The following is a 72089-nucleotide window of genomic DNA, read 5'->3' as shown; positions in this document are numbered from 1 at the left end:
GATGCATCTGCCAGTCACTCTACAAGCCAGCCCACAGGGAAGCCCTTGCTTACAATGAATACAGTACAGTAACACCCCCTTTGCCAGAAACCTAGCAACCTCCAGAGTATGATGGCAAATATTCATGGCAGAAGAGACTCCTCCAGCTGAATTCTCTAAAATCCATGTTCAAAGGAGGAGTCACTCACTTCTGGTCGCAGCTCAGGAGGAGAATCACTTAGCCCTGGGCCACTCGCCATCATCGCCTCCTCTGCCTGCACGGGGCATCATTCTTAGTTGTTTCTGTTGTTCAGTTGCTAAGCTGTGTCTGACTCTGCAACCCCATGGACTGTAGCACAGCAGGCTTCTCTGTCCTTCGTTATCTCCTGGAGCTTGCTCAAACCCATGTCCATTGAGTCGAGATGCCATCCAACCATCTCATCGTCTGTCGCCCCCTTCTCCTCCTATCTTCAACCTTTCCCAGCATCAAGGTTGTTTCCAATGAATCAGCCTTCCGCATCAGGTGGCTAAAGTATTGGAACTTCAACTTCATTTCTTAGAGTTCCCCTTTAATTCTCCTCCATGCCTCCAGCTACTCATTGTGATGCTCTGTCTAAAATAAGTGACCCTATTGACCCCATGCCTAATACGTCCTTCTAATAGATCTTATTAAACCCCCTACCCAAAGCCATCATCACTCCTTCTTAACTCCTGTCTTTCTTGACCTCTTTCAAAACTTGTATTTACTCAATGTAGCCTTTTTTTCGGAGAAGACAATGGCAACCCACTCTAGTACTCCTGCCTGGAAAATCCCATGGACGGAGGAGCCTGATAGGCTGCAGTCCATGGGGTCGCTAAGAGTCAGACACGAGTGAGGGACTTCACTTTCACATTTCACTTTAACGCACTGGGGAAGGAAATGGCAACCCACTCTAGTGTTCTTGCCTGGAGAATCCCAGGGACAGAGGAGCCTGTCTATGGGGTCACAGAGTCGGACATGACTGAAGCGACTTAGTAGCAGCAGCAGCAGCCTTTTTTTTAGCTAATGATCAGATACAAGAAAACTAATAAACTGATGTAAGTTTAGTTTGCATGCAACTAAGCATATTACTTGCTTTATCTCATCCAGGATACTGTATTTGTTATAAAATCTTCCGTTTTTGTTTTTAATTGGTCAATTTACTTGCCAACCTAGCACCTGTATTTGGGTGGTAAGGACGCCTTCAGATCATGCCAGGTAACAGACCAACCACCTGTTGTGTGGTTTCAGACCCAAATTTAGGTTTACCCAAATTGGGATCCTGATAAAGTTATCTCAAGTCTTTCTCTTAACCTTAGCTTTTAGGATTATAAACAAAGCCAATGGTCAGATTATAGGAACTGAACTGAAAGAATAATTCTGCTTGTTTGTTTCTCCGTATTCTACTTGTAGATGAGTCATCTAATTTTTAATAAAATATTTACTATTTGAGGAATAACCAGTACATGTGTATATTTCAACATTAAGATCTGACATCTGGAGATTACAAGAAGTAATAGTATCAAAATGGAAAGATTTAAAAAATCTTAAGAGAACTGTAGGTTGGAGGTCATTCCTTGCATGCACAGAATCCTTAATTTTTAATATGCCTAAATTTAATTTATTTGTATTTTATGCAGTAATACCTAAAAATAAAACAACAAACTACATATATAACATAAATTACTTTCGGTGGGGGGGGGGGGCATGTCTCATAAATCTGATGCATCACAGAGTAGCTATGATGAAATCACAGTTTTAAATAATCAATGTTTATATGAAAGAAACATAGGCAATGAAGGATATGTTCCAAGCAGATTATGGAATAACATAATGTGCAGGCAACATGAAGGCATTCAGGACTACTAGATTATATTCAATATAAGAAGACCATTCTCACAGGTAAAGTGGAAGCATTAAACCTGAGGATCTCTAAATTTCTACACTATGATTCTCTTAGTTCTAAAAGTACAGCCTTCAAAAATTGATGAAATGGTCAGAATAATAAGATAGACTCTGTGTACAGAGGCAGGAGGAAATAAATGAGAAAGACAGTGAAAGTCCAAAGCATTTCTTACATAGAAATATATATCCTTCTATTACAAGCAGAATAGTTCAAGAATTATTTTCCTAGGGAGATACTGGGGAGTCAACCTTTCGATTTATCAGCTTGTTTTCACGTCTTCATATTGACACGTAGAAGAGAAATCCAGTGCCAATGGAACTAACAAGGAATATAAAGGATTGGAAGCACTTTTTAGAAGTAAAAACATAACAGCTGCTCTGGTTCAGTTTAGCTTCTCACTGGTATTTTTCTGTTATAAGAGCAAATGAGGTGAACAGAAAAAGAAGAAAACGACATGGCATTACTGGAGCCAATCACAAGAAATCCAATCTCTATAAAGATTTGCGTGTATAAACAATTTGACAATTGTTGTGTTTTTATCTTTTTTTCAGATTGTGTCTCATGCCTGGAATACCAAACCCTGTTGATGCCTCAGATGCTTAAAAACCATGAAGAAATTGAATGTTATTCCAGAATTCCTTCTACTAAATCAATACAGCAAAAGAACCTGGTCAAGCAAGACAGGCTCTTGGGGAGGCCCGGCTGCCCTTCAATACCATCCAGATCTACAATTCAGGAAACGCGATAGACATGAGAGTCATTCAAAATTTACAGCCCCTGAATAAGCAGCATGAAAGGATTGCAGAGCGCAAGCAGAGTGATGCACGTCGAACAGAAGAGGCTGGAGTAAAAGGCAGCGGAATTCACAGCAACGGGAGAGCAGAACAGTTGGCTAAGGCTTTTGCTGAAGCAAAACCAAACTAAACAAGGCTCTTTCCATTCTGCGCCTCCTGCCTGTTGGTCCCTAGTCTTTCCTGACCCTCTCTGAAGGCTTGAGGCCACTTGTGGCTATAGTTTGAGGCCCAATGTCTTCTCCTAATTGGTATCTTATCTCATAGTTATCCAGAAATCAATATAACTCTATCTAGATTCTGGAAGTCCAAGTAACTCATTTAAAGACAATGACAAATTTGCTAACAGACCATCTAAAAACAATATCCAATTACATGAGAAGCAGCTTCATGAGGGCCAGTAGTTTACATGTTTTACTTTCACCGGAATTTCCAGCAGCTAAAAGAGTTTGGCGTGTAGCAGGCTTCTCAAATGTTTGAATGATGAAATGAGTCACAGATACAGACTTCAGCTTTGCACAGAATTTCTACTGGGTCCCAGGGAATTGCACACTCTGGTTTTCATCCTGTTCATGTTCAGCTTGAGTTCCTTTCGCCTGGCTTCCCAAAGGATGTCTAAACTCTCTAGCAATTTGTATTCCAATCAAAAATGAGAGCCAAAACCCGCTCCCAGCATACTTCTATCTTCTGAGACAAAATGATTTTTCTCTTTCATCCTCCTTTTTTATAATTCCAAATCCTAAACTTAATTATCTTGTTTTATAAAGGGGCTCATAGGTAGTATGATCCATGTAAAAAAAAAAAAAAAGGACTGATTTATTATTTATTTCAGATACCAATAAAACAAATGGCAGATTTCAGTAATCCCAGGTGTGAAATTGAACTTATAATTATCGACCCCCCCAAAAGCCATAGTTATCAGTGATTATGAGGACCCTTCGGGTTTCCTGGGTGGTGCTAGTGGTAAAGAATTCACATGCCAATGCAGGAGACCCAGGAGACATGGGGTCGATCCCTGGGTTGGGAAGATCTCCTGGAGGAGGGCACAGCAATCCACTCCAGTATTTTTGCCTGAAGAATCTCATGGACAGAGGAGCCTGGCGGGCTGCAGTCCATCGGGTCCCAAAGAGATGGACACTGACGGAAGCAACTTAGAATGCATGAGGACCATCATTACATAATTCATAAATACTTATTAACTAGTATATTATCTTATTCTGAAATGTGAAGAAAGAAGTTTTGTTCCAAAATGTGAACAAAAAGTTTAAATATGCTTTCCTAAATAATATATTTGCATATATAGGATATAAAAGTTTCCCCTAGGGTAGCAGTAACTGTAGATGTGGAAAGTGAAAGATTGCATTAGAATAACTGTGACTTCCTTTCAGCTTTTATGTATAGTTTCCATTGCTCCCACTAGGGACATAAGCCAATGATGCTAAATATTTAGCATCTATAATCCTACATCAGGGGTATTGCCAGTGATGCAACAATAGAAAAGGAAGAGAAACAGAAAAGGACAGAGTGCAGGGAGGAGGAGAGAGAGACAGAGAAAGAGGCAAAGAGAAAAAAGGAAAAACAAGCTCTAATAGCATAGAGAGAAGTTATATCTTAGAACTAAGTGAAGGCCATGCTTTGGAAATGAACAATCAAGGAGAGAATAACAACATATCCATTCATATAAATTTGGTAATATTAACCCATCCAACAACTGCACTCAACAAACACTGATCTCTAAACTTTTCTTAATATTTTTAGTCATTCATAATCATCGATATTTTCTTTTGCAGAATCTCAAACTCATTGATATACATCTTATCATAAATGAAAATTAGAGGGATTATAACATCCTGATATCAAACTCATATAATATGTTTCTGCTTATCATATGAAAATGCATGATTACATTATCGTTATCCTGGGTGAGCATCCTACCTCACTCTTTCCTATCTCTCTATATGTGAATAATCCCTGATAAGTAACTGGTTAGGCAGATGCAGAAACCTGAAGACAGAACCTTTTATGCCTGAACTTCTTATGCCTCAGTTCCGTAAAGGCTAATGTCAACTTCTCATATTCTGCTTCCAGACCTTTCTGCCTGGTCTCCACATCCTTCAGTTCAATCTATTTCAGTTCTGTATTTTCAGCCTTTAGTTTTGAGCAATTTATAAGATCAGCCCTCTTTCTGATGCAGGTTATTATGTATTTTATATTCACTAAGGTGATCCCTGCATTCATTACTATTACTGCTACGGATCACAGTGGTTTACCCACTCCTTCCTTAACAAGCGGGATACTTTTCATCTCAATTGATTTCAGCACATAGCCTGGTGCCTAAAATACAGTAATTTTTTGCATAAATTAATAAGGAATAAACAAGTGAGTTACACCATATCTGTGAAACCTACACTCCCATGACATTCCAGACATATAACTCTACTGTCAAATTTTAGTGAAACCTAAATGGAAGTGTTGGGACACTTAAAATAGTGTATGGATTTTAATTTTTCCATGTTTAAGGAATAGGTAATATATGGATTATTCCCTTTCCTGGTTGACTTCCTTGTAGTTATAAATGAGTTTTGGCAATAAGATCCAAGACTATAAGCTCAAAGAAATGGATGGAGCTCATACAGAATCTTAAATTTCTTTATTGTGAGTATTCCCGCTTGGGGCATCAATCATACAGAGCTATGCATTCATAACTAACTACTTCTTGGACATATTTTTATCCACAGATTGATTATTTATTCCTAGAAAATCAGGAATGTTATCACCTGTTTTTAAGTAAGACATACTGAATGTACTGATATGTCAGGCACTCTTTTAAGAATTGTATATGATACATTGTACAGTAATGAGCTAAGCCATAGAGTCTCAGTTCTCATAGAACTTACTATATAGTAAAGAAACACTGTAAACTACTGTTCACAGAAACAGTCAAAAAATTACAGAAAGAAACTTTAACAAGGACGTTGAATTTGTGAAGGAGGTGAGAGAACTGACATATGGAGTCACAGATCTGAGCTGAACTTTATGTCCTAAAATACACTTGTATGCTTAACATGCTGTAAACAGTCAAAGTACAATTGTGTGCATCTGTATTTTAAAAGCAGATAGGATTACATCAGGTTTTTTCCAAAATATCAGTGTTAACAAGTATTAAGAAATATTCTGTTATAAGGAGGATATACACAAACTCCCGGAGACAGTGAAGGACAGGGAAGCCTGGTGTGTTGCAGTTCATGGGGTCACAAAGAGTGGGACATGACTTAGTGAGTGAACAACAGCAACTATCTATCTGTCTATCTATCTATACTATTATGGACCTCAAGTGCATTATTCAATCTTTAAAATGAGATTAGGTGAAAAACACGAACCTACTTTAATAATATAAAAAATTTAAAAAGAGTTTAAGGTGAGCCTTTAAGCAAAACTATCACAAACACAAAGTTCTCCTGTGTGCCTGTTTGTATACTAAGTTACTCAGGTGTAGTGTCCGACTCTGCACAACTCTACGGACTGTAGCCCTCCAGGCTCCTCTGTCCATGGGATTCTCCAGGCAAGAACACTGGAGCTGGCTGCCATGCACTTCTCCAGGGCATCTTCCCCACCCTGTGTCTCCCGCACTGCAGGCAGATTCTTTACCATTGGAGCCACTTGGGAAGCCCAAAGTTCTCTACAGTAAATATTAAATCAGTAAATGTCTACTTTTTAATCCTTAGAAATAATACTGTGCTTCTACTTGTCCCAGACAGAATTATATCAGTGTTTTCAAAACGTAGATGTTCACTGGAATTTTGTGGGGTAAAAGCCTGAAAAAAAATTTAGTTATTTGTAAAAAAGGAGCTTCTAAAAAAAAAAAAAATGGAGCTTTCTCCTTGAAAGAAATGCTATGACCAACCAAGACAGCATATTAAAAAGCAGAGACATTACTCTGCCAAGAAAGGTCCATCTAGTCAAAGCTGTGGCTTTTCCAGTAGTCATGTATAGATGTGAGAGTTGTACTATAAAGAGAGCTGAGTGCCAAAGAATTGATGCTTTGAACTGTGGTGTTGGAGAGGACTCTTGAGAGTCCCTTGGGCTGCAAAGAGATCAAGCCAGTCCATCCTAAAGGAAATCAGTTCTGAATATTCATTGGAAAGACTGATGCTGAAGCTGAAACTCCAATACTTTGGCCACTTGATGCAAAGAACTGACTCTTTGGAAAAGACCCTGATGCTGGGAGACTGAAGGTAGGAAGAGAAGGGGACAGCAGAGGATGAGATGGATGGTTGGATGGCATCACCGACTCAATGGACATGAGTTTGAGCAAGGTCCAGGAGTTGGTGATGGACAGGGAGGCCTGGCATGCTGCAGTCATGGGACTGCAAACAGTCGGACAAGAGCAACTTAACTGAACTGAAAAAAAGAGCTGGGGAAAAATGGATTAAACAGGTTTCAATTCTTCATGACTTCTCAGGGTCTTTGATAAAGAGTGTGAAGCTTCTTAGGTCTATAGATCCAATACTTCAGGCTATGATCTCTCGCAGAACATCAGTTAGCCAGGTCCTCCAAAGAAAACACATCAGAAACCACCGAGGTAGAGCTTTTTAAATTGAGAGTTCTGGAATAGCCTACTGGTTTCCAGCAACTGTTTACACTGTAGTATGCACAGTAGCTAATTAACTACAAGATTCCTCCAATTATCCCCAGAGAAACAAAACACATAATGATTAGAACTTAATTCATTATTAAAGATTTGGAATGATGGCAATTGAGAGGTTCCAAAAGTAATGTTCCTTATTTAAATCAGAGCCAAAGTGGTTAATTTGGGAAATATCAAAACAAGAATGAAGAGAATTTTTTCTTTCAAAAAAAAGTGAATAAATTTAATAAAATCAAAAGCGGTAGAAGAATCTAGACTGGGGGGAAGATGTGCAGAGTAAGTGTAAGTAAGTGTTTTTCAACCACTGACACGGTAGGAAGGAAAACTCTGTGCTGTCCTGTACATTATAGACTATTAGCAGCATCCTGGCATCCTCTCCACCATATGAAGCATCCTCTCCACCAATGGTGACGACCAAAGGTGTCTCCAAATCAGCTAAATGTTCCATGGGAGGAAAACTGCACCCAGTTTAGAACCATTTGTTCAAACAGAAAAAAAAAAAAAAAAGTGGTTTCAGAAACAAACTTTAAGAAATCTGTGAATGGTGGCTGAAAATGAGGAAACCAACAAGCAAACACAGCAGTTAAAAAGAAGTATTCAAAGTACATGTATTTTAAAGCATAGGCCAATACAATATGGGAATGAAGTATTTAATTGGTGGAATAAAATGAATGGACAAAACCAGTTTGTCTTTCTTTGTTCTAATTAATGAACAAATGATATAAAAGAAAATATGTACTCAAGGTTGAACACAATTTTAATTCATTTCAGCTCTGTTACCTCTACAGGACTACTGATAAGCTATCAACACACTATATAGTTTTTAAAATATGGAAACATTTATTAAATATTTTTACAATAGCTTAGTGTTAACTTTATAAATGTTCTATTTTATAGCATTATTTCTACAGCATTTAAGAAAGACATCATTTTCCTTATATGTTAATAGAAGTGTTGACCAGTTCAAATTCCCAAAGTGATGATGATGTTTGATGAAAAAAGCAAACAGGGAAATGTATACAGTTTTTGATAATGAGTTCAAATTATAAAACAACCGCTCACAGCTTCTGAGTTAATGAAAATAAATACTGAACCTATACATATCATAATGGAAATCAGATTCTTAAATTGATGAATAAGATTTTGTTTGGCTATTTAAAATATTTCACTGTTTTCTTACCTATTTGTATGAATGCTTGTCATTCATTTTGGTATTTTCCTTTTCTGCCCAGATTTTTCTACCCAGAAGATCTAAAAAAACTAATATTAAGGAATAGGCTTAAGCAAAAATAAAACTGAATTTACTGGAACTACCAAAGGCAGTAATTACCCATCCATACTACAAAGCATTATTTTGTCCCATAAAGTCTTTTTTTTCCCTCCCCTTAGTTATTGTTTGTCTAGAAATGTTATTTAAAGATAAGAGGGATTTGCACTTGTCCACTGACAATCAATCAAGAAGCTTTTTAGTGGAAAACTACTCAATACAGCAAAGTATAATGGCAAAAAAAAAAAAAGAAAAAAAAATGTTCCCCTGTTAAGAAGTAAAATATTCCACAAATTCGCAAATGGATAAAGCTTAATGTCTTCATAATCTCTGTTTGTAATCACTTAGTTTTACATTGCTCTAAAAACATTAGGTTTATATTTTATTTAAACCTGTATTTTTCTTTATATTTACCAAAAGTATTTTTCTAAAATTATAATTTTCTTTTGATTTACATTATAATCAGATTCCACCAGAGAAAAAACACGGTACTTAAAAAATATTAGTACCACTCAATCATTTTTTTGAAGAACAACAAGCAATTATCAAGCACTTACCATGTATCAGGTCCTATTCTAGATGCTTGATATTATATAGATATCAGAGAGAAAAAAAGGATAAGTAAGTCTCGCTTTATGTGGCTTACACTTTAACAGGAGACAGTTAATTTTAAAAATTAAGTAAAAATAATTTATATATGATAGAAGGAGACAAGTTGTAGCGAAAAGAAAATGTGGAGGAAAAGAACAGGGCTTGGATGGATTGTATTTTCAAGCAGGGCAGGTCCCCTTGAGAAGGTGACATCCGAGCAGACGGTAGAAAGTACTGGATATCTACTGTGGTACCTGGCTGAGAAAACAGTATCTGGTATTTATGGTGGGTATCTGGCAGAGAAAACAGCCCATGAAAAGGTCCTAAGACTCACACACACCCCAGCAAGTTCAAGGGCTTGAAGCCCGTGGAGCTGCAGCTGAATGAACGGAAGGGAGAAGAAACGGTGATGAGCGAGGTAACAATGGAGGCAGTTTATGGAACGCCCTTGAACACCTTAGTGTTTATCGCGAGTGAAATGATCAGCCATTCCAGGGTTCTGAGCAGAGGAGTGAGACAACTCGACTTCTATTTGAAAGGTAACTCTGGCTTCCATGTTGAGACTAGTTCAGAGTAGGGAAGAGCTAGAAGCTGATGAATCAAGGGGAGCTACTGTAATAACTCAGATGCAAAGCAGTAATAATAACGGATTTGCAGCAGGGAGCAGATTGGATACCATGAGAACTGATTGGACTCTGGGTATATTTTGGGTAATGTTAACAGAATTTCCCTACCAACTAAGTGTGGGGACGAGGTAAAGAATGGAGTCAAGGAAGAATTCAAGTGCTTGGATTGAACAACTGGGAATAAACAAAGCTGCCACAGTCTGTGATAAGGAAAGCTAATGACGAGGCATACAGAGGTGGGGTGGGGAAAATCAGTTTTGACTCTATCGGAAAAAAATTTTAAAAGGGAGTGCCCATAATCAGTACCGACTTTAAGGAGAGAGTTCTAAATCTATACGTGTATCTAGATAAGAATTTTGAGCATGCATTTCCAAAATCATATTGGATTATTCTTCATAGATAATCCACAACTACCTCAAATTCTGTGTCCAATCAGAAGTCCAGTAACTTCGCCCTAAAACATCCTGTGTGCGTGTGCGCGTGTATGTGTGCGTGTGTGTGTGTGTGTGTGTGTGTGTGTGTGTGTTTGGGTTAATTGCTCCAGTCCTGTCCAACTCTTTGTGACCCCATGGACTGTAGCCTGCCAGGCTCCTCTGTCCATGAGATTTTCCAGGTAAGAATACAGGAGTGGGTTGCCATTTCCTTCTTCAGGGGATCTTCCTGACCCAGGGATTGAACCTGTGCTTCTTATGCCTCCTGCATTGGTAGGCAGGTTCTTTACCATTAGTGCCACCTGGGGATCCCAAAACATCCTCTGGCCTAATATTTCATAAATCTTTAAAAGAGAAAATCAAAGATATGACTGAACTAGTAGGTAACTAGGCATCAGTCTAAACTCCTTTCTCTTCTTACCCACAAATATCCAAATTTTCAAAACCTCTTGAATTTGTGTCCTTCTCTTCCTCCTTCTGCTATGGTGTAGTCCTATACTATTTTTCAACTGAGTCATGCAGGGGTTCATGAAGTGCTAACACCTCAGCACACAACTGCAATATCATTAATAAGACTGCTCCCTTAAAATTTTAGCTAAAGCCCTGTTACCATCTGAAGTCTTTCATGACACCCTCTACCCCACTGAAGCTGATGCTGAAGCTGGAAGGACTGATGCTGAGGCTGAAGCTCCAATACTTTGATGTGAAGAACTGATCCAAAGACCCTGATGCTGGGAAAGATTGAAGGCAGGATGAGATGGTTGGATGGCAACACCAACTCAATGAACATGAGTTTGTGCAAGCTCCGTGAGTTGGTGATGGACAGGGAAGCCTGGCGTGCTGCAGTCCATGGGTCACAAAGAGTCAGACATGACTGAGTGACTGAACTGAACTTCTAAAGGTCCCACCATATCCAAACAAGTGTCCATTATAACACCTAGATCCAATGACTAGTATCATACATTTGTCAAATGTTTAATGTCTGAATAATTCATATCTGAGCTACTAGGATTAACCACACTCGTTTATGGATATGAGGTTTGGCTGTAGATTCTATTGGAGAAAAAAATATTTTAAAAGAATTAGTTGATTAACTGGTAATCAGAATTCTGAGAAGACCTTATTCTTGTGATTGAGTTCACAGAGAAGCTACTGGACAGCCAATAGTCAACACCTTGTATATCCCTAGCTCCATGTTGGGGAAGAAGGCCCCCAAGGTGCCTCAATCCTTCTCACTGCATGTCATATGGAAATTCCATTTCATCGTTTCTCACTCAGATTACACACATTTGGTTTCTGAGTTTTTCTTTCATTCCCTAAAACTTCATAGTTCTTTTCTCAGGTTTGAGTTTTGAGATCCTGGTCTAACTGCTTTAGGTCTGATGGCTGTCTAGCCATGAAATCCTAATTTTCCCCAAATCTCTCTCTTCTTCTACAGGGAGAATTGCTCCTGCAGGCCTCCCAAAATCCATCTCAATTCTAATGTTATATAAGTTGATCACGGTCAACAATTCAAGAGGGTTGGATCAGCTACTAGCATGCGCAATAATTTGAAAAAACAGATTAAATATCAGTTCATTAGTTTCCTCATATATTTTCTGCTGAAGAACTAGAAATGAACAACTAGTTTATAACATTGTATATATCTACATCTATAAAAAATTTCAAGTATTTTATTGACATTTGCATTATGATTTGAGTAATCTCATGGAGTTGGCATGAAACCTCATCCAAAGTTAACACTGTTAATTCTATGCAAAAAAGAAAGATAAATTTCTAAATAAATTAACTTTTGGAGTATAGTCCACTGGAAACTAAAAACTGGCCAAAAAGATGTTAATGTTCCCAAACATTAAGCATGTTGTTTCTCATTTTAGCATCACACGCATGCACACACACACACACACACACAGGAACACAAATAATAACTACAATGCAACAGGAAGAGAAGGGTTGAATGATTTACTGATAGGAAATAACAACACATGCTGTTAACTATGGACCTAATGCAGCTTCTATCATCATGAATTACACAAGTGATTCTGTGCAGTCCAAAAGAAAAATAATTTATTATTAGGTATTACAACCCATTAACTCTTAAACTAGTCACTTTTGCTGCTGCTGCTAAGTCGCTTCAGTTCTGTCCAACTCTGTGCGACCCCACAGACGGCAGCCCATGAGGCTCCCCTGTCCCTGGGATTCTCCAGGCAAGAACACTGGAGTGGGTTGCCATTTCCTTCTCCAATGCATGAAAGTGAAAAGTGAAAGTAAAGTCGCTCAGTCATGTCCAACTCCTAGCGACCCCATGGGCAGCAGCCTACCAGGCTCCTCCATCCATGGGATTTGCCAGGCAAGAGTACTGGAGTTGTGTCCAATTCTTTGTGACCACATGGACTGTAGGCCACTAGGCTCCTCTGTCCATGGGGATTCTCTGGGCAAGAATACTGGAGAGGGTCGCCATGCCTTCCTCTCACACTAAATTCTTATTTGCATGCTCAGTCATTCAGTCGCATCTGATTCTTTTTGATACCATGGACTGTAGCTCACCAGGCTTCTCTGTCCATGGGATTTCCCAGGCAAAATTTTCCTTCTCCAGAGGATCTTTCCCACCCAGGGATTGAACCCACATCTCCTGTACAGCTTGTAGATTCTTTATCACTGCTCCACTTGGGAAGCCCCCAAATTCTTATTTAACGATATATATTTCCAACATTAGTTCATTTTTAATATAAATTTATTTATTTTAATTGGAGGCTAATTACTTTACAATATTGTATTGGTTTTGCCATACATCAATATGAATCTGCCACGGGTGTACACGTGTTCCCCATCCTGAACCCCCCTCCCACCTCCTTCCCCAGCCTCTTACACTGTTGGTGGGAAGGCAAACTATTTCAGCCACTATGGAGAACAGTGTGGAGATTCCTTAAAAAACTGGAAATAGAACTGCCATACGACCCAGCAATCCCACTGCTGGGCATACACACCAAGGAAATCAGAACTGAAAGAGACACATGTACCCCAATGTTCATCACAGCACTGTTTATAATAGCCAGGACACGGAAGCAACCTAGAAGTCCATCAGCAGACAAATGGATAAGAAAACTGTGGTACATATACACAATGGAATATTACTCAGCCATTAATTCATTTTTATGGCACTGTTAGGTGGAGATTTTATCAGCAAAGAAATATCTATATTAATTGGTGATATCATTGGAAAATTTAAATATTGCTAATATAAAATTTCAATTAATCAGTTAAAAGTACTAACTGGAAAACTGTCTTGAAATGTTTAGCTTTAATAATCAAGAGAAGAAAACTGATAAACTTTACAACCTATATAAAACTTATACAAAAATTTGAAAGTAAAATAACTCTGCTAATAACATGCTTCTATTCTTTTGCCTACCATAAGTTGTTTGGTACAAAACATGTCTCAACCATGCCACCTTTTGGAAATATTACTTATTCATAATAAAATTATCAAAACTGATTTGATTTAAGAAAGCCTTCAGTTTCTTTTGTATTTGTGATGAAGTAAACATTAAACATTTTATTCTAAAAGTACATTTTCTGTCTTACTGAACACTGCCAAATTCTCTGAAAAATATCTCAGTAATCATATGTTATGCTTTTCCAAGATACCAAAAAATGTTTTTATAAAAAAGGCTCACCAAAATTATAATAGATTTTTCCACTGTCTCACAGTTTGGAAGTTAAAAAATAATTATCATACGTTACAGTTTGGCAAGGGCACCATATATTAATTTCTAAATATAAATGTTCACAGGAATATATAATAAGAGCTAAAAATATTGTTTTGTAGATTGCTAGAAACAAAAATTCATCGTGTGTGTATACAGGGCTTTGATTGATAGAGTTCTTCCAAACATCCCCCTCCCACACACAGAGCTTTTCATTTAAAACTCCTCTAAAAACTTCATGAAGAAGACTGGTCCTAACTAAAAGATGAGAGGTACAATTCTCACAAAACTCACAGAAAGAAGAGGTCTACACACAAACTATCCCTTTTACATAATATATACAAATATGAGATTTATTTTAAAATTATGACACATTTGTAAAATCATACAAAAACGAAAGAAAGATAACCAACTGGGAGTCATAAGAAAGAGCTGGAGTGTTCAGAGTCATGAACTAGTAACCTAATGTGCAAGTCTAGGCAATAAAGCTGGGTACAGACAGACCTGCTTCTTTAGTCAAATGAGAAGGCAATTGAGATGTGACCTATTGATGGCCTTCAAGTTCAACGAGAGTTCCTGGTCAGAAAATGGAAATCTGTTCTAATCACTCCAGGGGACTTGCTGTCACATAACATCATGAAATCAACACTAGAAAATAACCATATTTGCAGAGGGCTGCTAACATAGCATCAAATAGCCATTTATATAATACACATGCATATTGACATGCATGCATGCAAATATATTATATATATTTATACACACACACACACACACACACACACACACATTACCTTCTCTAAATATTAATACTTTAGAAAAAAACAATGGTCCACCTCTTCAGGATCAACTTCTTTTGGAATGAGCCGGTAAGCAAAATACGACTGTTGTGTGCTTAGTCACTCAGTCGTGTCAGACTCTTTGGCACCCCATGGACTGTGCCCCGCCAGGCTCCTGAGTCCATGGGATTCTCCAGGCCAGAATACTGGAGTGGGTTGTCATTCCCTCCTCCAGGGGATCTTCCCAACCCAGGGATCGAACCCAGGCCTCCCACGTTGCAGGCAAATTCTTTACCTTCTAAGCCATCAGGGAAATCCATGAATACTGGCATAGGTAGCCTATTCCTTCTCCAGGGGATCTTCCTGACCCAGGAGTCGAACATAGGTCTCCTGAATTGCAGGCAGATTCTTTACCAGCTGAGCTACCAAGGAAGCCCTAAAATATGACTCGAAGATGCCTATGAATTAAGAGTCTGTCTTTCAGTTTGTGTTTAATGATGTCTTATGACCTACACAGTAGAGCAAATTTCAGTGCATTTAATTTATTCTTAGAGAAAACAAAGCTGAAAAGGAAGAAATTAATTAAGGTATAAAGCTATATTTGAAAAGTTCAACCTGAACTAAATATTGACTCACCAATTTTAACGAGGAATTTTATAAAACACTGAGAACACTTATGGGTCCTTGTCTGGATACTCAGAGCAGGTTTTTGTGAAAATCAGTACAGGACTCAGTATTCTTATTTCAGTGAAGTGAAAGTCGCTCAGTCGTATCCGACTCTGTGACCCCACGGTCTATACAGTCCATGGAATCCTTTCGGCCAGAATACTGGAGTGGCTAGCCTTTCCCTTCTCCAGGGGATCTTCTCAACCCAGGGATCGAACCCAGGCCTCCCACATCGCAGGTGGATTCTTTACTAGCTGAGCCACAAGGGAAACCCTATTTCAGTGAAAGGGAATCTGAAACTCAGAAAGTCTGTGTGTTTAAGATTCTATACATAGGTGAAGCAAATCCTAAACTTGTGTCTAGTTGTATTTCTAACATACCATATTAACTCTCTCTCAAAATATAATGCTACCTTTTATTTAATATAACCGAGGCTGGTTGAAAATATTTCCTTCAAAATAGCATAAAAAATCTTGGCATTTGAGATCATTTACAGCAGGAATGAACATAAGAATTTAAAAAGAAGCATATGAAAATAATATATAAAAATACATAAATATGGCATATTTCTCATATGTTCATGGTAGTGTGAAATTAAAGCTAGAATGTAGTTTGTTATTTATCCCATCATTTACCCACCAGGTTCCTTATAGTTAAACTATTTACTCACCCATCCACCTGTCTCTGCCTAGCTCTCCTCTGTTTCTCTATCTCTCTGGAGAGAAATTACAGGAAATTAAATGAAAAGTTTTATTTCCTAGGTAGTTTTGACTCACCACTACTTCGACCGCATGGAAAACATTTCAAAGGGGCAAATCTATCACCAGAAGTGTGCGTACAGATTTTTATTTTCAGGGAGGAACACCGACTCATCACTCAACTAACAGGGAGGCGATATCAACACTCTCAACACTCATTCCGTGCAGAACTGGGCCATTCTTTCCACTGATCAGTTCCATGAGCCACTGATTATAAACCTTCATAAGAATGGAAATCCTAAGTAGAAACACTTCACATAAACCTGTGAATGACCTTTTTTTCCCCATATGCCTGTTAAATATATGAAAGTTTGAGTCAAAACATTTGGATTCACTTCTCAGTTTTACCTTTTGTCACTTATGACCTTCCTCTTTGGAACAGATCTTCTACAAAAGTGCTATAAACCAAGTATTACTGAACAGGGGTACATAAAGAAGAACTTTGTGAATAAACAGTAATTTAAAACTGACCTCCTTATTTTATATACATTAATTTTATGAGAGAGTTTTTTAAAGTTTTTCCAGGAAATTTTCTTTATTCGTTTTTCAAAATATAGAGAATTTAATGTTACCTCACTTCAATTTGTAGTTCCCCCAGATATGTATCACCGGTTTTCATCTGCGATTCCCAAAGATGGAATGAAAAGCAGACACGCAGAACTGTAGTATGTACTGGCGTGCTGGTGGTTTACTCATTAAGTCGTTGCCTACCTTTGCCACCAAAGCTTCTCCGTCCATGGGATTCTCCAGGCAAGTATACTGGAGTGGGTTGCCATTGCCTTCTCCAGGGAACCCTCCCAACGCAGCGATTGAAACTGGGTCTCCAGCATTGCAGGCAGATGCTTTACCATCTGAGCCACCAGGGCAGCCATAATGTACTGATGTGCTCCTTAAAACACGAGACTGAAATTCTCCCTTATTTCTCCTTTTCTCTACATGGTGACACTAAAGGAATTCCCAGCACACTTGCCCTTAGACCTCACCTCCGCTTTGAGAAACTATCTTTTTATGCAATTACTTATTTTTATTCTTAATTCCCTTTCTTGAACCTCATTGCAAAGTTTCTGAGAACATCTGCAGAAGCCTCAACAAAAAGTCTATGACTTGAATTCAGTTCAGTTTATTTTAATTCAGTAAGAATACAATTCAGTGGCCCCTCTTAGTTAACAGGGATAAAATGATATGGGAGATAAAAAACAAATACTCTGATTCCTAGTATTTACTGTTTGAATTAAACATTTTAGTGCCTGTTGGCCTGAAACATCATTGCAATTTGGGAGAACTTTGCAGAAGTCTTTGGGGGAGTCAATTTAGATTTAAATGCCTTAAGCAATAGGATGGGGAGTAGGCAATGGCAACCCACTCCAGTATTCTTACCTAGAAAATCCCAAGGACAGAGGAGCCGGGTGGGCTGTTAGTACACGGGGACATGACTAAGCAGTAAGTGAGCTCAATAAGTAAATTATTGAGCATATCAATATGACTGAGCTGAGTCAGGACATGACTGAGCAAATAAACAACAAAGGTCTAACTGGTCATCTCATCCTTGCCTGTGCTGTACTGCCAAAGAACAAGTTCTATTCCTACTCAGCTATTAATCTGGTGCATATAATAAAACCAATCCTTCAATCAATTTTAAAAAAGTCAATCTAAATCCATATGTTGTAGAATACATATTTCAAGTTTCGTACAGGATTTAAAGACAAACCCTGGAGAAGGAAACGGCAACCCACCCCAGTACCCTTGCCTGGAAAATTTCATGGATGGAGGAGCCTGGCAGGCTATAGTCCATAGGGTCGCAAAGAGTTGGACACAGCTGAGTGACTTCACTTCACTTTAAAAACAAATATTAACAGTAAAATGAGAGAGAACAACCTTTCAAACATTTTTACATTCATGTACTACATGACGACAATAACTGTACTTTATTATTTTCTAAGCTCAGTCATTATCACATTCTTTCTCCAAATCATCCATTGTAAACTCAGAACAAAACTATTTGAGGAAGGCTGGAAGTCCCTTTTTCAAACACAGTCTGTATGAACTGAAACACTGTGCTCAAAACATAAAATGAAACAGGGAAGCGAAAGGAAAATGAACAATCGGTGTTTGCCAAATTGCTTCTTTTGTAATAATGTCTTATCAACGCAATTTTCTTTAAACAAAAGGTGGAATAAATTGAAGAGGCAGAGCAGATCATAAAATAAAACTGGAAGTTTAATAATCTGTTGCTTTTCCTTTAGTCATAGAAAATATACTTTATGAATACATAAAAACATCCTGATAATAGAGATTATTGTTGCTATGCATTATTCATGTGGCGATGAATTCGCTCTTTACATCAAGCAAAGCAGACTACCCATAAGGAACTAACTTCAAAGTACACTGTCTTTCTGGTCTCCAAAGCAATAAAGATCCAGACACTTTCCTTTTAGGGTATTTGTTCTGCACAATTTAGAATGTAGTCGTTTCTTTCCTTCATTAGGCCCTCCATGTGAGATAGACTAAATCAGAGGCTACAGAAATAGCGATTTCTTTGTACTGAGAGTCTCAGATGTTTAGAACTGTTTCTACACTAGTGAGTTTGTCAACCTTCTGCTACCCCATCCACTCATTCCTTAACAGCTGTGCTGCAAAGCTTCCACTTTTGTTCACAGTTTGACTACATTTTCCGAATAAATAACAACCGAGTCAGACATTCCAAAATTAGAAGATTGATATGGTAAAGCTTGCACTGGTGGTTCAGTGGTAGAATTACTGCCCCCACCGTGGGAGACGCAAGTTCAACTCCCAGCCAATGCATCATACTTATATTAATTTAGGGTTTCCCTGATGGCTCAGATGGTAAAAAATCTGCTTGCCATGCAGGAGACCTGGGTTCAGTCCCTGGGTTAGGAAGATCCCACGGAGGAGGGCATGATAAACCATCCCAGTATCCTTGCCTGGAGAATCCCCATGGACAGAGGAGCCTGGCAGGTCCATGGGGCCACAAAGAGTCAGACATGACTGAGCAACTTTCACTTCACACTTCGTGGTAAAGCTTGGTAAAGCTTTCCTAATTTAAGTGAATCTCTTGCTTGTATATAATCAGTCTATACTAAAGAGCATTGTGTTAAATTCTGCTTCAGCATAGATCTGACAAGAACATGGAGGCTGCATTTATTTTCTATAAAACTGTCATGAAAACACAGCAAAAATCCTAAGATCATAAACTATAAAAACTTTATCATGAAGAAACACTGAAATAAACTGCAAAGTAAAATCAATGATATTAAACATTTCCATAATTTGTGAAACAGTAATAGGAAGAAAATACAGCTTGGTATTACTTAAAATGATGATCGATATGAAATGAGTAAAACCATATGAAGCAAAAAGCCCAAGATTAATTATAGCAGATCTTGTTTTGATCATATTTATTGCATGTGAAGTTGTACCACTGGAAAAGTCAAGAATTAAATCAAAAATATATATTTTATATTGAAACGTGGATGTATAAATTTAGTGTTTACAGGAAAACTTCCTGGAATCGAGCAGTAGGACCGTTTAAGATCCTGAACAGTAACAAACTGATCCACGTATAGACAGATTAGGGAAATATTTTCCTCAAGTAATTTTTGATTATCATAACATCCAACTGAAAGGAAACTTTCTATTATATGGCCTATGTGGTAATTCCTTCATAGGCTTTCAGCTAACAATTGAAACTAGGCAAAAATGGGAAATAAAAACTCTTGATGATGATTCTCAAATCTAACTGGTACTAATGGTCCTATTTGAGGGGGTAGCAAAAGAGACACAGATGTAAAGAACAGTGTGGGAGGGAGAGAGTGGGATGATGTGAGAGAGTAGTGTTGAAACATATATATTACCATATGTAAAATAGACAGACAGTGGGAACTTGCTGTATGATGCAGGGAACCCAAGGCCTGTGATAACCTGGCAGGGTGGGATTGGCAGGGAGATGGAAGGGAGGTTTAGGAGGGAGGGGACACATGTATACCCATGGCTGATCCATGCGGATGTATTCAGAAGCCATCACAAAACTGTAAAGTAATTATCTTCTGATTAAAATAAAATTAAACTTTAAAAAACCTAACAGGGATTTCCTGCTAAAGTCAGCTGTTAATCAGCATAACTATTAAACACCATGTTGTAGGTATTAATCAAGGTAAATATACAAGAAATAACAGAAATATAAGAATTGGAAAGAAGACTTAAAGTGTGTCTATTTTCAGGTGCTATAATAATAGATCTAAAGCTTCAAAAAAATATAGAAATCTAGAAATCTATAACCTTTGTATATACAAGCAATAAACACTTCAGGGATATAATCATGATACTATAAGCTTGACAGTATGGAAATAAACTCCACAAATACAGACAACATATGAAAAAGTGTTCTCTGCACTGCTATTTAAAATAGCAAAACATTGGTAACAGCAAAACAAGAAGATATTAAGAAAGGACATAGTTTTGAACAGGGCAGGGAACCAAATGGAAAATTATGAAACTATAAAAAGGAAAGATACAGAAACCTTTCTATACAAACATTAGGGAGCTCTCCAGAGCAAGTTACAAACCAATATGCAGAAGAAAATATAAAGTACATTAACTGTTGTTTTTGAAAGGAAGAGAAATAGGAATCCACACATACTTGATGTATACAGTCAAGTACACACATACTTGATATTGCAAAAAGTGTCACTGGAAGGATATAACACAAACTAAAGCATGATTATTTATATGAGTTAAGATAAAAGGCTGGGGTGAGTAAAGATGGAGCTGAGATTTCTCTGAGTGTACTTTTCATATGGTTTTGATATTTGAGCTGGTTAAATAACTTACATATTTAAAAAGAAAAGAGAATGTCACAGAGAAGTCCTCTGGTCATTTTGATTTTCCACTTGTAAAACCCAATGATTCAGTTCAGTTCACTTCAGTTCAGTCTCTCAGTCATGTCTGACTCTTTGCGACCCCAAGAATCGCAGCATGCCAGGCCTCCCTGTCCATCACCATCTCCCGGAGTTCACTCAGACTCACATCCATCAAGTCCGTGATGCCATCTAGCCATCTCATCCTCTGTCGTCCCCTTCTCCTCCTGCCCCCAATCCCTCCCAGCATCAGAGTCTTTTCCAATGAGTCAACTCTTCGCGTGAGGTGGCCAAAGTATTGGAGTTTCAGCTTTAGCATCGTCCCTTCCAAAGTACACCCAGGACTGAGCTCCTTTAGAATGGACTGGTTGGATCTCCTTGCAGTCCAACGGACTCTTAAGTGTCTTCTCCAAATGATTAATGTTTCCTAATTGTCCACTCAAGGGCCTTTCCAGGTAGCGCTAATAGTAAAGAATCCACATGCAATGCAGAAGACATAAGAGACCTGGTTCAGTCCCTGAGTCAGGAAGATCCCCTGGAAGAGAAAACAGCAATCCACTCCAATATTCTTGCCTGGAAAATCCCAGGAACAGAAGAGCCTGGCATGCTACAGTCCATGGGGTCACAAAGACAAGACTGAGCAACTGAGAACACATGTTTTTAAGAAATGTAATATTGCCCATTTTGTCATTCTCATTTCTTATGAAGTAATCTAAATTACTGTAATATATTTTACATGCAATAAAATTCAAGTATAATTTGTATCCAGTCAAATTACTTTTGAAAACTACTTTCACCCATCAGTTTAGTTCAGTTGCTCAGTAATGTCTGACTCTTTGCAACCCCATGGACTGCAGCACGCCAGGCCTCCCTGTCCATCACCAACTCCTGGAGTTTACTCAAACTCATGTCCATTGAGTCGGTGATGCCATCCAACCATCTTATACTCTGTCGTCCCCTTCTCCTCCCGCCTTCAATCTTTCCCAGCATCAGGGTCTGAAACATACTTTCATCAGTATGATGCTTTTCATCATAGTTCAGTTCAGTTCAGTCGCTCAGTCATGTCCGACTCTTTGTGACCCCATGAAGCGCAGCACGCCAGGCCTCCCTGTCCATCACCAACTCCCAGAGTTCACTCAGATTCACGTTCATCAAGTCAGTGATGCCATCCAGCCATCTCATCCTCTGTCGTCTCCTTCTCCTCCTGCCCCCAATCCCTCCCAGCATCAAAGACTTTTCCAATGAGTCATAACCATCAGCCAAATAAAACTTCTTCACCAAATAGTAACACCCACGAGTAATAATTTCTATTAGTACTAAACGAATTTTTTGAACTGTGGTGTTGGAGAAGACTCTTGAGAGTCCCTTGGACTGCAAGAAGATACAACCAGTCCATCCTAAAGGAGCTCAGTCCTGAGTGTTCATTGGAAGAACTGATGTTGAAGCTGGAACTCCAAAACTTTGCCCACCTCATGAGAAGAGTTGACTCATGGAAAAGACCCTAATGCTGAGAAGGATTGGGGCAGGAGGAGAAGGGGACAACAGAGGATGAGATGGCTGGATGGCATCACTGACTTGATGGACATGGGTTTGGGTAAACTCCGGGAGTTCGTGATGGACAGGGAGGCCTGGCGTGCTGCGATTCATGGGATCCCAAAGAGCAACTGAACTGAACTGAATTTCTAAATAGTACTAAATTAGTACTAAAGATAGTTTCTATTAGAAATTATCATTTCTTGTTCTTGAACTTCATATAAATAAATATACATATATATATATGACTGTCCATCATTGCTCATATAATGATATTTGATAATACCTTCTCATGTAAACATCAATAGTTGTTTATAATGTTGAGTTGTATTATTTTACATGAATATAGTGCTATTGGGTTATCCATTCTCTTGTTGATAGAATCTTGGGTTGTTTCTATTTAATGTTTCTCTGAAAAATGTTGTTACAAAGATATTTTCACAATTTTGGGGAACATATGCTTTTATTTCTACTGAATACATACTTAGAAAAGAAACAGACAGGTAAGAGGGTAACTGAACACTTGTTGGTAAAAGACCATAAGCTTGTAGTTATAAGATGAGTAAGTTGTGGGATCTAACACAGAGCCTAATGAATATAGTTAACACTACTGTATCACACACTTTAAAGTTGACAAGAAAATAGACCTTGAACGTTCTCACTACAAAAAAAATAGAAGTTATGTGAGATAGCAGATGTGTTAACTGCCCTTATTATGGTAATTGTTTTACAATTGATATGTGTCTCATGTTATCACACTGTGTATCTTTAAACTTACACAATGCCATAGGTCAATTATATATCAACAAACTTGGGGTAAACTAAACTAATATGAAACAACCCAAAAGATTTGCACATTTTCCATACCATTTTTTTTATCCCAACCAGCAAACTATGTGAATTCAGCTTGCCACATCCTCAACACTTGGTATTATTGGCCTTTATAATTTAAGCAATTCTAGTGTGTAGCTGCATTTCTTTTTGTTTTAATTTACATATTCCTGATGAGTTATGATACTGAGTAGTTTTTAAATGCCTATGGGCCATGTGTTAACCTTTGTAAACTATCCAAGTCTTCTGCTCATCTTATTTACACTGTCTTCCTATAATTGATTTGTAGGAGTTCTTTACTTGGCCCAGATAAAAGTCCTTTGTCAGATATATGCCATGTGATCATTTTCTCCCAGGGCTTACTCTTTTCATTCTCTTAGTGGATTTTTCTGAGGAGCATAGGGTTTTTCTTTATTGAAATATACTTTATCTTTTTAAACATTTTATGGCTAATGCTATCTGGGCCTTTGCTGTGAAATCTTTCCCTAGTCCAAGGCCCAGAAAATATTTTCTTACATTTTCTTCTAACTGAGGATAAGGTTTTATATTTGGTCTATATGCCATTGAAGATTTTCTTTGCAATTTAGATATCCAAATTTCTAAGTACAGTGGCAATATCTGGTGGTGGTGGATCATAGAAAAAGCAAGAAAATTCGAGAAAAACATCCACTTCTGTTTCATTGATTTTGCTAAAGCCTTTGACTGTATGGATAAAAACAAACTGTGGAAAATTCTGAGATGGGAATACCAGATCACTTTACCTGCTCCTGAAAAACCTGTATGCAGGTCAAGAAGCATCCGTTAGAAATGAACATGGAACAATGTACTGGTTCAAAACTGGGAAAGGAGTACATCAAGGCTGTATATTGTCACCCTGCTTATTTAACTTATATGCAGAGTACATCATGCTAAATGCCAGGCTGGATGAAGTACAAGCTGGAATCAAGATTGCCAGGAGAAATATCAATAACCTCAGATATGCACCACCCTTATGGCAAAAAGCAAAGAGGAATTAAAGAATCTCTTGATGAAGGTGAAAGAGGAGAGTGAAAAAGCCAGCTTAAAACTCAACATTCAAAAAACTAAGATCATGGCATCTGGACCAATCACTTCACGGCAAATAATGGGGAAACAATAGAAACAGTGACAGCCTTATTTTCTTGGGCTCCAAAATACTGTGGATGGTGACTGTAGCCATGAAATTAAAAGAAGCTTGCTCCTTGGCAGAAAAGCTATGACAAAATTAAACAGCATACTAAAAAGCAGACACATTACTTTGCCTACAAAGCTCCAGATAGTCAAAGCTATGGTTTTTTCAGTCATGTATGGATGTGAGAGTTAAGACCATAAAGAAGGCTGAGCACCAAAGAATTGATGCTTTCAAACTGTGGTGCTGGAGAAGACTCTCGAGAGTTCCTTGGGCTGCAAGCAGATCCAACCAGTCCATCTTAAAGGAAATCAGCCCTGAATATTCATTGGAAGGACTGATGCAGAAGCTGAAGCTCCAATACTTTGGCCACCTGATGCAAAGAGCCAACTCACTGGAAAAGATCCAAATTCTGGGAAACATTGAAGGCAAGAGGAGAAGGGGAAAACAGAGGATGAGATGGTTGGATGGCATCAGTGGACATGAATTTGAGAAAATCTCAGGAGACGGTGAAGGACAGGGTAGCCTGGCATGCTGCAGTCCATGTCGTCATAAAGAACTGGACACAACGGAGCAACTGAGTAATAATGAGCAATAAAGGTACAGTGGCTGACATAATTTTCCTTTGATCATTAAATTACATTTGTACCTTTGCAGAAAATCAATTAACCATATATGTGGTGGGTCTAGTTCTGGACTCCATTCTGTTTTTTTGGTCTATTTGTTATATATGCACACATACACTTGGCTTCTCAAGGGGTGAAATGGTGAAGAATCCACCTCCAATGAAGGAGATGCAAGAGATGAGTGTTAGATCCCTGGGTTGGGAAGATCACCTGGAGTAGTAAATGGCACCCCACTCCAGTATTCTTGCATGAAAAATTCCATGGACAGAACTATGGTCCATGGGGCTACAGTCCATGGGGTCACGCAACAGTGAGACATGACTGAGCACACTCACCCCTACTCTATATTGTCCTAAATAATGTAGTTCTACAGTCGAACACTGTGCTATGTATTAGACATGGTCCACCCAGGATGATGGACACATTTAGATGGAAAATGGTTCTCTCTTTGAATTTTCAAGCCTCTTTGATATAAAGTTCAATATATATGAACTGGGGCTTCCCTGGCAGCTCAGCTGGTAAAGAATCCACCTGCAATGCAGGAGGCACTGGTTCGATTCCTGGGTGGGAAGACCCCTTGGAGAAGGGAATGGCTACCCACTCCAGTATGCTTGCCTGGAGAATCGCATGGACAGAGGAGCCTGGCAGGCTACAGTCCATGGGGTCACAAACAGTTGGACAGGACTGAGTGGCTAAGCACACAAACATACACACACATACGAACTGACATCGTTGACACCAAGGGACAGTGAATGAGAACCAAGCCTCTCCAGACAAACAGATGTGAATTTGAATACTTTCACACAAGAAATATTTTGTTATTTACATGCCATTTTCCTCACCTAATTAAATAGGGATCATACTACTCATCTCATAAAATTTTTGAAAGGTTTAATTAGAAGATATCGTAAGTAAAGTATCCAGCCAATTATTTGATATATGTGGAATAAACCAACAATAACACAGCTAGCTGTATTAACACTGTATTCACAGAAAGTACATGCAAATCATTCCTTGTAGAAATTGAAAACATGGAGATAGCTTTGTTGACTACCTTATTTTTTTTCAAGATTAGCAATTTCTTTCTTTGGAATATATTATCAATTACTTATAATGTACTACTTTGTCCTATTTATGACAGTTTATTACACTTTTATGCATTACTAATTATTAACGGTTGCTTTTGTAATATAATAATTATACACATTCATTGTTTTTTTCCAGAGTGTTGACAAAAGATAAGAACTTCACTGGTTGTGCACATACCTTTTCAGTATTTTCTCTTAGTCCTAAACTTCCCAAAATAGAAAAAGAAACAAGCCTGCGCATCTTTATCAGGAGAAAACACAGCAATGTTACTCAGAGCATTTCCCCAATAGTTTACTTTTTCATTACTGTGTAATTAACCCCACATTGAGAATTCTATTGTGAATTCTTTTGCAGCAGCAAATTAAACATTTGACTTGCAGACTATTATGTGTCTGTGAAAGTGACTATCATGTCATTAGAAAACAGGCAAGCAATATTGTGAGTAATGAAGAGTTTCTGGGAAGCTTTCAATGAAGCTAGAAGATTTGCCCTGGGAGAAAATACTCTATATATTTCTAAGGCCTCACTACAATCTTCAGCACAAAATCCATCAAAATCTAATAAAATAGCTTCATTAGCATGATCTTCACTTTATTTATAATTTATTGGCTGGCAAAGGTAATGATGGGATTATAATGCATCATTTTAAGCATAAAAGAACATTATTGTGCTGCTCATCAAGGTGAGCACAACAGAAGTCAAATCTGCAATAAACAAATTTGGTATCTTTAAAAATTATACCTAGGTGTTCTCTGACTGGCTCAGATGGTCAAGAATTCACCTGCAATGCAAGTGACCCGGGTTCAGTTCCTGGGTTTGGAAGATCCCCTAGAGAAGGGAATGGCTACCCACTCTATTATTCTTGCCTCGAGAATTCCATGGACAGAGGATCCTGGAGGGCTACAGTCCATGGGTTGCAGAGTCGGACACGACTAAGTGATTAACACTTTCATCCTTCCATTAGCTAATGAAGCAACATCCTACAATGCTGCATATTTTTCTAAAAACTCATATCTAAAAACAAGAATTTCAAAGCAATCCCTTTGACATAGTGGAAATATATTCTCCTGATCAAAAGTCCACATTGAAGAATTTTCATAAAGTGACAACCCCAAACAAGCAGCATCAGCATCTCATCCACAGAAAATGAGACTTCCATGGGCAACAGAATACTTATAATGCCCACTGCATATCCATAATTCATTGTGTACCCTGCATATGGAAGTCAATAGAACAGAACAGGATGTCTATTCTAAATCTTCCTCATATTCAATGACATTTGAGTCTGAGTGACTGCTGAAAACTGATGCTATCTGGCTAAAGGGACTGACACGGAATACAGTGCAGACAGTACCTGTGTCGGTAACTGAAGTGTGAACACGGAAAGTGCCTGGGGAAAAATGGGACTTCCTACTCTAATCACCTTTACAAAAGGCATTTTTTTCTGGATAAGGGTGTCCTTCACCTTCTAATATAATGCGGCTACAGCTTGAAAAGACAGGAAAAACCCAGCTGTCCACCTAGAACAGCCTTTCACAAGATATCCTTTATAAAATCCTCTCATTTGTTTCAGTGAGTCTCCTCTTAACAGGATGCCCTGCAACTTGGCTCCAACGGGCTGCACCATCTCCTAATTGACAGTCTTATTTTATGAACTCAAAACAACAAGAGGTGCTTCCTTCCCAATTAAACATGATTCAGTCCCTAGAGACACAGCTCCATTTCAGTGCTGTGGTGTTTCAATGCTTAGCTACAGCATTTTAAAAAGGAATGAGAACAATTGGATTTAAGGAAAATAGAAGTTCCCAGCAATTTGAATCACTTGGTCTTCAGCATGATTTTAATGAGAAATGAGAAACAGGTCTTTTCAGAGTTGTCATCTGTCTGAAATAAAAGCCTGTATTCAAAGGCTATATATTTATTTATATGTATTATTTAGGAAACAAACTAAAGTGTTCAGAGCCCAACTAGGGAAATTGTGTGTTAATTACACACAAGATTTCACTTCCTTCACATACCATTCACTAATACAACTGCTTATCCTAGAAATGGAAATACAGATTCCATGACCTTTTCTTAATCAAAAAGCTCTCGGATGCATACAAAGGACTGGATTATACTAACACTGAGAAACTACTTAGAAAGAAATTATTCTGTCCTCAGGAAAAGTTTCATAAAGTGCTTAGCTTTTAATGTAGGCTTAAGTTACCAGCTTCAGAAATTTCATGTAACATTTTTAACAGTGAAATCTTTTAAAACTCGCCAGCTCATCAGTTTTTCAATATTATCTGTCCAGTTAATTATTCAATATCTTATCAGAGTGATCTGGGGGTTTCCACAAAGATAAAACCATATGTTAAAGTACAGAGGGATGGTATAGGGAGGGAGGTGGGAGGGGGTTCAGGATGGGGAACACGTGTACACCCGTGGCAGATTCATGTTGATGTATGGCAAAACCAATACAATACTAAAGTAATTAGGCTCCAATTAAAATAAATAAATTTTTTTTAAAAAGTACGGAGAGATCTACTGAAGAGGATTCCCTTTGGGACGAATAACTCCAAGGCAAAAATACTGACAAATATTAAAGAGAATAAAGTATCTCAACAGTGATCAGCTCTATATTCTTGATTTAATGGAGTGGACTAAAGGAAAAGAGAAAAAAATTAATGAAGCATATGCCTGTCGCCAGCCTTCCCCAGTGGCTCAGACAGTAAAGAATCTGCCTGCAATGCAGGAGACGCGAATTCGATCCCTAGTCTGGAAGATCCCTTGGAAAAGGGAATGGCTACCCACTTGAGTATTTTTGCCTGGAGAATCCTATGGACAGAGGAGACTGGGGGACTATAGTCCATGGGGTCACAAAGAGCTGGAGACAACTGAGTGACTAACTTGATTTTTCTGGGCTCCAAAATCACCGCAGACGATGACGGCAACCATGAAATTAAAAGACGCTTGCTCCTTGGAAGGAAAGTTATGACCAATCTAGACAGCATATTAAAAAGCAGAGACATTACTTTGCCAACAAAGTCCATCTAGTCAAAGTTATGGTTTTTCCAGTAGTCATGTATGGATGTAAGAGTTGGACTATAAAGAAAGCTGAGCACTGAAGAATTGATGCTTTTGAACTGTGGTGTTGGAGAGGACTCTTGAGAGTCCCTAGGACTGCAAGAAGATCCAACCAGTCCATTCTGAAGGAATCCTAAAGTCAGTCCTAAAGCCAGTCCTGAATATTCACTGGAAGGACTTCTGCTGAAGCTGATGCTCCAATACTTTGGCCACCTGATGTGAAGAACTGACTCATTGGAAAAGACCCTGATGCTGGGAAAGACTGAAGGTAGGAAGAGAAGGGGACAACAAAGGATGAGATGGTTGGAAGTCATCACCAACTTGATGGACATGAGTTTGAGTAGGCCCCAGGACTTGGTGATGGACAGGGTAGCCCGCTGTGTTGCAGTCCATGGGGTCACCAAGAGTCAGACACGACTGAGTAACTGAACTGAACTAAGTGACTAATACTTTCACTTTCGATGCTTATCTCACCAATAAATTCTAAACTTCCAAAAAATAAAAAAAAAAAGAAATTCTAAACTTCCTATGGTTGCTGACATAACTTAAATATTCTATGATCTTAGTTTATCCCACTTTGTAATAGTTGGTTGGCTCTTATTAACCGTTTGCTTTTGCAATAGAATCTTAAAATGTGTCCTTAATAATATATGAAATTTGCATAATGAAAAGAATCTGAACATTTTGCCCAAGTGTGAAAATATAACTTTTTAAATTCTACAATATTCTTAATTCCCTTTTTAAAATATGTAAATCCACATGAAATCTTAAGAGATCGGATATAAGTAAAATATTCTTAAACTGATCGCAGTTTCATGGTGCTCTCTATTAATCTGCTGCTCTTGCAGTAAATAATATTCCTAACTGTGCATGCTCAATTGCTTCAGTCGTGTCTGACTCTGCAATCCCATGAAATATAGCCCACTAGGCTCCCCTGTCCATGGGATTTCACAGGCAAGAATACTGGAACAGGTTGCCAGTTCCTCCTCTAGGGGATCTCCCTGACTCAGGGATCGAAGCGGCATCTCGCAGTTCCTGCACTGCAGGCAGATTCTTTATCACTGAGCCACCGGGGAAGCCCCTCCTAAATGCAAACTATTTCCAAAATAAAATACATCACTTAGCGCTGAGAAGTTCTAAATTCTTTCATTTTTATTTAGCCAACAAACTGCTTTATCAGAGGTATTAATATACAGTAAACACTCAATTCTGTCCTCAGTATTGAAGGAAGGAAGGAAGGTGAAGTCCAACTCTTTGTGACCCCATGGACTGTAGCCTACCAGGCTCCTCCATCCATGGGATTTTCCAGGCAAGAGTACTGGAGTGGGGTACCATTTCCTTCTCCAGGGGATCTTCCCGACCCAGGGATCCAACACAGGTCTCCCGCATGGTAGGCCCACGCTTTTACCATCTGAGCCACCAGTGAGTAGAAAGAAGGGAATACACCAGGGAATTCAATTTCAGTATTGAAAGAGGATTAAAAACGCATGGCTTCTCTTGTAGGTAAAAACCTGCTTTGTTGGCCCTGTTTGGATAGCTGGGCTTATATTTACTTGCCTTCAAGAAATGGTGCACCAAAGCACTCTATTTTTGTAGAGCCTGTGAGGCACTTCCACTTTATACATTGATTTTCACAAGTGGAAACCAGTCTTGGAGCCTCTCCTCTCTGAGATTTTTGTTGTTGTTGTTAGCTTATTGCTAAAAGCAGAAGTGCACTGCTGAGGGACCATGGTCATTGCTAGGTGAGCATGGATGACATATTTGAGAGCTGCTTAGCATGCAGAGGGGAACAATTCTTATTTCTCTATGAAACTCCACTGGGAAACCAGCACACAGGCAATTTTTCTCACTGTACTCGTTCCATAGCAAGGACACAAAAAGACTTCTGTTCTTTTCCAAATATAGAATGTCTCCCTTTCTTTCAAAGATTGCTGCCAAGATTTCTAGTTGCCTAATATCAATTCTCTTTTTCTTCCTTACTAGAGCACCTTAATTTCGTTTGGGATAGCAAAGTGCCCAGCTGAAATCCAATATTTTCATTTGGAAATAAAAAGGGGCTGCTGCTGCTAAGTTGCTTCAGTCTTGTCCGACTCTGTGCGACCCCATAGACGGCAGCACACCAGGCTCCCCCGTCCCTGGGATTCTCCAGGAGAGAATACTGGAGTGGGTTGCCATTTCCTTCTCCAATGCATGAAAGTGAAAAGTGAAAGTGAAGTTGCTCAGTCGCGTCGGACTCTTAGCAACCCCATACTGCAGCCTACCAGGCTCCTCCGTCCCTGGGATTTTCCGGGCAAGAGTACTGGAGTGGGGTGCCATTGCCTTCTCCAAAAGAGGGGCATATGACACCATTTCTGGTCAAAAGGATATAAATAGAAGTCACTGGGTGGCATTTTCAGGAAGGTTCCTTAGGGAGACTCAGCTGGCAGTGCTTTGCCCTTCACCCTTTGTTCTTTCCCTGGCTTTGATCACGGACATGGAGGTCAGAGCTCCAGCCACTCTCTTTCAACCATGAAACATCACCAAGAGCATCTCAGCATCTGAGTGTCACCTATCTGTGGATTTACTTGATAGGGTCGATGTTTGGGGGTTTTCTATGATGTATGATCAGTACAAATTCTAACTTCCATGAAAAAAATTTGTTAATCTGCTGAGTTAATCTTCCAGTCCCTACATGCCTCCAGCCCTGGAGGCTTTAAAACATCATCTGGAGACTTAGATTTTATCCTTTTCTTCCTTCTGATCCGAAGTCTTTCATTCATTCTTTCACTCTTCCTCTGTGATCCTTCCTGACTGAGTTTCACCACTCACAAGACTGCAGTTGTAATCAGAATGTTGGAAATGAGAACGATGATGAAAGTAATTAGTAACAGAACATCTTAAAAAATTACAAGGAGCAGGAGGAAACAGAAAAAAATGAAATGAGATAAATACTTTATCTTCACTATCTTCCCCTTACAATAAAATGAGAGTATGACTCCAAACTCTTAAAGGGGTATAGCCTAAGTACATAAATAACAGTGACTGACAATGGCCCTGACAACAGTCCACTCAACAATAGCAAAGTAACCTACAGTCTTACACACACACACACACAAACACACACACACACACACACACACACACACAGAGTCATCCACTGGCATCCCCCCTCCCCAAATAAAGTCGGGAACCAGGAAGAGTGAAATAAAAACTATTTTTTAAATATTTTAAAATAATTTAGTATAATTTGAAAAGCCTTTTTTGTGGGGAAATATTGAGACACAGAAAGTGTAATACGGATCAAAGTTATGTATGATATAGACTTCTGGTATGCCAAATAACACTGTAAACTTCTTTTTTTAAATGTTCTTAATCACTAAACACATTATTTTTGTGAAATAATGTGAAATAATGCTTCGTGAAAACAGTATAGTTAGCCTGTAAGCTCTGTAGGAGACTGGGTATTATAAACACTGGAAAATAAAACATATAGGTATTCTTTATTCTGTAAGAGGGATGAGCTAAAAGAACAGAAGCCAGTCTGAAGAGGGTTTCAAAATTATGCATTTCTGGAGGTTATGTCATTCGGATAAAAATAAGTTTATAGGAGCGACAGTCATAAGACTGCACTGAATCCATTAAGGACTCAAATAAGACAGCATAATTTAAGTGCGACAAGATTTAGAAATGAGAATTTTGCCCTCATTCATAAAAAACTAAAAATTTAATAACTCAGGACCTAATTTTAGGCATATCATTAACAAAGTAGAATCCATTATCTCTGTTTTCTCATTTGTGACTTCAGGGTAAAGTGAATTTAAGTTATTACTTTCAATGACTTTGAATAAAGAGAAAGTAAAGTTTGAAGAAATTTTCATAAGTTTTTAATGTTTATTCTGAAGAAATATGAAAGAATATAGCAATAATGATGTCATTCTCTACCAAAAGTCACATAAGAGGGACCTCTAGTCCCATAAACCAAGAGATTTATTATTTCATATAGAATTAGAAGAGAAACCCCAGTGAAAATAATATGAAGTGAAAGTGTACATAGAATATAATCATTTAATTTATGGGATGATGCTTATTTTCTGTCCATAAGTGGGAAAGTAGGTCAGCCCTGAATATTTTTAAAAATTGATAAAGGAGATTAGATTGAGCATGGTCAGATTTTGCTAACATTAATTTGTCCCTTTCTACTGTTTCCTTCTTGTTTTCTTATAAAAGCCTCTTCTATTCCCTTGTAACTATTTCACTGGTTCTTAGAAATTTTCTAGTTCTCTCATTCCTTCCACAGCCAAAATCACGCTGAGGACTGCCATGATTGTGTATACACTTTGTACTTTGCACAAAGGTACTCGCTGAAGGGGCAAATCCCTGGCTGAAATTGAGCTCACAAACTGCCCACAAAGTTGTGAAAGGCATTGTCTCTCTAGAGGAAGGGAAGGAGATGGAAATGGAATTGTTTGCTCACCAGACCCTGCACTTCAGGGTAGTCTTCAGAAGTGTTATTCCCACTGCAAATGTTTCTAACATTTCCCAGGGAGTGGCACCTACAAAAGTCAGCTGTAACCCAGTAAGCGAAGTGAAGTCGCTCAGTCGTGTCCGACTCTTTGCGACCCCATGGACTGTAGCCTGCCAGGCTCTTCTGTTCATGGGATTTTACAGGCAATAGTCCTGGAGTGGATTGCCATTTCCTTCTCCAGGGGATCTTCCCAACCCAGGGATCAAACCCAGGTCTCCCGCATGGTAGACAGACGCTTTACCGTCTGAGCCATCAGGGAAGTCCTTAACCCAGTAAGGTGTGGGTTAATAGTGACAGACTGATCAAATTCAGTATGTGTAGAACTGAGAAACACAGAAGCTGGAGACCCAGCACCAGTCGGTATCTCTGAACTTTGCACAATCAATGATGATTCCTGTTTGAGGTCATCTTTCCCAGTAAACCATACTATTGAGGAACAGTACTTAGACACTGCATGCTTCATAATTTCTGCTAAGCTACTTTTGTAACTTCACCTAGAGTTTACCTTATTTGGACTATTCATTTAACTGTAGAAAATGATACATACATCTCACATGAATTTTTAAGAAAGCAACATTAGTGACATTTTAATAATGACTAAAAGTTAGAAGAGCTTCCGAGGTGGCGATAGTGGTAAAGAACCCGCCTGCCAGTACAGGAGACATAAAAGATGCAAGTTCGATCCCTGGGTCGGGAAGATCCCCTGGGGGAGGGCATGGCAACCCACTCCAGTATTCTTGCCTGGAGAATCCCACAGGCAGAGGAACCTGGTGGGCTACAGTCCATAGGGTTGCAAACAGTTGAACGCAACTGAAGTGACTTAGCATGCACACAACAAAGTATAAAATAAAGGGAAAAATCAGATTATGTAAATTCGCTATTAGTACTCAGCAGAATACTTTTCATGCTTGAAAGAAAACCATGTAATGTGACCAAGAAACACTGCCGTTGTATTTTCTTGAGATGTATAATCTTACAATGAAATAAAAAATAACTCACAAATGAATCTACAGTTTTTAATGATATAACTGCTACTGAAATACACAGCACACGCAAATGCGAACTTCCTAAGCAAATGAAAGGAATATTTCTCATGGTGTTTCACACCAACTTAGCTTGCCTCTGGCCAGCCAGAGGGCAGATGGCTCTCCTTTTACAACATCGAGGTGAGCCATTCTGCAGAAAGGAGATGATGGGCAGAATAACCCTATATTCCATTTCAAACTGACTAGGCGGCTATTTCCTTTTGTAATGAGAGTTATACCCTTTCATTCAAAAAAAGACTATGTCAGAAAATTCTGTCCCTCAGCGTGGAGATAAGAAGCCAATGCGCAAAAGGGAAACAGAAAAAGTGATGGCATTTCCTAAAACAATACTTCTCAACTTTGTCAAATCCAAGGTCAAATCTGTAATGTTTGTATGGATAAACATTTAACTCCCTTTTTATAAACCTGAAATAAAATTCACAACATTCTAATCTATGCACAAAATTCAAACATAAAACATCCTAATATAATAAAGGGAAAGTGATTTATATGGACAAGGTATATTTCAATATGCAAATATCCAAGTTCTCTCACGCTATAAGACATGGTAGTGGATGTTGTACTCATACCTAGTATCACAGTGAATATCATAGCTATCAATACAGACTGACACAAATGTGCTGTATCTGCCCCTATGACCAACTTTGTTATGTGTGAGTTTTTGAAGTGCTAAAAACTCATATTGATGATTGGAAAAAATACAGTTTCCTAAACTTACACAGTTGTTGTATCTGGACAATTAATGCATATTAAAAAAAAAAACCTCTGTAATATATTTCAAATTTATATTCCAATTCTAGTTAAGTTCTAGAGTTGGAGATTTCTAAACAGACCTTGTTCGCTTGAATCTTACAGGCGCTGAGTGGTGGGAGATTCTTTCTGGGGCAGGCTTGACATGCAGACGGTCAGACCTGCTAGCAGTCCTGGCCTCCCCAGCCTTAATGCCAATATCCCTACTTCATTATAATCAAGAAAAACACCACAGCCAGTTTCCAAAATGCTCTTCTTTGGTTCTATATTCTTTGAGATGCTTTCATCAGGAGGAGAAGAAAGAGAACACATTTTTCTTCCTTCTCCTCACAATTATTGCTACATAGAGAATAAACTATATGAGGTGATTTAAGTGAAAGGTTCCTTATCAACAAAATTCAGCTTAACCCTGCAAACAGCTGCAATTACATCCTTTTTTAACCACCCAAAAGAAACAATGGGAGATGCTGGGGTTACTCCAGATTTCCCAACCTCAGGTCAAAACAGCTTAAACAGTGGATATTTTCAGCCATAGAAATGATGAGAGTTAATCCATGAGAATCAAATTAATATATCACCATGGAAACAAGACACGTCAAGACAACGAAACATGACAACAAAGTGAGGTAATATGGGGATGGCATTAGTAGTAGGTAATTAATAGGTTGAGTAAGGACACTGGAAATAATTTTACAAATGAGTTTCAGGAGACAAAAACGAGGAAAGAAAGGGAGTGGGAGGTTTCAATATGTCAAAGCACACTGGTGCATTTTGTCAAAAAATTCAATACTGTTGTCACTTTTTCTCTGCCAAATCTCTTTCTTAATATTTTATCCCTTTTCCACACAGTATTAAAGTTCATGTCAGCTTCTTGAGTCACTGAACAGGAAGTGGTCCCCACCATCGATCGTGGACCTGTGGGTCTGTTCAAGCACTCTCTGCTTCTGTGCCTATCCTTTTATATCATAGAAAATGTCTCATCTTCTTTTCTGGTTCATCTGCCAAAGTGAGCTGTCCACAAACTGAATTTTTGAAACGGGATTTTCTTCAGCAGATGAAGCCGAATCTATTTAGGCAAATTCTGAGATATAGCAGGCAGCCCACCAAATTAAACAGGGGTAGGGAGACAGGCATGGAAGTGTTACACTTGATGAGTAAGACTCTTGTAGCTTCCCAGACATCAAAACAATGAGCTAACAGGAAGAGAGCTAATAGAGGCTGCTCGAGCCCTAAAACCACGTATGAATTACATGTAAATTTTACACAAAGATAATGAAAAGAAAACTGACATTTATGAAATACCCACACTGTGCCATTCACTAAGGTATGCACTTTAATGCACGTCACCTCACAGTAACAGTAATATCAACAGATATTACTATTCCAATTATTTCACAAATGATAAACTGATGTTCGTGGATAATAAAATACTTGTATTTCCACAGACTTCTTTACAGAGTAAGTTGACTCCGGGGTGTCCAATACAAAAATCTATCACATTCAAACAACAAATAAATATTTTTAAAAGGAGGGACAGACCAGTTGAAGGAATGAGTGTGTTGATAAAAATGAATGAAAAACCTCAAATGTCCCACACATAATTTTATGGAAAATTAACCATAAGCACAGAAGAAACTCCAAGGCATGCAGAGGTCTGTTGCAATGGAAGTTTAATATATCTTCTAAACAAATAGACCTACTATAATCTTTCCTATAATGGTTTCAGAAGTCCTTTTTAATGTTAAACGTCAGAAGTCAAAAGAGAATTTTGACGTCAATAGGATGAAACAGCAAAGCACAATGGCCTAAAGCCATTCAGTGGTAGAAAAAGAAGCTCAAAAAACCTGATTGGTCACTGAAATAATAATCAACATAATATATTTAATAAATATTTATATCCATATCCCTAAGCACTCAGGATAATTTTATATTGTATTTGAGCCAAGAAAGTATGATAGATGTAAGTCATTTGCAAATTTTTTTAGTATTTTTTTGATTTATGTCACTTCAATGAGGTGAGTTGCATTTATAAAGAATTTCAACTATGCGAGCAACAAATTTCCTCATAATGTGGGCTAAATAAACTGACACCCCATGACACACACACACACACACACACACACACACACACACACACACACACACACATTACACGTAGACACAAATGTGTATCTTAGAGAGAAATCCTGAGAATTAGACATGTTTTGCCAAAATGAAAATGGACTTTAAGACCTGGGTGTTCAAAGGTTGTATTTCTTACTTATACACTGTATTTTCCCATAAAATATGTGAATGCTATTATCTGTATTGTTCAAGACCTAAACTCATTTCATGGATATTTTCAGTATTTCTTTATATTTTTAGTAGCATAATTAAAAGATCACTTGTATGGAAACTGCACAGTAACATATTAATCTCTCAGAACTAACAAAAACAAAACAATAAACTGCAAACATCAAGGGATTAAAATTTCTGAGATACAAATGTGAATATATCTAGTAAGTCAATGGTGGACTACCAACAATTCTACATTCTTCAGACCTTCCATACCATTTCAAAAGTCAGTGCACAAAATACACTATATTTTTCACAAAGTAAAGAAAGTTGGAAAATATCATTTCACACCTATTTCTTCATAAAATTCCCAGAAGAAAAATGCTAAAATGACAGTGTGACATTCGTCATCAATTTACAGCTAAAGTTTTATAGTTTTAGAACTTGAGAATGTTTCCTCTCTTAGGATGTTTTTTGTACATTACGCCACACATCTGGCTTTAGTTTCATAATTTACAAGAAATATACTTTGTAAAAAACAAAATATAACTGAAGAAAATGTAAGCATAAGCTGCAAAAAAATTCTCACTATTAATTTAGTTATGATGTTCTTGAAGAAATTTCAAAAAGAAATAAATACCCCACTATGCCCTTAAAAATGGATGAAACATTCCTATCTTCCATGTGGCAGGTAAGTGGATATTTAAATAATGCATTACCTTCTCTGCTGCTGCTGCTAAGCCGTGTCAGTCATGTCCGACTCTGTGCGACCCCATAGACGGCAGCCCACCAAGCTCCCCCGTATTAATTAGTTCTAAAGATAAGATTTCCAGGCAAGTCAAAATGCAATATTCAGACTACAGACTGCCGAAGCACACCAGTTCCGTTCTAAAGAGACTTGACAAATGGTGCGCCATGGCAGAAGCCCAGAGAAAAGTTAAAAAACAATTAACATACCTGGGTCATCAGTATAGGTCACTGGGCTTATATCTTAAATTTTCCCCATTTCAAGGTTTGAAAGATTTTTGTTTTTCTTCCCCTAGAGTAATCACTTGTAAATCCCAACATGAGAAATAGCCATGTATTGTTTTCACAAATCACCCAACTTGGTGTGAAAATGTTTCACCTGCTCATTGGGCTCAGACTTATGTCCATTCACCATGAGCAGTGACCCTATTTTGATATTTCAAACAAACCACTGCCATGTAACCCAACAAACACCCAACAGTGGAAACCGAACCACTGGATACTGAAGGCAAGTGCTGCTTCAGGGGATAAACAGGTGGGAGGCTCTCAACAGCCTCCACCTGCTCCCAAGTTTCGAGAATGAGCCCAGGCGGACACTATTAACATTCCTCAGGAGATGCTGCCTGCTAAAGGACTAAACCAAACCAGACCAAAGGAACCAACAAGCCAACTTACAATTCTGCGAGATGAAATTCCCTGGGCGAGCACAACCTGACTATCCTTACTACCCCTTCCTGGGAACCCTACTACCGTCCCCTAAACTTTGAAATGCAAGACTTAACAGTCACTGACCCTAACTTTCCCACTGTAATCAGTTCCTGGCATTCAGCAATATTGAGGGCAACAAGATATCAAATATGTTCATAACAATGCTTTGTGGCCACTTGTAAGTCAATTACATGGGCAAGACTGACCCTGATTGTTGTTTTTAAATGGAAAAACTCACCATATTGGCATAAATCCCACATAATTTATGGGATGATATCTAGACTATTGGCAGGCATCCATCACGCCCTATGTAGTTATTCTTTGTTGTCTACAATGTAAAAATCATACTCAATTAGTATTATGAAGGACACAGAACACCTTGATCAATCTTATTGATTTTCTATACATCTCTTCACATAGAGAAATATTTCTATATTTATAAAGTTGAAATAATATAAAGTAATAATAATTGCATGTCAGTAGATGAATATGTGCTTCACAAGCATGACATCACTTGGAGTTGTTTGCATACCAGTAAGCAGCATCTTTATTAAATATTAGAACAAAATAGTACATAGGCACATTTTATCAAACATGAGAAAAGTATTCTAGCAATTGAAATTAGATTAATTTTGGTAGGATTCTACCAGTTTTAACAGAAAAAGGCACACATTCTTTCTTCCTTTGTGATTATCTGTTTATAATGAATCGATTTACTTAGAAAGCATTATCTCTAGTATATTATCAACTACACAGCTACTTTGTTACTACAGTTTTGTTTAGCACATCTCTAGAAATCTCTGTGACCTGAAACAAGTTACTTCACTTTCTAGGATTTGATCTTCCTAATCTTCGTAATAATATTACTAATATGTAACATTAGTTTAGCATTTGTCCTTGGTAAAGCAATTTGTTAAGCATTTTAAATGAATAATACCACTTAAACTTTATAAGAGCCTTGAGATTCTATCCCCAAGCTCCTGTTAGAGACAAAAGCAAGACTGAGGTTTGGAAAGACACTCCATTCTGCTTTAACTTTGGAAACTAGAATTATATATATTTTTAAATTGTAATGGGCTCTAGAGGTAATCTAGTTCAATTCTTTAAAGTTATAAACGTAAAACTAATATTTAGAGAGATCATAAAACTGAGCAAGACTATCCAACTAACCCACTTACTTAAACTTTTTGCATGTTTTATCCTCAAACTACATCACTGACTACAAGTGAACCTTCTATTAACGCAAAAAATATTTAATAATGTGACATAATGAATGTACATTTTTTCCAATTTTCCCCATTTAGGTATGCTTCCTAATTTCAGAATAAGTGAGAAGGTTGTTATAGTATCTTTCATTACAGATTTCAAGTTCAAAACCTTGCTACTCAATATGTTGTTCACAGACTACTCAGCTTTGGTATCCCATGGGAGGGGAGCCTGTTAGAAATGCCACATCTTAGGTCCCACCTCAGGCCAACTAAATCCACGTCTGCCAGGTGGTTCATGAGCATCTAAACAGGTAAGAAGTGCTACTTTCTCAAGTTCCTTCTTCTTTCACATCAAATTCCTCAACACCAGCTCCCGTAATGGCCAGTGTTGCTGAGTCCTCAATGCCCAACAAGCATCCATGTATAACCTCTTGCTGGCAAGTATTTTAAGTAAACCAGTCATCTGCTTAAAAGCATCTTTTTGCATAGACTAAAATCTAAGATAAAGATTATAACCTGAGATATAGACACTACTTGGGTTTGTTTCAGATACACATCATCAAGCACTTGCAGGTTGTGCTTTATTTTATGTCAAAAGTGAAGGCCTCTGATGTATGGTCAACAGTGAAAAGTTAAGCTGCAAAGATACTAACAGTATCAAAACATATCAAATTCTATATTGCCCTCTGAGGAATTGGTGCATTACTCAAATTTTGAAATAACCTTATTTTAATATTACATTCCTTAAAAACAAACAATTTGTATGGAATAAAATTAATAAAGAATGCACGATACATTTTCTAACAATTCTTTGACTTGCTAGCATTTCTGCACACATAGCCTAATGTAAAATGCATACATCTTCAATCAACTCAACCAGTATCTTCCCAAAGTATATAGCAATCAACTAAATCTTACTAAAATGAGAAAATTTTTTGAAGTATATAGCATAGTAATGCCAGTGGGATGTATTAATACTTAAAAATATGAGGCATATAACCATTAATCACATTAAAAATAACTGCAAATACCCTGTAACTACTGAGTTAAAATATCAATAAGATACTATTATGTGAAAGTATATCATAATTATATTCAATATTATATACTTCTTCAAAGCCAGCTATAAACAATACATTTTGAAAACATATTATTTAGGAACTTGCCTCTTATTCAATGAGTAAGTGCTACTTCAATCATATACATCCATGTATTAAATGATCAAAGTTATTTCTCTCCTTACCTAAATTCTCTAAGCTAAATATCATTGAATTACTGCAAATATTAGTATTGATGTTTATGAGTCTGGAATGATCTGTCATGTAGACAATATTGTCCAGGAACAAAATAATATTTTTGCATAATGAAACAAATATTCCTTTTGATATTAAAATCATTTAGGCAATACATACTGACTAGAATGTAATTATAAAAACCGATACACATTTCTGAAAATCGTATACATATAACTATATGTTAAAGCATTTAGTTCACTTAACATTTCCACCCCCTCCTCAACTCTGGGTGTACTGTTTTTCAACTGTCCTTGATTTCTTTAAGATTTAAATGTGTTTTGTGTCAATATATTAAATAATGAATTTAATTTTCAAAGAGAAAGCAGCATTTAACTTCTTTACGCCTAATATCCTGGTGTCTGGTGAGAAAGAACAAGTCATTTGATACAAAACATTCATGAATATTTTCTCTTAATGCTCATTTTTATTACCTGACAGACGAAGATCAGTGATTTTTCCCTCACTATTATAACCCAGTTTCCTTCCACCTCAACTTATCTATCTTCCTGTTTGATGAGAGTAGGCAGAAGAAAAAGAGACACACGGGTAATAAAAAGTCATGAGAGGTGACTCTGGACTTGCTTTAAATTTCCCGGAGGTAAAAGGAGAGTGTTGATCTTTTTCACTCTCTCCTTTGTCCTTCTGTTTCTATTAATTAAATTATAAATCCACCTCCTTTTACTGAAAAGAGTATTCAAAATTTGAGGAAGCGAAGGAACAATATTTTCCAAGATGACTGATGATATCCTATGGCCAGGAAGTTGGAAATTGAAAAATAAATTTCTAATATATATACTCTACCACTGTCAGACAGAAAATGATAAATCCCATCACCTGGCATGACGCAGGCTGGCTGCAAGGCAAGGACCAGTCATGGCCTCCGGCTCACCTGAGTCACAGAGAAATATTGACATTTTCACTAGGAAATATTGACAAGGTCTCAGACTGGGTGTCACATAGTATAATTTTCTAGTGACTAACTCTCTCCATCAGTTTTATGATCCTATTATTTCAATTCATACCTTAATATAGTAAAACATAATTGTTAATTTGGCCTGGGCCTTTGCAAAGAAATTACATAGCTTTTAGAATAGGCAAAGTTGCTTATTTAAAAAGTTAAATTATAATTTTTTTCTACCTTCATAGAGTATAAAACCCTTCAGGATAGAGACACTGTCTCCAAAGTTTTCATAATCTCCAGAGTTTACCACAGTGATCTATTTTTAATAGACATTCAGATGTTTCCATTAATAATGAAAACATGTCTATAAACAATTTCAGCTGAGTGCTGAACCTCCAAAAATCCTGGGCACTGATTTTCAGGGTCTTAAAATAATACCACTGATTTCCCAGCTTTCTAGTTATTTGGATAGTTAAAGTCAAAAATGAAAAAAAATTGTCAAATTTCTTTTTATACTTTCCATCACATTTCAGAAAACAAGCTTTATACCATCTGCCCATATGGCTGACAAGTTACAGTAAAAATGTTTATGCTTTTGGATATGTTCCTCATGCCCACAGGCTCTCTTAATTTGCACATGTTGTGGGTTTTCAGAAACATTTGTGAGTAAGGTAATGGAATGCCTACTACACTATAAAATGGGCTCTCCTAAATAGATTAATTATTTTATGCTGCTTGAGTAATTTCTCCCTTACTTTTTAACAAGAGTATACTTTTAAAACAAATGACTTTTAAGTACTAACATCGCTGTGTGTATAGCTCCACTTATATTTCCATCTATAACAAATGATAAATTCAATTAACATAGATGATATATGCATGATTTCATTTTGTTAATTCTTTCATTAAGAAAATGAGATATTACCTCCCCTGTTAACCATTTACAGGTGGTATTACATGAAAATTAAATAATAAATACTGGTCTTACCTTTGCTAATTATTCCAAATGTAAGTGTCAGCTTCTCAACTAAATTATGAAACAAACGTCTGAGACAATCACACATAATTTTGCAATATCTACAGTCTAATTATAAACACTGTATAATAAATATCAAATGCATTAAAAAATAACAAAATTACTAAAATTAATCTATCATCATGTGCCACTCACTAGACAGCTTGTCCTTCATCCTTATAGCAAGCCTTTCATGAAGGTACCCTTATTTCATCATTTTAAATATCAGGAATCTGAGGCTCAAATTTTAGATAGTTTGTCCATGGTCACTGAGGAACAGAACTAACAACCAAATCCAGCCTTTCTTACATGAAAGTCTGTGCTAATAAGCATTAACGGATACTTTTCCAAAATAATATGTAGTTTCTTTTTAAAAAATCTGCACTTTCATCTAATTAATGTCAACACATTTGAGCAGGTGTCCAGTAGAAAAATAATTTTCAGCAATGACTATAGAACATTATGTGACAGTGATCTTTATTTTAGGAGATTCTAGGATGAGATATCCTTTCACAGTAAAGGATATTATTTCACATATTTAAGGATATTATTTCACATATTTAAGGAATTCAGCTTTGACAATAGAGAAATCTTGCCACAGATAATAACAGAGTTATGAACTCTGACATGGAGAAGACCCCTTGAATCTTAAGATTCATGGGTGGTGAATAAATGAACAAATACATTCATAAATAAATTGCATACATACAAACATAAAACACTCACATCGATTATTTGGATTTTTGTTTACTTAAGTTCACCTAGCCAAATTTACTGCTTCAGTTTAAAACCAAAATAGATTTCAACTATTTTTCATTCATATAATCAGCTAAAAACTATTTAAAAAGCAAAGCAAAACAGATCAAGTTTTCCAAAAAATTTAGAAAATGGCATATATTTTTAAATGACAATGAAGAAACACCTTATTCCCACCCACCCTACACCCAAATCTATGCAGAATATTCTCTATGCAGTAAAAGTAATTTATGTAATAGTTTATGTGTAGTAATATATATGCTTCTTATTCCAGACACCCAACCTGGATGATAGTGTAGCTCATTCATAGAGTGCAAGATGTTCTCTTTCTTTAAAAAAAAATAGGTATAATTGACACATAACACTGTATGAGTTTCATGTGTACAACAAAATGGTTAGATATTTGTAAATATTGTGAAATGCCTACCACAACAAATCTACTTAACCTTCATCACCACAGAGTTACAACAGTTTTCCTGTGATGAGTACTTTTAAAATCTACCCTACCACAACAAATCTACTTAACCTTCATCACCACAGAGTTACAACAGCTTTCCTGTGATGAGTACTTTTAAAATTACCCTCTTAGCAACTTTCAAACATGTAATACAGTGCTATTAACTAGGGTCACCATGTACATCACATCCCCATGACTTGTTTATTCTATAACTGGAAGTGTGTACCTTTCAATCTACCTCACCATTCTGCCTATGCTCTCAACTCCCCACCTCTGGCCACCACCAGTCTAGTTTCTGTAACCATGTGCTTGATTTATTAATATATTGATTTTTAGGTTTCACATATAAGTGAGATCATATGGTATTTCTGTTTCTCTGACTTATCACAGTTAGCATAATATCCATTAGGTCCTACCCTGTGTGGCAAAAAGGCAAGATTTCAGTATTTTTATGGCTAAGTAATGTTCTACTATATATGTGATATATTAATATATCTTCTTTATCCACTCTCCTTTCAGTGAACACTCTGGTTGATTCCATATCTTGGCTATTATAAATAATACTGCAGGCCATATGTCTTTTCAAGTTAGTCTTTTCATTTTCTTTAGGTAAATATCCAGAACTAAAATTTCTAAATCATAGAGTAATTCAATGTTTAATTATTTGAAGAATGCCCATAACGTCTTCCATAGTAAATGCACAGGTTTCCTCGCCTACCAACAGTGCACAAACGTTCTCTTTTCTTTGCTTCCTCACCCACAGGTTAGTTGTTATATTTTTGATAACTCATCCTCACATCCCCTAATATGTGAGGGGATAGCTTCATTGTCCTCTTGATTTGCAATTCCCTGATGATTACTGTTGCTGAGCATCTTTTCATGTGCTTTCCAGCTCTCTGTTTTCTTCAGGAAAATATTCAGATCCTCTGTCCAGTCTTAATTAGATGATTTGTTTTTTTTGCTCTTGAGCTGCATAAGTTCTTTATATATTTGGATATTAACCCCTTACTGAAAACAGTAGCCCCCACTAATCTGCAGGGAATACATTCTAAGATTTCAGGTGGATGCCTCAAACCATAGATAGTACCAACCCTATACATACTATGTTTTTTCCCTATATATATATATAATATAGGGAAGCTTTAATTTATAAATCAGGCATAGTAAGAGATTCACAGTAACTAATAATAGACAATTATAACAATATACTGTAACAAAGGGCCCGTAACTTTTGCAATTTGAGGTCCAGCACAAAAACAAGCATGTATTTCTTTTTCCTTCTGTACAATTCTGTACGTATAGATGACTTGTTCTTACTGTAAGTCTTAGCAACCTCAGTAAGTTGAACACAAGCACAGCCACAATCAGTGCTGCAAACCAAATCCAGGACGGTCAATCTGATAGTGAGGTTGACTACTAAGTATTTAAGGGGCAGAAGGTGCTGGACAATGGAATGATTCATGTCCTGGGTGGGACAGAGCCGGAAGGCATGGAAGATTATCAAGCTACTCAGAATGGTGCACTATTTTAAACTTACCACTTGCTTATTTTGGAATTTTCCATTTAATATTTTCAGACTGCAGCTAACCTCAGTTAAGTGAAACCTTGGAAAGAGAACCCGCAGATAAAGAGGAAATACTGCATAGGATTTTCAAATATTTTCTTCCATTCTGAAGGCTGCCTTTTCACTTTGTTGATGGGCTCCTTGGCTATATTTAATCTTTTTAGGCTGATGTCATCCTACTTTCTTACTTTGCTTTTGGTGTCAGATCTAAAAATTCATCACCAAGACCAAAGTCAAGGAGCTTATCACTTACACTTTCTTCCAGGAGTTTTATAGAGTCAGGCGGCACATTCAAGTCTTTAACTCATTTGGTGCTGTTTTTTGTGTATTGTGTTAACATAGTGGCCCAGTTTCACTCTTCTGCATATGGCTGTCCAGTTTTCCAAACACCATTTATTGACAAGACTATAATTTCCCCACTTATATTCTTGGTTGTCATAAGTTAATTGACTTGGCTGATAGTCACGTTCATTCACAGATTGTAAGGTTTCTTAATGCTTATTTTTAACAACACTGGTAAAACATTCTCTTACTAAAGCTAATACATGCATATTCTCCATATTTTATCCAGCAAAAATGTATTTTCCCTCTATTTGTTGATAAACTATCAGGCACCGTTATTTACTCTTGCAAAACTTTATTTTTTTCTTATCTGTTTTACAAAAGACTTATTCCAAAGTCATGAGCTACATCCCAACGAGAGGGAGGTCCAAACTTGGCCAATGTTGTGACTGCAAAGTTGTTCTCTCCTGCTTGGAACACTTCTCCTCTTCTTTTCCCTTATGTAGTTCCTTCTCATTCTTTAGGTTCCAACTATAAAGTCGTAACAGAGAGGATCTGGTTAATCACTCACTGATGAACTTACCTCTGGAGTGACTGAGAAATTTTAATTGAAATTCTAACATGCCTAGTAAATAAAAGAGATTTAAGGTAACTTGCTAAGGTTGAATATTACAAAAAAGGATGGTGAAAACAATTTTGAAATGAAAGTTAAAGAAACAAATAACATGTGTGACTTACGGAAGCATGGTGCGGGAGGAGACTCTCGAGAGTCCCTGCGACAGCACGGAGATCAGACTAGTTCATCCTAAATGAAATCAACCCTGAATAGTCATTGGAAGGACTAATGCTGAAAGTGAAGCTCCAATACTTTGGCCACCTGATGCAAACAGCCAGTTCACTGGAAAAGACCCTGATGCTGGGAAAGAGTGAAGGCAGGAGGAGGAGGTGGCAACAAAGGATGAGATGGGTAGATGGCATCACTGACTCAAATGGTATTATATTATTATTAATCTTTCCCACTACGATTAGCATGTTCAGCTTATAAACACTCAGTTTATAAACTGAATGTGTTACATGGAAGATTATTAAGAGTATAACAAATAAAATAATGAGAAATAATTTTAGGTCCAAACCTAGGTCACTAATTTTCCAAAACAAGCTAATCTTCATGCATGCTTCTGAGTAGTTATTTTTTAATTATTCCTCAGGAAACATTGTCATAGGCCACTTCAGCAGACCAGTAATTCAGCTGCTAGCACAATTTGTCTTTGGCTCCACCATTAGTACATTTGTCATTTGAAAGTTCAATACATAGAAACAAACACAGTATGAGATGCTCTAAATACTATAATTATACACATATAAAATGAACACACAGATCTGAAAGCCTCTTACAAAAAGCTCCATTGATGTCAATTTAATAGAAGAACATGTCATTTTTATTTACAATATTTGAAATCTCTTTTAAATTTGGATATATTACTCTAATTTTTTCACATTAAAAAATGTACAGTAATGATACATTTTAATAGTGATATACTTTCTGTAAAACTGAAATGCTTCAGATCACTGTATACAATAATTATGTAACATTAAAGCATGTTTCCATGATATGAAGACTACGGGAATTGCAGTAATATTTTCCTAATATACTTTGGGCAAAGAATAAGACAATAAACTGAAATTTAAGACTGTGTTGCCTTTCAGTTTAAAAAAAAAAAAGATGTAAATTAGGCTTTAAAATAACATTTAATACTCTTACATTTTGCTGTTGTTATTGTTGTTCATACAGATGAGTCCATTTTAAGGCAGTATTTTATAAGACAAGAATTATTACTTACAGATAAACTTTAGTATAAGTAATATTATATTAAAATTAAACTACTGATTACATTGCATTTAGCTATAGAAATATCAGTAGAACTGCTAAAAGAAATCTTTACATGTCATTACAATGCAGCTATTTCCATAATTTATATATAGAACTCATCTATCAATTCAATCAGATTATATTTATGTTTATATACCCAGAAATGTTATAGGTCATTTGAGGGTTATAAGTAAATATAAATCAAAATGTTTTCTCTTCAGTTCAGTTCAGTTCAGTCGCTCAGTCGTGTCCGACTCTTTGCGACCCCAAGAATCGCAGCACGCCAGGCCTCCCTGTCCATCACCATCTCCCGGAGTTCACTCAGACTCACGTCCATCGAGTCCGTGATGTCATCCAGCCATCTCATCCTCTGCCGTCCCCTTCTCCTCCTGCCCCCAATCCCTCCCAGCATCAGAGTTTTTTCCAATGAGTCAACTCTTCGCATGAGGTGGCCAAATAGCTATATTAATCTTTGATATGCTAATTAGCCATCTACAAAATAGTGACTTAACATTTAATCAAACTTCATGATATCTGTCTTCAAATACTTTACAGCAATAGACCATAGACTAGATACTAAGCTATTATTACCTTAAAGCCCAGCTAGAACTAATGGCATGAATTTATGAAAATGTAGATTACATATTAGTATATGGGATAACTTAATAAAAGTAAAACTGTATAAATGTGAAATCTGTGAGTATTTAATTTTTTGAGCACCTGGAGAAGGCAATGGCAACCCACTCCACTACTCTTGCCTGGAAAATCCCATGAATGGAGGAGCTGGTAGGCTGCAGTCCATGGGGTCACTAAGAGTTGGACATGACTAAGCGACTTCACTTTCACTTTTCACTTTCATGCATTGGAGAAGGAAACGGCAACCCACTCCAGCGTTCTTGCCTGGAGAATCCCAGGGATGGTGGAGCCTGGTGGGCTGCCATCTATGGGGTCGCACAGAGTCGGACACGACTGAAGCGACTTAGCAGCAGCAGCAGCATGCTTTGAGTATTCCAAAATAAAGGTAACTGTTTAATTTTACATGATAATTCAATGCAACTGGTACATATATGTTAAAAGATATATAATGAAGTCTAGCTCTTCTGATACAATGGCACACTTATATGTATTAAGCTAAGAATAAAACGTAGGCTGTGCCCATGCAGACCAGGGTTAAACAGGAGTCACTTGTATTATCAGCAGGTAGTGCTGGAGAATCATTGTAAAGCTTACAAATTTTTAACCAGGTTTAGCTGGATGGCAGACTTTGAAAAGGCAAGGCTGGAGGATATTTTAAGGATGAGGTGCAGCATGTACATAGTTTCAAATGTAGGGACAAGAAGAGTTAGTTCAAAATGTAAACACATAGAATATAAGTGATTATTTTTTGTATTCATCAAAGAATATTCTTGTTCTGTTAAAGATCAAAATGAAATTCACTGAACATCCCACAGCAACTTTGACAATATCAACTAATATGCTGGATAATATACACTAAATATATGCAATTATCAAGTTTCTCTGCAACTACTCTATCATTTACAAGATTTTTTGACAACTTGGGCACTTTCTTTAAAGTACCTGTTCAGTTCAGTTCAGTCCAGTTCAGTCACTCAGTCGTGTTCTGGAGTTAACTGAGACTCACGTCCATCGAGTCAGTGATGCCATCCAGCCATCTCATCCTCTGTCGTCCCCTTCTCCTCCTGCCTCCAATCCCTCCCAGCATCAAAGTCTTTTCCAATGAGTCAACTGTTCACATGTTAGGCACAATAATTATTTTGTTGACATCTATCTTCAACTTACATGCAGATTACAGGTATTTCTTTGAAACAGCATGTTTTCAAAAGGGCATTCATGTTTGTCTTTTAACGAGTCTGACCAACCATATGGCTTAAGTGAAGTATAGAGAATGTTATAAAATAGAGCCATGTAGCAAAAGGGTTTGAGATGTCGTAGAGCTGACACAGCATGGTTTCTTTCTCTCCCTTGAAATGATAGATTAATATTCATATATAAATAATGATAAACAAGTATCTGTGCTTATCACTGCATGACAAGTATCAGCAAATTGAATAATTTCTCACTCTAACATTAGATAATTGAAGATAACTTGCATTATCTGTCATTGGTCTACCACTTATAAGTGCAAATAGCAAAGGAACTGCTTATTATCCTCTTGATATTTTGCCTGCAATTAGACCAAATCACCACAGGGAGGTGATGTTACCTCCAATCTGCTCCAAAGTTCTGAGGTTTGGGCCATGTATTAGATTTTTCTAATATCAGCCTATACAAAATGGGAAAAGGCATTTCAGTAGGAGGGAACAGAATATAAGACAGTATAAAAGAAATGTGATTAGAAGCAGCATGTTGTATTGAAGAAGTTGCAAGGATTGTAGTATGGCAAGGCTCTGGAGGGCAAATGTTGGGTTAGGGGAGATTACATCAAAGGGACAGATAAGAACCAGAGAAGTGGAGCACATGACAAGATTTGTGTTTGAGGAAAGTATTTCTGGCATATGTATCAATGATAAACTAGAGGAGAATGATTAAGAGCAAGGAGACATATTAGGAGGCTGCTATTAATGCCTGGACGGAAATGCTGGAAATCTTAACTAGAACTGTGGTCACAGGGATGGACAAAGAGAAATAGGTACGAGAGGTATTTAAGCATTAGAACTGACAAATATTTTTGAGACAAATAATTTCCCATAGCCATTAAAGATAAAGAAGTTTTCCTCTTGACAAAACTCTCAAAGAAAGTTTTATGATTAATTGTCATTTGAAATTCACCCTCAAAACACTGATTACAGATGACAGAGGTATCAACTTTTAACCTTCGGTAATGTCAATAATATTTGCAGTTCTGGATACAGACTGCAAAATTTCCTGAAGACCAGTTTTAAATAGCTTTTCTTCCTATCTGACAAAACATTTTAACAAATATTTTCCATACCTTTAAATAAATAGTTTCACAAGATAGAATTCCATTGTAAAATCAGTTTATTATGAAGAGGTTTAAAATATAAATAACACTGTTTCCATTATTATCATTCAATGGTATCACTGACATAGAAACATTATGATGACAGGTATTTTTTTCCCTATAACTCTACATAAGCAGGTAATTAATCCTTAAAATACTGCCTAGATGCAAGTTGAAACTCAGTTAGAGAGAACTGGAAGTCAATGTGGTGCCATCATTAAGGAGCACAGACTGTGTGGAGAGATCATACAAGTGGCCTGGAAAGCTACTTTAATTCTCTGCCTTCACTTTCTTATCAGCAAGTTGGAGCACTGTTGTATTAAATGAGTTAATACTTCCCTGGTGGATCAGACAGTAAAGAATTCTCTTGCAATGCAGGAGACCTGTGTTTGATCCCTGAGTTGGGAAGATCCCCTGGAGAAGAGCATGGCAACTCACTCTCGTTTTCTTGCCTGGAGAATCCCCATGGACAGAGGTGCCTGGGGGGCTACAGTCCCTGGGATCTCAGACTCAGACATGACTGAGCGACTAAGCACAGCACAGCAATACATCTAGAGAGTACTGCTTGACCTGAAGTATGCAATCAACAAATATCAGTATTCATGTCAACTGGAAACAAGATTTAAAGCATAATAATCTCTATTGATGCCCAGAGCTCTGGAAAAGAACACTAACTGATTGGGGCTGAAAAAGGCATTGTTATGAGTTTTTAGAACTCAATCATGAAACATTTATTAGAGAAATGATATATACTTGTTGAACAAGCATTCCAGTTTTGACATCAATTGCACACAAACACATCAGTATACAAAGATTTGAAGGAGGCTGTTTATATTTGTGGGGCTGCTCAGGTGGCGCTAGTGGTAAAGAATCTGCCTTCCAATGCAGGAGATAGTAGAACCAATGTAAATACCCAATTATGACACACTGATATCTCTGACAGAATTATCTTTGTCAACTGACATAATAAAATGGTCATTCTTACTTCCACACTCCAGATAGTCAACAATAGTAGAATCTGCTTTAAACAAGCCATGAGAAACCTACGTGCCTATGTTAAGATACCTGAGTAAATCTCACATATACTACAGACATGCATGAGGTACCATGAAATTGTACTCTTGGAGATTTCATCACCACCATTACAACTTCTACTAGATAAAGCAGACATAAAAGCATTTTTTCCACGTGATAACACTGAATATTATTATCATGTGATTTAAGTAATGAGTATAGTTTCTCATTAACAAAAGTCAGCTGAAAAACCTCCAGTGATGATAACCTACATAAGTAAAAAATAAAGTTTTATTTTATAGATCAAATCTGATGAGATTTTATGTGGTTGCCTGGTAGATTGTGTCCAGAAGGATTTGATTTTGTGGCCATATTCAGACTCACTGAGAAAAAAATGCCACAGTAGGTTAGCAGCACTATCTTGATGATGGCATCAAACTTATGTTTTATTGTGGCCATGACTGTGTAGGGACAAAAAAAAGTCTGGATCACATGTTCTTAGATCAGCTGACGTTAAAATCATTAAACTAATAACATATGAATTTAATCATTTGAAAAACTGACATTCATAAATGATTTTCCAGATACATTTTTTCTTGAATCAAAAATTTTTCAAATATACCACATGCATTCTATAAATTTTAAGCTTAAATTTATTAGCAATTAAGTAATTTAATGAAGAAATTATTCATGTGTAATTACCAAATTTTAAACACATGCTATCCCTAAAATATGCTAAAATTTTGCCACATTATATAATTAGTCTGATTTTTTTTTTCATGTAGTCCTTCTGTTCACATATTTTGCACAATATGTATATCATCTACTGAGTATATGATACGGAAGTAAACATTTGCTTTTGTAAGGTTGATTAATAACTTGATTCACATTAAGTAAGAGATGACTGACTAGCTAGTAAAATGAGTTGAGTAATGTATTTTAATCAATATACAATTTACCTTAGTTCACAATAACTGTTTGAGTCTGCATGATTTACAAGTAACGATAAACACCTTCCATTTTAAAAGAATATTCTTACAGGTAAATGTATTATTTGGCAAAGTATGGTGCTATTTCACTCCAGAATAAGTTGTTTTGTTAATTCAATGCACAGGTATTTACTTTGCCTGTGCATTCCTTTTTAAACAATATCGTAATTGAATGACTTAGTTGACACTGTTATAGTGGCTAGGAGAAAATCAGGAGTCAAGGCAAAATTTGTCTTTTTATGTACTTTTTTCAACATGACATATAATGCATAGAAGTGAGCAAATCCTTACTGAATTTAATTAAACTTTCTATAACTTGCTTCCAATGTAGACGTACCACAAAAGACAGAGTCAGGGAGCCTGACTTTATGAAGGTTAACCTTGATTCACCATCTTCTATGATACAAACTGATTAGTAAGACTGTGCACCCAATACGGGGTGAACTGGAAACAGGAAGAAGAACCTTAGATATCTTTGGGGATCATTTTTCCTGGTACAAAATATTCTCAGGAACTAATTTTACCTCCTTCCTAAATATAAAAGCATTAAAGAATATATCACTATGTATGTTTACGAGAGAATTTCAAACAAACGTGAATCATAAGGAAAATGTTGACTACGGCCTTCGGGAGCTTGCCTGTATTTCTGCAGCATTTTTATAGTATACCAAAAATGTGATCTCTTCAGAAGCAAACTCAGAGCCAACGAATACATCTTTATTTCCAGATTTCCTACTATCAGGGGAGGTTTTAAAATCTGGAGTGCTATAAAAAATTCAGTTACTTCAAGCTGTTATTATGAATAGTCTACCCCAAAAATGAACTAAGTAAGAGTTTAACAAGCTCTTTTTCAAAATTTACAATCAAGGAAATCAGTCAACTTTGTCTTCAAAGTCCAAATGTTTCTGTTTCTTTTGTAGAATAACTGATCCCAAATCATCCAACTCTTCATGACTGTGCAGTAGGAACACAAATAGGAAGTAACGACCAACTCAAGTCACGTCAAATTCACCCGATGCTTAAACGGACAGCATGAGATTGAATGTGGAGCTACTGAAGTCTATAACCAAGACGTGTGTTTTAAATGGTAATGTTAACCCCAGATAAACAAATGGTTTTCTTTTAAATGTCTCTCTAAAATGAATATCACTAACAGAACCACGCAGATATGAATGAAGGAATGAATAGAGGAGCTTGGAGATCACAGTTACAGTAAGTCAATTCTCCAACTCATCCTCCAGGAGGAAAAACAAGTCGTAAATCACCACTTGTTTTTAACCATGTTCATTTAGTTCAATACTAAATAAGCTTATTACTGGCAATTTTAATATGTTGGGGCTTGATAGGGGACAATAAACATCACTCCTTTCTCTCTCTGAGTTCTTGATTAAAAAAGAAGTCGCAGATGGAGAGCAAATATCACCCTTTACATAATAATTGAGGATACGGAAGAAAAGTGCTTCACTATGTGGCAACCGTGGGATGCATTAACCTTAATTCTGAAATTAAACAGGCCTTCTACCCATAGGAAGAGCTGAACATCATAAGACTCCTCATATTACCACAGAAATTACTGCAGAGCATAGCCTACTCTTGCATGTCTTTTAGTAGAACCTACTATACCTTTTGCAGGAAGCCTGGAAGAAAGAAGGTGGAAGGGCTCAGCTAAACTAGGTTCTTCTCCCAAAGTCACCTATAGGTTAAGTCACTCCACCTAACCTGGAGTGGATGAGTGAACAGCAGAGATAGAGGCTAAGAAGGTTATAAGTGCAGTTTTCTCCACATTAAAGAAAACATTAGGACAGAGAAAGGGGCGGGGGACACTTCCAAACACCAACAATCTCTTTAGTTGGTCAGAACTAAAACAGGCAGGTTCGAAAGATCCCAGGAGATGAGAAGATGCAGTTTTAATTGATCATTCTGTTGAGAAGTATTCTCTTGTATCAGTCTCATTTGAAAAGCTAAAGCCTATACAAAGATCACTTTATCATTATTCTTACATATTAACATGGAAAAACTAAACACATAATTTCTTCCATGACCAAATAGGAGATGACTATAGAAATATATCTTAGTTTTCGACAACCTACTTATCTTATAACATGTATTTATCTAGAAACACTCAAACATTCAACTTCAGACACTGATTATAAATACAGCATTCCTTTTATTTCCTTAATGTAGACTTTGAGGCTTAAATTATCATGCACTCTATTGTGTAACTTAGCACACAGTGATAAATGATAAACTAAAACATTTCTCAAATCAATGAGACATGGGAAAACTTTGAAATTACCCATTTGTTTCTTTATTGCATTAAAATCAATCACTACAGAGACAATATGCAGAAATGGTTCTCTATGTGTTTAATATTTTTAAAATAATCACCCACGGGATTTGAAGTAAGAATCTCCCATTATTCTTCACCACATTTACAATAAATAAAATCTTTAAAAAAGAGAAGCAAGTCAAGGGGCAGTACATCGAATTCTTTTTATGTTTCAATCATGAAAAGGATACATCAAACAAGATGACTTACTAGTTCACTTTTAAAGACTTGTTAAGATTTTCTCTGGAAGAATTTATAATTAAGGGAAGTGATTTAAAATCTCAAAGAAGTTATAGACCTTGAAATGTCCTGCCAATTAGAATAGAAAAAACATTAGAAATGTGATTTTAAAATATATATGATGTACATCAAACAACTTTGATGTTATTTGTCTAAAGATGATGTGTTGTATGTTTATACTTGTTTAAAAGTTAATGGAAAAGTATATTGAATCTGTGGATTGCTTTTTTTACTCACTTTTTCCAATATCGATATTAAAAGAGAAAATTTAGAGAAAGACCCCAATTTCCTGAACAATGAAATTAGGATCATATATTTATCTCTAATGAGTGAATAATATTTTTCTTTTCATTAGTTTGGATTAAATAAATAATGTACGTCCTCTTGTCAATCAATGAATTCTACTGACCTAAAGCACTTTTTTAATTAAATTCATTTAATTAAGACAAATTTGTTATTATGTTCAAGCTCAGTATAACTAATAGTATTTGCTTTCATGTTTACTTTTATATTTTACATTTAATTCAACTATTTAAAAGATGCCATTTTAAGGTTGGCATATGAACTAAAGAGAGAAAAAAGACAAATTTATTACTGTTTTAATATTGTTTATTTAGTTACTTGAAATAATTGCACATGAAAAGATCTATCTATAAATGTGCAAGAAACTTAAACCCCTTGAGAGACTTGTTAGAAAATATATAAATACACATATATTTTTTAGATATAATAAATATATAATATTATCTATATTAAATAATATTGTATCTCTATACATATTATATCACACATATTATATAAAATGTATTTAAAGGATTTTAACATATGCATATATAAATATTTATATACATTTGTGCTTATATAAGTAAAAACATGTTTGCTACAAAGTCTTTGATCAATTGAACCCACACTTTTCAAATACTCCAGTCAATGAAGTTGTAGTTTAATGGCTATATAAAATAATGCAAAGCAACTTTTATTAGAAAGCACTATTTAAGTCAAAATTTAGTGTACTTTAAGAATAAACTAAATTCACTAAATGCTAGCTCAAGCTTCTCATCATTTAGAAGTTTTCTGTCAGGGTCTTTCAAATGTGTTCAAATAAATGCAATTCCCTGAGTAAAATACTCAACTTAAACTTTACATCTGTGCCCTGTGCATACACATGTAGAAGAAGCAAGGCTCTCTGATTCCATTGGCTCAGCAGCAGCTCATTTCCACTATCTGCCAAAAAATTAAAATCCATTTCTACTTAATCCTAGAGATAAGCTTCTTTAAAGTTTATTTTAGTGGAGTTATAAAAAAGACAGTATTAACAGGAACAGCCTTCGTATATACAGTTCAATAATAAGGAAGAAGAAATAAGCCCGAAGCCAATGTATATCTGAAACGATGTTGTTATGAAATTTTAAAATATTAACCGTATCTTCCAAAAACATCCATCATATTAGAAAGTTATCTGGGAACCGAAAGTTTTAGCATAGTCATCATATTTTTTAAATGGGTACCAAATAAAAACATTACTTTTAGGTTTTCAGGCTACTTTTTGTCTTGTGATGACCTCTCCTGGTTGAGTTGTTCATTATCTTAGATTCGTGTAGTTAACCATTTTTTCTCTCCTTTGGGTGCTTTTAGTATTTCAAACTTCTTCAGAGCTGCATATATTATATAAACAAAACTTTACATTAAGGGTAGAAGTATAGATTTCAAGTACTGAGTATGTGAGTCGTTCTAATCAGTAAAATTGAAATCATTCTTATTGTTTAATTCATTTCCAGAATGGGGGCAGCTCTGAGTTTGGGCCCACAATTTAGATTCAAACAAAAGGAAACATCATTTTATTTAAACCATTACACATTTTTTTCAAAAATGAGGAATAAGAGTTAAATAAATAAACCTGAATAATTGAACATAACTATTACCTATCTTAAAAGTAATGGTCTCTGTTCTTCCCTGTAGCTAAATTCTAAGAACTAAGAATGTATGTCGGAAATGACAACTTTTCGGTTCTTAAAAAATAGTAACCCAATGACTGCATGTAAGCCATTCTTGACACATAAATTTTTCAGATGGATCCATTATAATTAAAGTATACAGAAAAATGAAGTACAGAACTCAGGAAAAAGTCTGGCTGTAAGGGCCTTCAGTCCGTGAACACAATAAATTTCATGTATAATGAGCTTATTTTCTGAGAAAAGTGGCAACTAGTTCTATATAACCAGACCTTGACATGGAAACTGAGATTTCATCAGCATAGTTTTCTCAGAAGCTAGTTACATATTTATGGAAATATTAATACCAAGCATTAAAGCTGCATAAGTTATACTGAAATCTATAAAACTGGCATTAAATATTAATAACATATCACAGTTTTATGTCTAATCTATTTTGTGAAAAAACTGTAAAACTTTTTTTCAAGTTCATTACAAACTTAGATTACCATTTAGTGGCTTCTCTATCTTGAAATGATATCTTGAAATGAAAGGGAATCAAATTCTGTACTTGGAAAAATTTGTCAAAACAGTAATTCTGGATCATCATATGATATTATTACTTAGTAGGTTTTTTAGCACAACTTATAAAGTCAGTTTTCAATGTTTATTCTTATTAATATTTACACACTGGAATAAGAGCATTAATATTAACATATGGATGAAGATATTTTAACGAATCCTAGGATTTGATAGAGATACTTCACATATGAATTCTGGAAAACACTAAACTTTTCTTCCTTCATGGAAAACACTTATTTTTCAAAATCTAAAATCTCCATGATGATTCTTTAACAAATCACTCATTTTCAGAAACAAGTATTTCTTATGAATATCATCCTAAGATTCCTACAGGCAATCTTTCTGGTGCTTAACTCTTTCTGAACCAAAGGAGCGCTCATGCATTTCCTCTCTAGACGCACAATATGCACTTCTAAAGCAATGCAGAAGATGGGCTGGAATCTTCCATTGCTTTCTACTCTTTCTAACCTGAGGAACAAATGAACAATCTCTTTCAGAAAAAGCTAGCTAAAACATACAGAGATAAACATACTGAAGAGCATCTTTTTTTTTTTTTTTTCAGAGCACCCTCAAGAAATCTGTTCACTACTGCATTAGAGATATTTTGCATTGCCTGTCCCAAGTTCCAGACTGCGTTGCACTCCACTGCCAGGAAATTAAAGCGATTTCTGTTACAATACTAGATCACTGTGTTTCATTTTAATAAACAAGTACTAAACGGTCATTCTCGGGGTAGGGGTGACAAGCAGAAGTCCATAGGTGCCCAACCTGCTCAAAATAAGCTCCTTTCCCACTCCCGAAGCCGTGCTCATTTAAAGTTAAAACCATAAATAAACTTATTTTTGCCACGGTTTCACTTTTCATCTTCCCTGACCTACCTAAGCCCAAGGCAATGAACTACGTCTACACAAACACAACGAAGTAGAGAGAGAACTCCTAAGGAGCCGTCACCGACACTGTATCACTCTAACCAAGCGGCCGCCAACCCATCTCCATGACCACAAACAACTTTCTAGAAACATCACCAGCATCAACCACCCTCTCTCTCTCTGCAGCCCGGAGCGCGGGGTTTGGAGTTTCCCCCTGCTGCAGCGGCCGCCAAGTGCGTGACAACCTAACCACACACACACACACACACACACTCATCAGCCGGGCGAGACCCGCGAAGGCACCTCCTCGGAGTTGGTACCCGGGGCGGGTGGAACATCAATGCGGCACTGAAACTGCTCCAGCGCAGAGCGAGGCGGCGGAAGGGCTACTTACGGGACGTGGCGGGAGCCGTCCAGGCTCTGCAGAAGATGCCGCCTAGCAGCCCGAGCCACAGCGCTGCCCCGCAGCGGGCTCCCCGAGCCCCGGGCATCCTTCTCCTCCCGGCTCGCGGTACTCCAAAGGCTCGCTGCAGAGAGACGCCGTCCGTCCGTCAGTCTCTCGGAGGGCGATGGGCAGTCCTCGGGCACCACGGAAAAAGCCAAGACCCTCCTGCGTCCTCCTTCTTCTGCGCTCACCCGCTCCGGGCTCCAGTCCGGAGCAGCAGGGCGATCGCAGCCTGCCTTTTCCCTCCGCGCGTGTTGTCTCGCCTCTTGCTCTGCGAACCAATGTCAGGGGGAAAGAATTCAAACCGAGAAGAAAAAAAAAAAAAAAAAAAGGAGGCGGGTGGGGGGGGAGCGGGAGGCGGGGGGAGGAACAGAGGAGGGGACTCTTACCCCGCCCTCTCCTTCTCAGGGAAAAAAAAAATCACCAGGGGACGAGGCGGAAAATCAGGAGAACGGAGGATGCCGGAGATGCGGAGAGCGCGCGCGCGGGGACGGCTCGGTGCTAATGCTGCCGCTGCGGGCGAGCGCTCCCCGGCCGGCCGCTGGGCAGCGGGACTCGGAGGGCTGCCCGGCAGCTCACATGAAGGGACTGTGTTTGCGCGCACGGAGCACGCAGCCCCGCGGCCACGGGCGGGCGCACGCACGGCCTCAGCGCGGCGCGGCGCGGGGCAGCATCTCCCCGCGGCCGGAGGGCTGGAGACGCCGCCGCCGCCGCCGCCGGCAGCGCCAGGGAAGCGGGGCGGCGGGCGAGGCAGGGGGCGGCCGTGGGGTGGGGGGCAAGCCCTCCCCTCTCTCTCTCCGCGGCTCCAGGCCCCTCCCCGGCTCCTCCTTCGCCGCCGCCGCCGCCGCCTCCTTACCGTACCCCTCTGGCTGTCACAGCCCTTCTGCCCTGCCCTCGCCTCGCGGGGAAACAGCCGCGAGAAGGAGCCCACGGGCCCGGGTCCATCGGCTGGGGCGGGGGCGAGGAGGGGGGCGCGCGCCTCTCCCCCACCCTGGGCTGGGGGCGGGGCCGAAGTTGGGAATTCGCGGGGTGATCGCGGAACCCGGCTCCAACCCTGGCGCCCCTCGCCTACCCCCCCTACCCCCCAGCTGCAGGAAACACCACCCCTGCGCTCGGGTGCCTTCTCTCTGCCGCCTCTCCTCCCCTTCAGACAAGAGATGGTACAGGCTCCGGGAGCTCCGTCCCCCCTTGGGAACCAGAATCAGGCGTCCGACAGGCAGGTCTTCCGAGTGGTCCTAACACCAAGGGACGGAGCCGAGCATCCCGACAGGAGCAGCGCGGACTGCAGACGCTGCTAATGCAGATGTTTTCAATATGTAATTAATTCCTCCTGGTACATATGCACGCGTACACCCAACCCACGCTGCGGCCAGGAGAACTCCATCCGGGCGAACGCGCACACAAACAGACCCAAACACAAAACTGAAACAAGCGGGCGTAAGGATAACTACTTCAGGGTGTCGGATGCGTTCTCTACTGAGAATTGCGAATATCTGGGGAGACCCAGATTTTCTTCTCACACTCATATCATTTCAGTAATAAATTTCAGGCTCTTCTCCCCAGCTCACACCTCTCCACACCCCATCCTCCCTACAGTTTCCTTCCAGCCAGTCTACAAATAGTACTGGGATGCTTATGTCTCTGCAGAACCAATCCTTGCACTGACTTTACGGACACTGTTAAGAATTATTGGTCATCTAACTATCTAACGATGTTTAGGGAGGAAAAAAGAGGAGGAACCATGTCTGTGGGTGTTATGCAATGAATAAGCATTCGCCTTTCAAGATAAATAAACATTTTATGGAGAGTTGGCTACTCTGAGTTGAATATTATGGTTAGGTCTCAGAAAGGTCCACTGTAAACAGGACAGTGTGTTTGCTGCATAATTAGTATGGTGGTAATGGGGCTGATTCAGCATTCTTTATTAGAGCTTTGTTTCTTATTGATTTAAAGGGATGTTTTTGTCCTAGTAAGAACTGCAGATTGGGTACAATCTGGGAAATGAAGACACACAACAGATGACAAACATGGGAAACTGTATCTTCATGCTATAAAACTCGCCTCCTATAAAGTGATACAGGAAAGGCATTCTTATGGACTATAAAATGCTCCTTTTCTGTTTTAATTTCCGCAGACTGTCAGACTTCAATGAACACTTGCAAAGATGCTGTAGTAGGGAACTGTTGTCAATCATTTGTAAGAACCCAAAGAAACCCATCATACGAAAAAAAAAAAAAAAAGACATGAGGGAGCTCAACTTTTCAGAAGTCAATTTTTAATCTATTTTTAGCAACAGCTAAATAGAATAGCTATGTCTGTTTTAGCTGTTGCCCTAAATGCCACCAAAGTCGTGTTCAAGTGTTTTAATAGAAGACTAGAAATGAAAACAATTGAAAATATTGCCATTTCAGTCTCTCAATGGATGCTATTCAGTAGGTATCTATCTCAAGTGGATTTGAACTGAATCCGTTTCTTAGGGTACTGAGCAAAAAGAGCTGGCTGTAGATTTCTACTTAATTGTTTTGTAATAGAAAATAACATACCTGGGGGTATTTTTATCTTCCAAAAAGGATTCTGACCAGTTTGAAAGCATTTCTCTCAAGGAGTAAAAACAAACAAAACATAACATTTTTTAATGACACACATGTAACCCAGCAACACCACTGTGCTATATGTTTCGTGTCAGAGGGAGCTAAGAATCTGCCTTCATTCATGCTCAATGAACTTCACCATGTTTGAAAGTTAACAATGTCACATTCTTTGTAATGCAACTACTTTTGTTTCAAATTTCTGTTAACTTAATCTGGACATTGGGATTCATAATTATACTTAAAGAAATAAAACTTCAATAGTTTGAGGATCACACATTCTTTAGATTCTAATGCCACCTTCCCACATCAGTTCATCTTTTGCATTGTTAGATATTAACATTAAGAAGCTTCTTATTGACTTCAATTAAAACTATTAATGAGAAGGTAGGAACTACTAAGTCTGTTTGGCCTGGTCAGCCTTCAAGAACCTGTAAAACTGACAAGCCAAACAGTAGATTCAGGATAGTTCCACCAGAAGGCAATTAGATATGGTAAACATAGACTATCTTATGTGCATTACCTTATCTTTGCAAATAAAGACAGTATATAATCAAATAAAATGTTTCTTCCATTTGATATAAGGTCAAACTTTGAGAAGAGTAAAACTCAGTAGGCTGAACTGTCAGAAAGAAAAAACAAAAACATGCTGAGGAAAATAGATGGTCAAGGGGCATTATTTTGGAAGTAAAGTAACAGAGAGTATGAAATGATAGATGATCCCTGTTTCCCATCACCCAAGCCCTCTTCTCTTCCTCTACAGAAATTATTGGGCTCATTTTATATTAACATGACCCCATAATTTGAACAAGTTATTGCTTCACAAGCAATATATTTATTATTCATTTATATCTTAATATTTGTTGAGTTTTTACTATTGTAGGCATTGTGTTAGATACTGTGACTGTACCTCTGAGTGAGCAGATAACACTTTGTCCTCAAAGTTGGTAACTGTAATCCATGGGATTGCAAAGAGTCAGGCACGGCTGAGTATACACGCACGCACCTGAAGGGACTATTGAATGAAACAATGAAAATATTCAGGACTTTTCAATAAGTAGAGAAACAATTGGCATATTTCTGGGTGTGGCCTTTGGAGTGTAATTTCCCAGAAATCAAGTTGTACAACTGTGCCCAGAAATCAGTCAATTCCCCCAGAAAAATGTGTCTCACTTGCCACTCTGATGGTATACTCCAAGAATTGAGTACGGGGATGTATAGGCTTTGTCTGGGATGCATTTTCTAGTAAGGATGAACAGAATGAGGTCAAGTCTTATAGGAAAGCCTCTGCTGTACAGAAAATCACCTGGAGTCTGGGCCTTTGGCAATGCTAATTGGCCTTAGGCACAGTGAGATACTTCCCATCATAATCAAATATTAATTGCAAGAAAGCCTGTTTGAGGAAAATAGCATAAACTAGAAGTAGCTTTCAAATTTCCAGTCTATTTTAAAGGTCTCAGAGAAATGTGTGACAGCTAGTGTTATTTAGATTACACTTTCTGAAGATATTGGTTTAGTAAACAATTCATGGTTAATGATTTATTCTTTTAATATTAATGGAAAGTTGTGAAAAGGTGGTCTTAATGTAAGTGTAAAACATTTTTGCAATCAATGATCAGGGTTAGGAAACTGAGAGGAAAATTACTAAACCAATAAGTAATATTTAGAATATAAGATCTGATCTTAATCTTTACTGCATTCTTCACTTTCTGGACACTAGCATTCAATTGATTATGGTCTAATATGTATGAATCACATAACCTAGAATAAATATTCTTCCAGAATTGCAATTAAAAATTACCTTTTTCCCCATCCTGAACCCCCCTCCCTCCTCCCTCCCCAAACCATCCCTCTGGGTCGTCTCAGTGCACCAGCCCCAAGCATCCAGTATCATGCATTGAACCTGGACTGACGACTCGTTTCATATATGATATTATACATGTTTCAATGCCATTCTCCCAAATCATCCCACCCTCTCCCTCTCCCACAGAGTCCAAAAGACTGTTCTATACATCTGTGTCTCTGTGGCGGATACATGTTGATGTATGGCAAAACCAATACAATATTGTAAAGTAATTAACCTCCAATTAAAATAAATTTATATTAAAAATTAATTAATTAAAAAATTACCCTTTCTATGGCATTTTAGTGCTTTAGCTCTGACAAATCCAACTCACAGTTTATGTAGTGGTTACTTGAAAAAAAATCTCCCATGACTTGATGATCTCACAGTTTAAGGAAAATATAATTTCAAATGAGCATCCCCAGAAAAATGCCATATCTTTGAAGAGTAAAATGCAATATTTACTTTCAGACAGGAATTACTGAATATAGGACATGAAGAAAAATACATATGCTTTGAATATCAAATTGTATGGTCATTTCTTGTTAATATTATGGATTTAAAGGAGGAAGAAGAAGGCTGTTAGAATTGACATATGTTTTTATTGTCTTATCATTTATCTTTAAAGTGTTGTGATGTCAAAGCTAATCATGGTTATATACAAGAAAGAGGAGGATCAAGGAAAAAAAGTAAGCAAAAGAGAGAGAAGAGTTAGCCCACATCTATGGCTTTCTAGTGCTAAACAGCCCATGCCTGTCTGTGCCCAGTCGCTCAGTCATGTCTGACTCTTTGTGACCCCGTGGACAGTAGCCCTCTAGGCTCCTCTGCCCATGAGGATTCTCCAGGCAAGAATACTGGAGTGAGTTGCCACTTCCTTTTCCAGGGGATCTTCCCAATGCAGGGATCAAACCCAGGTCTCCCGCATTGCAGGCAGATTCTTTACTGCTGAGCTACAAGGGAAGCAAAAAGCACAACTTTCCAAAACACCTATAAAAGTACCTGATTACTCAAAGGAATGATGGCTAAACTATAATTATTTAGCATTGAGTGTGATTTTTAGGTTTCTGTAGATTCAAAAACTTTTTAAGCAAGTTCAATATTTGTAATGTCTCAGTTTGGTTTGAAAATTAGAGTTTTATTTACATGAGAGATTAAAACTAGCTAAAAAAAAATAGGTTACCAAAAAATACCTCAAGCAACAAAAGTTATATTCAAGGCACAATAACATTAAAAAAACTACCACATCCAAAACACAAGAGTATTAAGTGAATTACTTTTGAGTAATTTCACACAGAAAGGAGAGTCAGGTGATCCTCCAGGAATCCATTTATAGGATGGTTGTTGAATCTGGTCTCTGGGTCTTTGTTTCAGCTCTGCAACTCTCTTTGACATACTCACAAAATACATGCTTTATTTCCTCATTTATTAGATTAGATTTGTATTTATACCAATTGAATTATTCTGAGAATTATAAATAATTTATATAATATCCCTGGTTCATATAGAGTGCTTTTATGCTTATCAATGATACAAATGAATGATACAAAATTCTATACTGAAGTCAAGTTCATGCCTCCATATATTTAAACTACAAATTCATTCAAAAATTTTGGGGTTAAAAACATAAGGCTTCAATCAGAGAAATTAAAAAAAAAAAGATTTCTTTAAATGCTATACTATGTAATGCCTGCCTTTTGAATGCCCAAATCTCTAAGATCTTCAAAATTTTCCTTAGGTATTTCTTGGTGTTTCAACTTCTATTTTCCTCCTATCAATTTTTGATAATGCCAGACCCACTGAGAAAGTTGAATGGCATCAGGAGCATTTAAAACACAATACAAGCATTATATTAAACTAGTAGCCAAGTTAGACCAGGGAGCATAATAAAGCAAACAGGGTATATTGTTCTGACAATATGGACATTTTAAGAACAAAACAAATAAACAAACAAGAGAACAATGAGTGTTCTAACTGTAGGAGTTACCATCACTGATTTGAAACTACACATTGCTGAGAACATTCTTTTCACTCCATCCAGGAAGCTGAGTTGACTTAAATCTCCGTACAATTTATTTATTATGTCCTCAGTTTGCAGTGGGGAAGGTATTGAGTGGAGCAGGCTTGGAGGTGATAATTACTGCCTAACCATTTTCAGCTAGTTTGAAGAGTTACTGCCAAACATTTAAAGCTAGATTCCATAGTTTATGGTGTTCCTAATTCCCACGAAGTTGCAGTACCTTATCAGGCAATAGGAAATGGTCTGGCCTCTTTTGCTTATGCAGAGTTGAAGAAAATCACAGGACCTATAGCTGTGCTTTATATCACCTAAAGGAAACCAAGAATAAATTCTATTTCACTCTAATCTGTGTGATAATTGTTGAATGAATTTCAGAGATGGCTTTAACTACATGCTTCAGTATAAACATGGTTCTGTCTTATAAAAAATGTTTTCTTTTTTATATATTTATGTTCTCCTAGGATAGCAATTCTATCAACACCTAAATAACTGTGGTATTATAATTTAACAACATGTGAGGTATTTATGTGATAATCTAACGTTTAATGATCTCTTCGTCTATTGAACTTTCTGCTTCATAAGCATTTAGCCAAGAATGGGGAGGAGAGAAGGAAGATGGCTTTTCCATTTATGTCTTATTTAACAGTATCTCTCATATATAATTAGCTCATATATACCTGCTTTAGTATGTTGAGGAGATGGACATAATTGAAATTTTCTTTAATAATTCATAAATTTGGTAATGTAATCTTTCATTTTAACTGCTTATGTTATAATTGATGGTGTGAGATCAGATTTTTTTTCTCATCTCAGAATTAGTGTGGTATCTTTCAAATTTGCTTTTTTCTAATCTTCTCTGCATCTTCTTCAAGTCCTAAGGGCCCGCCCAAGTAGCAAGTTGGAACTGAACTTACCCCTTGAAAGATAACTGTTCACTCTCTTAAAAGACCTGATGGAAATGAGGTCATGATGAGGGGCAAAATGCACAGAAGTGGATGATCTTTGAGATAGGCTGAAGTTTTAATCTGGTCTATTTTTTTTCCTTTTTTTTCCTTTGTCAGAGTGACATAATTCCTCTAGCTAAGAAATAGTATGAGATAGTTCAGTTCAGTAGCTCAGTCGTGTCTGACTCTGCGACCCAATGGACTGCAGCATGCCAGGCTTCCCCGTCCATCACCAACTCTCGGAATTTACTCGAACTCATGTCCATTGAGTCAGTGATGCCATCCAACCGTCTCATCCTCTGCTGTCCCATTCTCCTCCTGCCTTCAATCTTTCCCAGCATCAGTATTTTCAAACAAGATGGTAGTAAACAATTATTTGACTATTTAGGATTCTCTATGTTCATATCTCTCTGGGACCATGGTTATAACTTTTTCGGATGAAAAGACTGTCTTTCATAAGTAACTTCAAGTCATATTGTATATAGGCCAGTTCTCATATTTTCAATTTATGCCATCTTCATAAATGCTAAATGCAGGAGATAATGCTGGTCTACTGTAACTTCCAGTCACTAACATTAAGCTAATAATTGGTGGTTACTATAAAGGTTACAGACTGACCTGTTGGTATTTTCATTCCACAGAAGATTCTGCATCCTTTGTCCCTCACCCCAAAACTCCCATTAGAGACTAAAAGTCATGTACAGACATCTGCATTGGAAGTCACTGAAATAAATTAGCTAAAACCTTCTTTTCCTGAGATAATTTAAATTGTGTGTGGAGGATGAGAGGGACAAAATAGACATGTATCAGATTGTTATAAGCCTGTGCATATTATTCCCAGTTTAGGTATAATCTTGATAAATGCACTGATATACTTTGCCTTTAATAAATCATAAGTAATACCATATGCCAAATCTTAAGTACTCTCCAACATGTAGCATACTTCATAGTCACTCAATTTGAGAGTGAAAGCCACTATCATCTACTTTTAAAATATTTGAAATATGACAGTGTTCATTTTTACAGTGCATTAATATCTACCAGTATTCATTGTTACAATGCATGATATCTAGAGTAAGGGAGAAATGCTTTCACCATATTGCTTCTTTAAATTCACGTTTGTGGAACTGATGCTTACCTTGCCATTGGGGTGAGTTACCAGAAGAATGGGCTCAGGGGAGACTTTTCTGTTCGTTCTTCTGCCAGATTCCAGGACTTAAATTCCACCAGAGCCAGGAAAAGTTGGGAATGGCTTACACTTAACATTTAGTAGCCACTCAGTAAAGCATTCTCAGTTGATTAAAATGTGACTCTTGTTCAGTCATTTGAGTTATTGGTTTATATGTTTCATCAGAAAAACATCTTAAGAATTCTCTCAATTTTATTGATGAAAAAACTTCAACAACTTTTCTTGTGTTTGCTCTCCTTCTTAATGTTAGTATTCTGGTAGGAAAAGTCCTAGGGTAAGATAATTAACTTCACCCTAAAAGGATCTTCTTGGCTAAGATTGTCAATTCTGATGATTGTCCACTAACTCCTTAGAAAGGAGGATGAACGCACAAACAAAAATAAACTGAAATAATGAGAAAAATTCTGATGACTTCACAAATATGCTTGGATAGATCCAAAGCTATTGTATGAAATCAGTCTGTGACCTCAGCCTCACTCTCTTAATCTTCCTTCTCAAGTTATCATCCCTGAAGCAAACAATTAAGTATGTTCCATCTTTTCCTCCTCATCCAATTTGACATCCTAGAGGAGAATTGGTATGCAGTCTATGACTCAGAAAAAATAATAAGGACAAGTGGAGGAGTGGGTAAAAAAATAAAGCTTAAAGACACACAGTGAAGTTTGTCCTGGGGAAATGGCATTGGCACCATTCCTACTTAAATAAATTTCAGAATCTCTAGGACTGCAAGGAGATCCAACCAGTTGGTCCTAAAGGAAATCAAACCTGAATAGTCATTGGAAGGACTGATGCTGAGCTGAAGCTCCAATATTTTGGCTACCTGATGTGAAGAGCCAACTCCTTGGAGAATACCAGGATACTGCGAAAGAATGAAGGCAGGAGGAGAAGAGGGCAACAGAAGACGAGATGGGTGGATGGCATCACCAACTCAATGGATGTGAGTTTGAGCAGACTCTGGGAGATAGTGACAGGGAAGCCTGGCGTGCTGCAGTCCATGGGATCTCAAAGAGTCGGATGCGACTTAGCAACTAAATAACAACAACAAACTGTGAATTGGGGGCTCAAATCCTTATGGATTCACAAAAATCCATGCTTTTATACACACAACTAGCCAGAATGTTCCCAGTGTGCCCTTTTGAAAGTAAAATGGGATTGCACAAAACTAAACTCAAAATTTCAAAACAGAATCAAACTTTACCACCTTCAGTGGTAGAAGTGAGTAATGCAGTTATATTCCTATTCTTTGAGGAAGACCTTTTAAATAAATATTTAGTTAAAGCAGATACCACATAGATTAGGAATTCTCTGGGTAAAGCATTCTCATTAACTCATTTCTCAAATGAATTCTCTTCTCATCACTATATTTGAGGATTATTAAAAAACTGATAAAATTGTGATATAATAATTAACTAATTATCTACTCCAGACTACTCTGGAAAGAATATATACAGAAAAAAATAAATAACTTTTCCCCCTTATTTAACTTCAAAGACCACATAGCATACGGTTCTTATTTTCAGGAAAAAAAAAAAAAAAAGCGTATCTATGAAAGAGAGAGAGAGAAACAAAACAGAAATATTTTAGTTTCTCCAAGCAAAGTAGGGAAGGAAATTATCTACATAATTACAGCCGTCAACCAAAGTTGCTTATAGTGTAGAAATAAATTTAAAGATGGCCATATTCCACTCTCATTTTAGGGTAAATAATAATAATTAAAACAGAAATCAAAACTAAATAAAGAGACTATCATCAGAGCATGAAATAGTTTGCAAAGTTCTAAGTCTTGAAACATCTATCCCTGAACTGAGAGCATTAGCTCATATTCTAGTGTCTGTAATGTTAACTACATAAAATCAATGGAATAAAACTGAATGAAGGAAAATGTAGTCTACCACAGGTTACTTTTGATTCCCCCAAAATAACAATATTGATTTTTGAACATAATCAGAAATGTGATAAATATAAATATTATATCAACTTCCATACTATTTTTTCTCATAGTTCTTAAAATACAGAGTGATCATGTAAGTTCAATAGAACACCTATTAAAACATTAAAGGAAAGATTTTGAAGATATTCATAGTTAAATCAATCCCCTAATTACAGTTTTGAATAGCACTTATAATTACTTTTTAAAAATCCTTAGAGAAGATGTCAAAGGAAGAAGAGAAAAGAAATTAAAACTAAAAACAAAGCAAAACAAAACTGTAATTTACTCTTTATAGTCCTGTAGCAGGCAGAGTGTGAGATTAAGAGCAAGGTGATATGATTTGTTTTAGATTAAACAAATAGTGTAGAAGTACTTCCTCTTTTGTTTTAACTGAAAGACTGCTAAAGAACATGGGTATTTCCATACACCAAGGAAAGAAAATGCCTGATTAATCCAAAAGGTGTGATTAACCTACTGTTCACTCAAATTTTGTATCTTCTGTTTCACCAGGAAATAATCTCTAATTACCACCCCCCCATACTCCAGGAAAAATAAAAATATTTATAAGGTGCTCTGTTTACATTCAAAATATAAATAAATTTAATTGATGCCAAGAAAAATAATTTTATAATTTAGATAAGATTTATTGACTTGAATATTATGAAGAAAACTGACACATCTTTTAACCATTAAATGTTAATATCTGGGCATTTTCAGAACTGGCAACAAGGAGGGTGTTTCCTTTTATCAACAAGTACATTTGTCTACCATTTCAAAGACCACAAGATACAGTAAATTTCATCTCATTTCATCCTTGAAACACTATTTCTATTTTCATTCTACTGTTTTGGGGAAAAGAGTATCAGATAAAATGAGAGAGAGATGCAAATATCTCAAAGTTTTATTCCCTCACTCATTCATTTTATGCCAGAGTCTGTGACTGGTCAGGCGTTGTTCTAGGTGTTGAGTATAAAGCAAGAAAAAAAATTATTAAGATACCTGATCTTCTAGGTCTTTCATCATATTAGGACGGGATGAAATATTACGCAGAGGAGATCAGCCCTGGGATTTCTTTGGAGGGAATGATGCTAAAGCTGAAACTGCAGTACTTTGGCCACCTCATGCGAAGAGTTGACTCATTGGAAAAGACTCTGATAGTGGGAGGGATTGGGGGCAGGCGGAGAAGGGGACGACAGAGGATGAGATGGCTGGATGGTATCACTGACTTGATGGACGCGAGTCTGAGTGAACTCCGGGAGTTGGTTGTGGACAGGGAGGCCTGGCGCGCTCTGATTCATGGGGTCGCAAAGAGTTGGACATGACTGAGCGGCAAAACCAATACAGTATTGTAAAGTAAAATAAAGTAAAAATAAAAATTAAAAAAAATAAAATAATAAAATAAAATTAATGTGATTTAATGACTGTTGCTGTTCAGTTGCTAAGTCATGTCTGACTCTTCGCCACCTCATGGACTGCAGCATG

The sequence above is a fragment of the Capricornis sumatraensis genome, chromosome 5, assembly GCF_032405125.1.
Source record: "Capricornis sumatraensis isolate serow.1 chromosome 5, serow.2, whole genome shotgun sequence".
NCBI lineage: Eukaryota > Metazoa > Chordata > Mammalia > Artiodactyla > Bovidae > Capricornis > Capricornis sumatraensis.
Note: the sequence above shows the minus strand (reverse complement) of the source record.